Below are 72,089 nucleotides of genomic sequence, written 5' to 3'. Positions count from 1 at the left end.
TCTTAAATGAGTTTATTTGAGTTAATCAGAGATTTCAGAGTTCTCGAGCCGGTTTGATTTTGATCAGGGTCCTTTTTGCAAATTTTGGAAATTTCAGGGACTAAAACGCAAATATTGATTTTTATATATTATCTACACATTTGTTTGACTTGGAAATCATTTCATCCTCTTCCCCAAATCGAGCTCCTCCATTGAAGACGCCTTCAAGCTTTTCCAAGCTTCCAGATTTCCTCCCGAGCTCGATCCGACCGTTAGAAATTATTTCTGAAGGCAGATTAGTGATCACTGCAGTGAGAGCTCCGTTTTACCGTAAGTATTTCTCCGATCAGATATGTTTTGTTTTTCGAAGGTTAGAATCGATCTAGATTCTAGTATGTTGTTCTTGGCGGAGTTCTGATCGTTTATTTTTTGGGTTTGTCTTGTTGTTGTTGTATTAGCATTGAATTGAGTTGATATCGCTATTGAACTGCTGTCTGCGTTGTCGGTTTGTTTAGTTTATATCCGTTATGCCGTCGGTTTGAGTTTTGGGGATTTCAAACCGTGATTGAGTTGTTGAACTTGGCTTGTAAGTCGATCATGGTAATTGATCTTTGATTTGTATCTGAACAGATTCGTTTGGAGTGTGTCAAGCCCGTGTTAGCAGCATTGTTCGTCAAGAGTTGGACGAAGATCGGTAAAGATATTTCCTTGAACCGTTGTTTGTTGTTTAGGTTGTATAGTTGTTGATACAATCTTTTGTTGTAGCTTGTCCGGAGTTGGATCTACGACATTGAAAGGTAAAAGCAGTCATCGATAGCGGGATAGCATACTTGGGACAGTTGGTTCTCGAGTTTCCCTTAAAAGCACATACTTGCATCTACACTCGTTCTAGCATGAGGAACTTGTGTTCTATTGTTTTGATTGAGCTTTTGTTATATGGCTATGTTTTATGTTTCTGTTATGCATTCATCTTGAGCCAATCTCGTTTTCAGCGGGCAGAACCGCCTTTTTTGTTTAGACGTTTGGGAACTATGATTGAGTGGCTTAGGTCGTAGTCGTTTCGCCTAGTGCTAGCATACTCATTATAGTTGCTCAAAGTCTAGAGGAGTGGGATACGTGGCACCACCTCGATTGGGTGAGTCGGTGAGTCGTTACGTAATCTCACCCTCGGGATCCCAAAAGCACAGCAGCAATCCCTCGTTTATCAGATTTGATATCCCGATTTAAAGACATGCATTTCATTACGTTGTTATTGATTTCGTTGTTGTTTTGAAAGCATGTTTGTTGTTGTATTACTTGTATGTTGCTTTTACCGGGATTATCATTCTCACCGGTTATCCGGCTGTTGCTTTGTTTTTGTATGTGTACTTGGCAACAGGTGGGGCAGGATCAAGTCAGAAGAGGCATGGTTAGCTTTGAGGGAATGATGTAGAAGTGAGACTCGGTTTAGAAATCTTGTTAGCATGACAATCTAGCTTATGTTTTGAATCATGTTAAGAACTTGAACTTGGATTGGAAGTGGTCTTGCTTGCGGTTAGAACTCTTGTATTCTGTATTCGGCTTGTAATAGCTAGCATCGATGCGTGTTCTTCACTTTTATGTATTTAAATGCTACGTTGTTGGATATATATTTGTTGGATCATGTTAGAGTTCTTTTGGTTATGTTATTGCACTTTTGGAGGCTTGTTTTGAGCCAATTCAGCAGGCCATGCGCGCCCGCGCGTCCCACACTTCGTTTCGGAAGTTTTGGGCAGAGCTTCAGGCGCGCCCGTGCCTCGGGTGGCGCGCCCGCACGAGGGCTTGGGCAGGACGCCATGCGCGCCCGCGCGTCCCCTTTTTAAAAAAAAATGCTCTTGGCTTTTAATTGCTTACTTATTGAATTACTCCTTTAATTGTCGTTTAGAACCGAGGTCTCACATTTTTCAACAATAGAAAGGGGACAATGATAGTTGGGTCTTTGGCCACGTGTTCCGATATTCCCAATCATTGGAGGGATATGCTCATAGTTTCTTGTATTTATTATGCTCGGAAATTTGCTGTATTTTTAGTTCGAGAGGTGATAAACCAAAGACGTCAGCAGACTGATCAACCACAAGTGCAACGGATTAATCATCGGGCATATTTGGAGTCACTTTCCAACGATACCCAGCATTCGCAATGCAAGGGTTCTACAAATTATGAACCTAGCATATGTCCATAGGCAGATAGACCTTCCAACGCTTGTGGCATTTCGTACTCGACTCAATAGGTTGTTTGCAACTACCAATATTGTTCGGGATCATCTAAACACGCAAGAATGATGATGAAGTATGTCAATATTATTCAGGATCATCTAAACGTACTCAATTCATTAGGTGAAGTTTTTAGTCCCTAAATCTGAGGATTAGGAATGAAATTGAAATTTGAAACGAATCTAAAGTTCAATATTATATTTATTTTAATTCTCTTTTCTTTTTATTTGACGGAAATAAAAAACGAAAAAAGAAAATTTTGACGGCTCCCTAAACTTCGAGGCGATCACAACATTTGGCGCTATTTCCAAGCACACAACAGTGGAATCGCATTCCATTCAATCTCCCATTTTCATTTTCATTTTCAACCATGGTGTTTAAACGCATATGGAGGTCTATCGTTGAGCGGGCAAGGTAAGTTCGAAACTTTTCTATCCTGTTTTTCTTTATCTGTTCTTGGGGCTATTTATTAGTTGGTAATTAAAAATGTTTAATTTGTTGAATGTAGGAAATTAAATAGATGGCATATGGTTGCGGCAGGTCTATCTTTAGTTCTTTTGGGGTTGCTTTCGTTTACTGGATGAAATTGCATGCTTCCCGATAGCTCATGGTAAATGTTGTGAAAATTCCTCGCAAGCGTACGAGTGTCAAGTTTTAATATAGTGATTAAATCAGATATCGATCCCACAGGGAGTAACTTGAAAATATTCAGTGCTTGTAATTAAAATAGTCCAAACTTTATCTAGAAAATCAAACTTTGAGAATTTTGCAGTAAAATAAAATAATTAAGAGATTTAAAAGCACGCACACAACTTTCAGATTAAAATCAATCAGAGAAAAATGGTCTAGAGGTATAGATTTCACCTGGTTTCAACAACAATCAATCCTAATTAATTAATCTTCATGAATTTCAATCAATTAATAGCCAAGAACACTTAAGTGTATTATTCCCTCTCCCGAGTGCCGAATAAAATATATCAACTACAGTTTAATTCCAATATCCCTATTAAGAATCTACTTGCAGTGATCAATTCAAAACTATGTTCTCTTTAAAAGCTCTGTTAAAATTATACACTCTCCCGAGTAATATAAATAACTAACAGTGTATTTTCTATTGGTCCTGTTCAAAATCTTCTCTCCCGAGTGCCAGATTTCAAATAAATATTACAAATCAATTATTGATCAGATAATTGAAAAGACAATCAATTCTAGAAAAACAATTAATCTAGAAGAAACTCAATTCAATAAAATCAAGAATTCATGAAAGTGTCTACACCAGGTTCCATCCGACCTCTAGACTATAAAAATTTAGTTCATAATAAAATTCTGAATAAAATAAAACATGTTCAAAAATCCAAACATATTCAGAATAAAATAAAAGATAAGAAACAAATCCGTCGTCGACTCCGTGTTCGGACTATCAAACTCCGTCTTCGTTCTTCAAATAAGCTCCAGAAATCTCCCAGAAAAATCTCACGATCAAAACCACAAAATATTTCTCTGATGTATCGTAAAGTGTTTTAGTGTGTGGCGGCTTCTTCTTTCATGTCTGATAAAAATACCTTTTATATCGTTCACAAAAGCCCACAAAATCAAGCCCAAGAAAATAGAGACTTTCCTTCCCGATAAAAATTTCCAAGTTCAGAATTGGCGACGAGCGGCCGCTCCAGCAATCCACGCGAGCGCGCATACTTCTCTGGAATACACTTTCTCACACCTTTCACTTGTCTTGCGCGTTAGCGCTTTCCTTCCTCTCCTTTAGCGCTCAAACATGCACTGACTTTAGGCCCAATAAGAAAGCCCATCACTATTCCTCTTCTTGTCTGTACGTTCTTTTCTTCTTTTCTCTTCTTTCTTCTTTTCTTTTCCTTTATTTTCTTCTTCATTTTCTTCTTTTCCACATAAGATCAATAATTTCCTACAATCACAAAAACAACAACACCCACACATAAATCTGCTCGAAACCAAAAATTAATAATTAAAATCATATATAAATTAAGTGTATAAAATATACTTATTAAATACTCCCAAACTTAGAATTTTGATAGTCCCGAGCAAAACTAATAAATTCCAAAAACTCATTCTATCAAACCAACAAGAATAGCCAAGAAATAATATGGATCAATGGCCTCGGCAATGATTTCAAAAAAATTTCAAATCCAATCTCATCCAACCTACTAACACTTGAAAGTTTTAATCATAAGCAAAATAACCGCATAAACTCACAATCTCCGCAACTCACGTTCAAAACACCCTTATCCAAATTCAATTCACACGTTCATAGATCATGAGGACTTTTCAGGGTAGCATATGATCAAAATATAGGATATAAAATCAAAAACACTCACAAATAGGTTAATTCAAAGAATAATAGTGTGTGCGTGTTTCGATCAAAATTCATAATCATTAAAAGCATCAATCAACAGTCCATAGGCTAAATTCTCGCAACTCTTTTCCACTAGTATATTGGACAACTGAGACTCGGTCAATGGGACTTAATTGGCTCATAATGTAAGGCCTGGCTCACGGCTACAAATGAAGGATAAGAATTCAAAAATAAGGAGTAATTCATACTTATGCTCAAATCTAATTTCGACTCCTTTTCATTCACAATTTTATACTTTTTCTTCACTTCATTGATTTTTCAACTTTTTCACAACTTCTTCAACTTTTTTCACAAATTTTCTTTTCTTTTCAAAACCTTTTCAACTCTTTTTCTACTACCTCTTTTCATCTTTTCAATTCATCCACCACACCATTCCATTTTTCACAAATATTAACTAGGAGCATATAACATTTTAGCATTCAAATTACTCCCTTAAAGGTAGGAAATAGTGTTTAGGCTATTCAGGTAGTCAATGTAGGACCTTGAAATAATGACGAATGGAGGTTTATCACACATCTACACGCATGCCATTCGATTTTCAATAAAGCTCAAACAAGGTACTAGGGATAAAATACATTAATTAGGTAGCTTGAAAGGCTCAAACGAATTCAAAAAAATTGCTTAAATCATCCCTAATCACAGTTTTGCCCGTATTGCGCCTCGAAGAGTGTTCGAACTAGTTCTAGACAAGTCTCAATCCACAATTAAATCATACAAATTCAATCAGTGCAGAAAAGATAATCATCAGCAGTTAACGATGATTTTCAACAAATTTCAGAATTTTCTCGTACCTCACTGTAATAATATACGTGTAGGCTCAACTGGCAACTAAGGATAAATTATTCAATGAAAATTAGGCCCAAAAAAATCCAAACAATGCCTCAATCATATCTATGTCTGTATGTCTCAAAAATCAGATTCAAGTATTAATCATAGAGTATATAGGAAATTGTTCATCCAATTGGTTCCATTTTTTCAAAAATATTTGTCAGGTAGGTGGACAATCATGGATTTCAGTTTTATTGCACAAAACAAAAAAGTTTCATCATTGGCCATACATCCACATCAGTCTCAACTTCTTTTCAAACTCAACTCAACTCACACTACTAAACTCAAACAAAAATTTATCTATGAAGCACACAATAAAACTCAACCTATCAACCAAACCAAAAACTAATGATTCATCCCCCCAAACTTAATATAATCATTGTCCCTAATGATTAAAAACTAGAAAAAGAACAAGGAACACGTACCTTTGACACCGAGCATCAGGACTCGATGTTACCAAAATCGACTCCATGTAAAGTAATTTCACAGCCGCAATGCCATGGTTAAAATGGTTGAGAAGCACCACATGAACATCCGAATGAACCTGAAAATAATACATGCACGCCATAAGAGAAGATGCAAATGAAACCCGAAGTAATCAGTCAAGTCAATATTGCTAGAAGAAACACAAATCCATGACATGGCATGCTTCGGATAGGCGATTGCTCAAGGTGTAATCTTGATTTGATTTCATGCTAGGATTGTGGGCTGTAAAGTGTTAGGATAGATGCGCTATAGGATGCTTGTTTTCTCTTGGAGGAGATCAGGAGGCTGCACGGTTTCGCATGGTAAAGTGCAGATGAGGAATAGAGAGTGCGATTGTGCTATGTTTCTGTGCTAATGAGGAAATGGAGAGGCTATAGAACTATGGCAAGTGCTGTTGAGGTTGTAAGCACATGGAGGTGTAGCAGTTGGTAGGAGCGCATGAGGTAGCAGATAGGGAAATGGTTTGCATAAGAACTGCAGCAGCTGGTAGGAGCATTTGGCATAGTGAAGCGCAGATGAGCAATGGGGAGGCTGGGAGGCGCGTTAGCACTAAGTGAAGCGCTAATGGGAAGGGCAATAGCTCTATCTCTAGCGCTGATGGGGAGATGGAGGAGAGATAGCGCAGGTGGGAGAGCAGTTGGTGGATGGGGTTGCGCGTTAGCGCATCATGGTGCGCTAATGGAGAAGGATTTGTAGCGCGATAGCGCATAGAATGTGCTGAGGAGTTGGTTAGCGCGATAGCGCATAGATATTGTGCGATAGCGCAAGGTGAGGTGCTGCTGAGTTGCGCGATAGCTCATGGTTATGCACTTAAGGATGCGTAGAGGTGAGGCGGGCGCACATGAACCTCTGTTATCAACTTCCAAATCTTGAGCGGACGCCTCTAAGAATGCGCGAGCGCGCATGGAACTCTGACAAGAGTTCTCAATTCCTGGAAAAAAAATTTAAAATTTATAAAATCAAGCCTCCAAAATTAAAAAAAACAAAAGATTAACCGAAGAACAAAAATAAAAATAAAAGCATAAAATAAATAAAAAAAAAAGTAAAAAAAATAAAAAAAAAAAAACAAAAATTCTGGGTTGCCTCCCAAAAAGCGCTTGGTTTATAGTCGCCAGCCCGACTTTCACCGGTGTTAAGTCTTTTCCTTCTCTTTCACACGCCAAATAAATTCCACGAGCCGACTTTTAAATTTCGCTCTCTTTTTCGTGGACTTATTCTTTGGTAATTTTGGCGCTCTCTCCTTCGATGAATCAACTGCAAAATCAGCTCTTTGACAGCTCTCAAACTTCACAACCGGTTCAATTAAGCATAATTCTTCGATGGGTGGATTAGGTGCTTTCGTAAATAAGTTGAAGATTACTCGTTCGCACTCCACAGCCATTGACAACTCCCCTTTCATCACTTCAATTTTTGCATCCGCCGTGGCCAAGAATGGTCTCCCAAAAATTAGCGGAGCACCATGATCTGCTTCTATATCCAATACCACAAAATCTGCTGGAAAGATGAATTTATCGACCTTGACTAGAACATCTTCAACAATTCCTAGTGGATATTTAATGCTCCGATCCGCCAATTGCAATGAAATCTTAGTCGATTTCATGTCTCCCAACTCCAAGGCCCTGTAAATAGATAATGACATTAAATTAATACTGGCTCCTAAATCACAAAGTGCATTTATTAAAATAAGAACCATAAATCGAACAAGGAATAGTAAAACTCTCTGGATCTTTTAGTTTCTGTGGCATCTTCTTTTGTAACACCGCACTGCATTCTTCAGTCAAATTTACAATTTCATTCTCTAGCAGCTTCCTCTTCTTGGACATCATCTTTTTGATGAACTTCGCATAATTTGGCATTTGCTCCAAAGCTTCAGCAAAGGGGATTTTGATGTGAATTTTCTTGAAAATCTCCAAGAATTTGGAGAATTGCTCGTCCAACGCCTTCTTCTTGAACCTCTGCGGGTATGGAAGTGGAGGCTTTTACATCGGTTTCGGCTCCAGTTCAGGCTCCTTTTTCTCGACTTCCTTCTCTTCAACTACAGCTTTTTCAGGTGTCTTGCTCTCAGGTTGGCACTCTTCTCTATCTATTTGCTTCTCACTCCTCAACGTGATAGCATTGCACTGTTCCTTGGGATTCACTTCAGTATTGCTAGGAAACTGGCCTCTGTTATTATCCTTCAGTGCGTTCGCCAACTGCCCTATGCTGGTTTCCATGGATTGCAACACCGCGCCCATGTTGGCCATGTGCGTTTCCAAGCTGTCAAGGCGAGACTCAGTTCTCGCCATTCTCTCACCTGATTCCTGCACAAAGGTACTAAAAAAATCCTCCAAAGACAACTTACTATCACCCTTATTAGTATTGTTAGCATAAGAAAAATTTTCATTATTCCGCAAATTAGGGTGATAAGTATTTGGGACAGGGTTACCTCGATAGCCTCCATAACCTCGGTATCCATTAGGATTGATATAACTAACCTCCTCTGGTGTATGTGATCCTTCAACTCGAGTTGAATCTGCAACATTAATTTTATTCAAAGAAGCTACCTGTGTAGTCAGTGCAGATAATTGAGCGGTGATGGACGTGAGAGGATCCACAGCATACACTCCAGCCGGCTTATTTACTCCCATATGCTCAGATGGCCATTGGAAACTATTGGCCGTCATCTCCTCCAACATATCATAAGCCTGCACATGTTCCTTAGCAAAAATGGTGCCTCCAGCAGCAGAATCGACATTCATCCTTGTAGGTGCATTCAGTCCGTTGTAAAACCACTCGATCTATTCCCAATCTGCAAAATTGTGGTTAGGACAACGTCTTAATAATTCTTTATACTTTTCCCACGCCTCGTAGAGCTGTTCAGAATCCATCTGCCTGAAGGTGCTGATCTCGATTTTCAGTTGGGTGGTTTTGGCAGGTGGAAAATATTTTGCAAGAAATTTTTCTGCCATCCCCTCCCAAGTAGTAATGCTTCCAAGCGGAAGTGACTGCAACCAACTTCTGGCTTGATCCCTGAGAAAAAACGGAAACAAGCGTAATCGAATAATATCTTCAGAAACACCGTTAAATTTTACCGTATCAGTAATTTCTAAGAATGTCCTGAGATGCAGGTGAGGATCAGCTGTGGCACTCCCATTAAATTGGTTCGATTGAACCATATTGATTAACGATGGCTTTAGCTCAAAATTGTTTGCATTGATAGTTCCACGAGCAATTCCAGAATAGTGAGCCTGGATCGCCGGCCGAAAGTGATCTCTAATTGGCACCAATGGAGCTTGATTCACATTCTCTTCAGCCATGTTATTAATTTCTTCTCTTCTTTCTCTTCTCAAAGCACGTGCAGTGCGCTCGATCTCCGGATCAAAAGGTAACGAATTCGCACTTTGAGATCGTCGCATAAACTGCAATTAAAAATAAGAAGAATTTAAGTAGTAACTTAAAATAAAATAAAAAAAATTCTAAATTAAAATCTAGACTAATTGGTAACAAGACTAAAAAAAATAATCAAATTTACTCCCTGGCAACGGCGCCAAAAACTTGTTGTGAAAATTCCTCGCAAGCGTACGAGTGTCAAGTTTTAATATAGTGATTAAATCAGATATCGATCCCACAGGGAGTAACTTGAAAATATTCAGTGCTTGTAATTAAAATAGTCCAAACTTTATCTAGAAAATCAAACTTTGAGAATTTTGCAGTAAAATAAAATAATTAAGAGATTTAAAAGCACGCACACAACTTTCAGATTAAAATCAATCAGAGAAAAATGGTATAGAGGTATAGATTTCACCTGGTTTTAACAACAATCAATCCTAATTAATTAATCTTCATGAATTTCAATCAATTAATAGCCAAGAACACTTAAGTATATTATTCCCTCTCCCGAGTGCCGAATAAAATATATCAACTACAGTTCAATTCCAATATCCCTATTAAGAATCTACTTGCAGTGATCAATTCAAAACTATGTTCTCTTTAAAAGCTATGTTAAAATTATACACTCTCCCGAGTAATATAAATAAGTAACAGTGTATTTTCTATTGGTCCTATTCAAAATCTCCTCTCCCGAGTGCCAGATTTCAAATAAATATTACAAATCAATTATTGATCAGATAATTGAAAAGACAATCAATTCTAGAAAAATAATTAATCTAGAAGAAACTCAATTCAATAAAATCAAGAATTCATGAAAGTTTCTACACCAGGTTCCATCCGACCTCTAGACTATAAAAATTTAGTTCATAATAAAATTCTGAATAAAATAAAACATGTTCAAAAATCCAAACATATTCAGAATAAAATAAAAGATAAGAAACAAATCCGTCGTCGACGCCGTGTCCGGACTATCAAACTCAGTCTTCGTTCTTCAAATAAGCTCCAGAAATCTCCCAGAAAAATCTCACGATCAAAACCACAAAATATTTCTCTGATGTATCGTAAAGTGTTTTAGTGTGTGGCGGCTTCTTCTTTCATGTCTGATAAAAATCCCTTTTATATCGTTCACAAAAGCCCACAAAATCAAGCCCAAGAAAATAGAGACTTCCTTCCCGATAAAAATTTCCAAGTTCAGAATTGGCGACGAGCAGCCGCTCCAGCAATCCACGCGAGCGCGCATACTTATCTGGAATCCAGTTTCTCACGCCTTTCACTTGTCTTGCGCGTTAGCGCTTTCCTTCTTCTCCTTTAGCGCTCAAACATGCGCTGACTTTAGGCCCAATAAGAAAGCCCATCACTATTCCTCTTCTTGTCTGTACGTTCTTTTCTTCTTTTCTCTTCTTTCTTCTTTTCTTTTCCTTTATTTTCTTCTTCATTTTCTTCTTTTCCACATAAGATCAATAATTTCCTACAATCACAAAAACAACAACACCCACACATAAATCTGCTCGAAACCAACAATTAACAATTAAAATCATATATAAATTAAGTATATAAAATACACTTATCAGTAAACAAAGAAAACCAAGAGTTGAATGTTGTATTGGTGGTTTATTATTTGCTCGGAGGATTATGGATAGATATGGTGTGGGTGGATTGTAATTGTTATGGTGTTACTTGCATTCAAAAATTATCTGGATCGACAAACCCATATTTGGGCTAGGTTGGTACTGCTGTTGATAGCAGCGCCTGGAGTAACAATATTTCATGTTTTATCCTCATATCTGAGTATCTTTTTCAACAATAGATAGGGGACAATGATAGTTTGGTCTTTGGCGGTCTCGATCTTCTTCTTGGAGCTAATGTCCGTGGAAGACAAGAAGTTTGGAAAGATCGACATGCTAGAAGCTGTCCATCTTTCCACGTGGTCCGATATTCCCAATCATTGGAGGGCTATGTGATGCGATCATGGATAGCTCGCATGTGGATCAGGTGGCAAGGGGAGTTCGACATCCATTGGAGTTGCCACGTGGGCCAATGACAAGGAGCCGAGCTAACAAATTCAGGAAGGCACTTCAAGTGTTGATGTTAAACTATCAAGATGGAATTGGAGCACTTGAAGATCAATTTGGGAGTTGTCTATGTGTTCTTGAAGTGTTAGAAGTCAAAAGGAATGAAGAAAATAAATTTCAGACAGAGACCCTCTCGCACGAGCGCACTTTGTTGTCGCTCGAGTGAGCTGCATAAATAATTTTGGGGCAGAGGCCTTCTCGCTCGAGCCTATTTCTTGCCCGCTCGAGCGAGCGCAGGAAATAGCGAGACCAGAGAGCTTCTCTCTCGAGCGCGGGTTGCGTCCGCTAGAGCGAGCGAGATTTTTTCTGAAATTTACACACACTTCGGCATGTTGTATGTGTGTGCGGGATTTTGATATTTTGATGTTATTTTCCTATTTTTGAGAGTTCTAATTATATTAGGAAATTTTCTAGATGATATCTTTGATATATTTAGACTATATTTTGCGTTATCTTTTATTTTTGTTTGTAAACTATAAATAATTTTGTTATTTTCATTAATAATAATTCATATTCAGTTTATACCCAAATTATTGAAATTCTCTCTAGAATTTTATTCAAATTTTTTTTTTGGCTTTTCAAATCAAACTTTCTCAGTTAATTACTTGAAAACGTTTGTCAATTGATTTCTTACAGAAGATTTTCAGATACAAGTTATCTGAAGGTTTTCTTTGGTTTCGATTGTCGTGATTTCAGTTGTTATCGTTCCGTTGATTAAAGGTGGAAATCCAAAATTCTATCAATTTTACTTGTTTTAAATATTGGGAAAAACACTTTGGATCTTTTATTTATTGATTAGAGGGTGCGATTTAATTTATAATCGTGTTTGCTAATCTTACTCATTAAGATTCATATCATTTGGTATCAAAGCAAGGTTTTGAGACAAGTAAGTGATTGTTTCAATAACTTTGAATCTCTTCTGTTCGTTCCTTGTTCATCATTCCGTGTTCTTCGTTCTTCGTCTACCTCATATCAAATTTCTATGTCTTTTCTTTCAAACTTGTTATCCAAGTCTCGTGTCTTGTGCTACAATTTATAAATTCAAAAAAAAAGAGAAAAAAATCGGTCAAAAATAATTGAGAGGGCCGAAAATTTGAAAATGAAAAAGTAAAGAAAAGTAACTTGTGGCCAATTTCTTTGTCGTTGTTCATCCTTGGGTGCAAGTCAAAGTTAATTTGTCCATAAAATTCCTTACTTGTGTTTGTGCAATCTTTGTGAGTCAATTTTCAAACATCTAAAAGTTTTAAACTTGAAGTTTTAATCCTTTACTGTGAGACCTCGTTTCTAATCAACTAATATCAGACGACAAGCGATAGGTAAACAAGAACCCAAAGTATTTTTTTTTTTTTTAAAAGGAGGCTCGCGCGCCCGCGCCTACGCCCCGCAAAACCCAGCGTGCCCGCGCTTATACTGCGCAAAAACTAGCGCGCCCGCGCTCTAAGTAAGAGCGCCCGCGCCCACACCTCGCAAAGAGGCCGCGCGCCCGCGCCGTCCCCTTGCCCAGAGAAGTTAAGGCACTGAAATAAACTCAATCAAAACCTAAACACTAGCATTAAGAGTATTTGATATTCCAATAATAATACAAGAAAGGTTTAGGGGAGAGCAACATTCAATTCGATAGCACCTACATCATTTCTTGCTTACAAAACATATACGAGAAGTTCGAATGACTAAACATGATCGCAAAACATAACTAGGTTGACATGCTGATTCTACTTCTAAACGAGTCTCACTTCTATCTCTTGCTCTAGACGCTAACCAGGTCTATGCTGACTTGATCCTGCCCTTCCTGTTGCCAAGTACACATACAAAACAAAGCAACAGCCGGATAACCGGTGAGAATGATAATCCCAGTAAAAGCAACATATCAAGTAATGAATATACAACATGCTATCAAACCACATATTCAAGTCGAAGTTAATGATATGCATGTCTTTAAAACCAGGATATCAATTCTGATAAACAAGGTAGTATTGCTCTGCTTTTGGGATCCCGAGGATGAGATCACGTAACGACTCACCGACTCTCCCAATCGAGGTGGTGCCACGTATCCCACTCCTCTAGACTTTGAGCAACCATAATGAGTGTGCTAGCACTAGGCGAAATACTACAACCTAGGCCACTCAATCATAGTTCCCAAACGTCTAACAAAAAGGGCGGTTCTACCCGCTGAAATCAAAGTAGGCTCAAGATGAATGCATAACAGAAACATAAACATAAGCCACATAACAAAAACTCAATCAATCAACAAATACAAGTTCCACATGCTAGAACAAGTATCAATGCAATATGTGATTTAAAAAGGGAAACTCGAGAACCAACAGTCCCGAGTATGCTATCCCGCTACGATGACTGCTTTTACCTTTCAATGCAGTAGTTCCAACTCTGGATAAGCTACAACAAAAGGTTTAATCAACAACTAAACAATCCAACAACAAAGGCAACGGTTCAAGGTAATCTCTTTACCGTTCTTCGTCCAATTCTCGACGACCAAATGCTGCTAACACAGGGCTTGACAACTCCAAACGAATCTGTTCAGATACAATCAAAGATCAATTACCATGATCGACTTACAAGCCAAGTTCAACAACTTCAAAAACGGTTCAAATCTCCAAAACTCAAACCGACGGCATAACGGCTATAACTGAACAAACCGACAACGCAGACAGCAGTTCAATAGCGATATAACCTCATAAAAATTCTAAGACAACCAAAACAAAGCAAACCCATCAATCTCAAAATCCACATTTTCAAAAATGGCTTCCAAAAATCATAACAAATCCGAACGTCGCTCTAATTCAAAACCGACAGATAATAAACGATCAGAACTCTGTAGAGAACAACATACTCGAATCTCAAATGATTCTAACAACATCCAAAAACTAGAATGTATCGGATCGAAGAAGAACTTACGATATAACAGAGCTCTCACTGCAGTGATCACTAATCCGCCTTCAGAAATAAATTCCAACGGACGGATCGAGCTCGGGAGGAAATCTGAAAGCTCAAAACTCCAAAGGGGCGGCTCTAATGGAGGCTCACGGTTGGAGAGGAAGATGGAGGCTTCTCCAAATTAAAATCCATGTGTAGATAATATATAAAAATTAAAATTTGCGTTTTAGTCCCTGAAAAATCCAATTTTTGCAAAAAGGACCCTGATCAAAATCAAACCGGCTCGGGAACTCTGTAATCTCTGATTAACTCAAATAAATTCAATTAAGATAAAAACAGGGCTTTACAATTCTCCCCCACTAAGAAGAGATTTCGTCCTCGAAATCAACGAGAACCACAAATCATAAGCTAGAATAAAGAACTAAAGACAGTAAGAAGAACTCACGTCAACTGAATAACTCTGGAAAACGCTGTCTCATGTCAGATTCTGTCTCCCAAGTCGCTTCCTCGACGTTGTGACGGCTCCACTGCACTTTCACTAATGGGATCGACTTGGTTCTGAGTTGTTTCTCCTTCCGATCAAGGATCTGAATCGGTCGCTCAAAGTAGCTCAGAGTCTCGTCTAACTCGGCTTTGTCAGGCTGAAGGATATGAGAAATATCTGATTGATACTTTCGCAGCATAGAGACGTGAAAAACGTCGTGAATACTAGATAAAGACGGAGGAAGTGCAAGTCTGTAGGCAAGATCGCCTATCTTCTCGAGAATCTCGTACGGACCGATGAATCTCGGAGATAAATTTCCTCTCTTCCCAAATCTAACAGTGCCTCTGAAAGGTGAAATCTTCAGAAAGACTCGGTCTCCCTGATCAAAACTCAGAGGTCTACGCCTAACATTCGCATACTTCGCCTGTCTATCTTGAGCTGACTTCATTCTGGTCTGAATGATCTTAACCTGCTCTGCCATATCTCTAAGCATCTCCGGTCCCAAATCTGGTGACTCGGACAATTCATCCCAAAACAACGGAGATCGGCACTTCTTACCATACAAAGCCTCAAAAGGTGCCATACCGATACTCGCTTGGAAGCTGTTGTTGTAAGAAAACTCGACAAGAGGCAAAGAATCCTGCCAACTAGTGCCAAAGTCTAGCACTACCGCTCGCAGCATATCCTCTAACGTCTGGATAGTCCGCTCTGACTGTCCATCGGTCTGAGGATGATAAGCTGTACTAAGATGCAATCGAGTACCAAGTGCCCCCTGAAGACTGTGCCAGAAGTGAGAAGTGAATCTAGGATCTCTGTCTGAAACGATCGACTTCGGCACACCATGCAATCTCACAACATTGCTAACATACAACTCAGCCATCTGATCATGACGATACGTCATCCTGTACGGAATAAAACATGCAGACTTCGTCAATCGGTCGATCACTACCCAAATGGCATCGCATCCTCGAACGGATCGTGGTAGCTTCGTGACGAAATCCATGGAAATGTGATCCCACTTCCATTCAGGAACAGATAGACTGTGCAACAGACCTCCTGGTCGCTTTCGTTCTGCTTTCACCTGCTGACAATTCAAACACCGAGATACAAACCTCGCTACGTCGCTCTTCATTCCCTTCCACCAAAACTGAATCTTCAGATCTTTGTACATCTTACGACCTCCGGGATGAATACTAAACCGACTGCAATGAGCCTCTCGAAGAATACGCTGCCTCAACTCCGAAATATCAGGCACAACAATACGGTTATTCACATACAATACATCATCTCTAACCTGGAATTCAGACTGATGCCCAGATCTGACTTTCTCTACTGAAACCTGAATGCTCGGCTCAGACTTCTGTGCTTCTCTGATTGCAACAAACAACTCCGGTTCGGCTTGAATAGCAAACACTCTGATAGTCTCCCTATCTGTTTCAAACTCTAAACCAGAAGTGCAACAATCATCGATCAACTGAGAAACACCAATAGTAGTAAGAGATAAAGAACATAGCTTTCGGCTCAAGGCATCTGCAACTGCATTCGACTTCCCCGGATAATACTTGATTTCACAGTCGAAATCCTTCAACAGGTCTAACCATCTTCTCTGTCTCATATTCAGCTCTGCCTATGAAAACAAGTACTTAAGGCTCTTATGGTCAGAAAAGATCTCGAAAGACTCACCATAAAGATAGTGACGCCAGATCTTCAGAGCAAAGACGATCGCAGCTAGTTCAAGATCATGAACCGGATAACGAGTCTCGTGCGGTTTCAGCTGTCTCGATGCATATGCTACCACATGCTTATGCTGCATAAGAACACAACCCAAGCCTCGGTTAGAAGCATCACAATAGACTGTGAAACCTCCAGTACCCTTCGGAATAGAAAGAATTGGAGCACTGGTCAGTCTCCTCTTCAGATCAACAAAGCTAGCCTCACAATCTGCAGTCCAGACAAAAGGCGCATTCTTCTGAGTCAGCTGGGTAATAGGCTTGGCAATAGACGAGAAACCCTCGATGAAACGACGGTAATAACCAGCTAAACCCATGAAGCTTCGGATCTCCGGCACTGAAGTAGGTCTAGGCCAATTCATAACCGCTTCAATCTTGCTGGGATCGACAGAAATCCCATCTTCCGAAATAATATGACCGAGAAGACACTGATCTAACCAGAATTCACACTTAGACAGTTTGGCAAACAAATGCTCAGCTCGTAAAATCTGGAGTACGGTCCTCAAGTTCTCTGCATGGTCAGTACGGTCCTTCGAGTAGATAAGAATATCATCGATAAAGATAATGACGAACTCATCTAAAAAACGCTGAAAGATACGGTTCATCAAACCCATAAAAACCGCTGGAGCGTTAGTCAAACCGAACGGCATGACTATAAACTCAAAATGACCATACCTCGTTCTGAATGCGGTCTTAGGAATGTCTTCCTCTCGCACTCTCAATTGGTGATAACCTGACCTCAGATCAATCTTAGAGTAGACAGAAGAACCCTGCAGTTGATCAAAAAGGTCATCTATTCGGGGTAAAGGATACCTGTTCTTAACTGTAGCCTGATTCAATTGGCGGTAGTCGATACAGAGCCGCATAGAACCATCCTTCTTCCGAACAAAAAGCACAGGAGCACCCCAAGGCGACACACTAGGTCTGATGTATCCCTTGGCAATTAAATCCTCAAGCTGCTCCTTCAACTCTCTCAATTCAACAAGTGCCATATGATACGGAGCTTTTGAAATAGGTTGAGTACCTGGCACTAAGTCAATGCTGAATTCAACCTCTCGAATGGGTGGCAATCCAGGAACATCTTCCGGAAACACATCAGCAAAATCTCTAACCACTGGTAAGTCAACCAAAGCTGGGCTAGATTTCAGTACATCAACCGCATAAACCAAAAATCCTTCTGCACCTCTCTGTAACAAACGAGTCATAGATAACATTGAAATCAAAGGAATTCTAGATCGAGAACCCTTACCAAAGAATTTCCACTCGTCTGCCATTTCAGGTCTGAACCTGACAACCTTCAGAAAACAATCAACTGTTGCCCTGTACTTGGTCAAAGCATCTATACCGACAATACAATCAAAATCTGACAACCCAAGCACAATACAGTCGAATTCTAACAAATTTCCCTCAAAACAAAGTTCACAGTTCCTGACTAGTCTGACAGAAACAATTCCTCCACCCAAAGGTGAAGTAACAGCTACTACTGTAGGCAACAATTCAGTTGGCAAAGCATGCAATAACACAAATTTCTCAGAGATAAAGGAATGGGAAGCACCTGTATCTATCAAGACATGAGCAGAATGACCGAAAATCGAACAGTTACCTTCTATGACATCGTCAGGTGCTGCCTGAGCCTGATCCTCTGTCAATGCAAAGACTCGTGCTTGCTGTCTCGGAGGCTGATTTGCACTAGAGCTACCTCCCTGTCTGTTCTGCTGTTGCTGAGGTTGGAAAGAGTGCACTGCAGACGACTGCCTCTCCGGCTGAGCTGCAGGTCTAGACGAACTCCCACTCTGAGCTCTATCTCTATTATGTTGAGGGCACACCTTAGAGAAGTGTCCCGGTTGCTGACATGTGTTACAATTGTCGAAGACTCCCACACACTGATCCGGTGAGTGTCTTCCCCCACACTTGCTGCAGTACAAGGCTGAAGATCCAGAACTCTGTCCGGAACCGAATTGCTTCGAACCACTGGAACTGGACGAGCTGTTTCCTTGCCTCTTGAACTGTTTACCTCTTGCTTTGTACTGATCCTTTCTGTTTCCCCCACTGCTACCACCTTCATACCTCTGCTGCTGGTTCTGATGTTGAGGTGGCTGATTCTGGTACTGAGATGGTGGGTTCTGATACTGCCTCTGTTGCTGAGGTGCTACCTGGTACCTCTTTGCCTCCACAAGCCTGCTTCCGCTCCCTTTGCATAATTCATAGCATCCGCAAAGTTGTTAGGCCTGTTGGTGTTTACCAACGTGAAGACGTCGGGGTTCAAACCATTGATGAACTGATCTGCCTTAGCTTCTTCATCTCCGGCAATTAGCGGTGCAAAACGCAACAGACTATCGAACTTAGCCACGTACTCTTCATGTTGGAAAACTGGCGAGTTCCCAGACCAATTACGATTGATACCCGGTGCAGCGGAAGTTTAAAATTTTTTTCATGGAACGTTTCCATGGTATGGGTATCAACCGTTCATCGATTGAATTACGTGTGTGTAAAATTTAAATAACAATTAAATAAATTTTACCTCAAATCTCGCAACGAGATTAATGGACACCAACAGAACAATTCTGCTCTTGTTGTCTCTCCCTGGAACCGATGAACGCCTTCAATCAGGTCCACGAACAGAGGTTTAATCCCTCTGATAGATTGCACTAGAAAATCTATCAGAAGTTTTCTGCGAAGAGAATACACGAATTTGATTCGTTATTCCTTACTGCGATTCAAAATCACAGACCGGAATTTTCTCGGGCAGAGGGAGGGAGAGGCGGCCGAAAACGTTTTTGAGAGGGGCTAGGGTTTCGAAAATCCTGTCTCAAAAATTATGACCTATTGTGTGTAATTTCTGTACTGAAATAACTTATTTATAATGCAGGCCACTAACACCTTAGGGCCCATTAGTCATAAGCTGGGGCCCGACAAGCAAAGCCCACTCGTTCAGAAATTAATATAAAATTCATCGTGACTCCGATTGATGAAACGATTTCACCAATGTGCACAGAAACCATTTCTGCACGTTTTAAAGTCAAAATAAATTTTCCTGAATCCGAATTCAGTGGTTTCCAAAAATGTCCATCCCTATGTCATTTTAGGAAATCCTACTCCCTTACTCTTATTTAAGAAGTCCAACTCCTTAGTTCATTAAATTTAACTCTTTAAATTTAACTATCTCAACGGGGATTAAAACTCCATTACACTGTGTGACCCTCAATGGTTCAGGGATACAGCTAGCCGTGGGCTCACAAATCCTTGTGACTCGGAACAACACTTTCCGACTTGCCCAACGAATCATGGTAAAGCGCCTAGCAACATCGCCCCATGATTCCCTAGGTATCACTGATAGTGCCTACAAGAACCAGTAGATTTTGGTTAGCGTACAGTACGGTCCCTTCATCCATATATCCCGATCGAATCAACAACCATTGGTATATCGAGAGTCGCTCAAGATTCGATAACTATGCAATGCATCTTGAAGATCAAATTAGTGACATCGCATGTGCTACTAAGAAACCATTTCTTAAATCACATCAAGTACTCTGGCCAGAGATTTGTCACACTAATATCTCCTCAGATCGCATAGGATATCCACACTCGCAAGTATGTGGTGAATCCTTGACAACAATGCATTGACTCCTATATGTGTCGTAACTGTACCCAATCTCGACACCTGATGACCCCCTCAGAGTCGGTAAACGAGTCAAAGCACAGTACTAGCATATAGAGTCTCCATGATGTTTCAAGTCGTAAGGACTAATGGTGTACAACCAAAACCGCGGACTTTATCCACTCGATAAGTGATAACCACTTGGAAAGTCCGGATAGGGTAGTTCGACTATTCATCCTATGAATATCCATTTGCATGCTTCGAACATCTCCATGTTCCCTACCAATGAAACGTGGTACTCCGCATCGCAAATGCTAGTCTCAAACTCGAGCGATCCTTATCCTTATTATCGGACGGCTCAATCGACTAGGAACGGTTTTAGAATATACAGTGACTATAAGATGTATTTCATGATAGACATCTCCATGTTCTACCACATCTTACATACACTATAGTATATTCAAGGTCTTTATCAAAACAACAATAGTATATCACAATATAACAATATGAAGTAATATAAAGTCATTGCCATAAAAGTGTAAATAATATTAAACAAAAGATTGTTTATACAAAGAGTCAACAAAGCCCATAGCCACACAGTTGGCTCACTGGGCACCCACTCTTACACTTCAATGTTCAGATTCCCTTGCCTCAGATTGGCAAACTCTGCTCCCTTATCTTTGCGATACGAGATAGGGAAAAACCACTTATAAAACTCAGATTTAAAAAGAGTCCAAGTAACTTCCGTACCACTACTCTCCATTGCTTTCTTTGTCATGATCCACCAGCTCTTAGCAACCCCACGTAGCTGATGAATGACTAACCTGATTCTGCGGTCATCTGTGTAATCAATGGAATCGAACAGCTGATCAATATCATCCAACCAACTCTCGCAGTCAACTGGATTTTCTGAACCCATCAATAACGGCGGATTGAACGACTGAAACCTCTTCAGCAAGGTTTCCATAGGCGTTGCTGAAGCATCCAACTGATCAACTTCAGTGCTAGCTTGCTCAGTCGCAGGGATAACTGGCGGTGTGTTTCTGTTTATTACTCGACGAGGACCCATCTGATAATCAAAGGTTAGGACATGAGATATCTCAATCGCTACAATCAGTGCCCTTACAACCGCTTGGAATACCGGATACCAGTTGATAACAGAAACAGTTATATCTCAAGTAGATCATGCTTTATAAATTAAATCACATAATCATGTAATTCAATAATTCTCAATAATAAAGCATGCTCGCATGGAGTTAAGTACATAGTTAAAATAATTCAAACACATGCGAAGAGCCAATACACGCAGACTCGATCTACCCGCTCACTCTAGTTCGACCAAGAATCTTAACTCTCTGATACCACTTAATGTGAGACCTCGTTTCTAATCAACTAATATCAGACGACAAGCGATAGGTAAACAAGAACCCAAAGTATTTTTTTTTTTTAAAAGGAGGCTCGCGCGCCCACGCTGACATCAGCGCGCCCGAGCCAACGCCCCGCAAAACCCAGTGCGCCCGCACCTAAGGAAGCGCGCCCGCGCTTATACTGCGCAAAAACTAGCGCGCCCGCGCTCTAAGTAAGAGCGCCTGCACCCACACCTCGCAAAGAGGCCGCGCGCTCGCGCCGTCCCCTCGCCCAGAGAAGTTAAGGCACTGAAATAAACTCAATCAAAACCTAAACACTAGCATTAAGAGTATTTGATATTCCAATAACAATACAAGAAAGGTTTAGGGGAGAGCAACATTCAATTCGATAGCACCTACATCGTTTCTTGCTTACAAAACATATACGAGAAGTTCGAATGACTAAACATGATCGCAAAACATAACTAGGTTGACATGCTGATTCGACTTCTAAACGAGTCTCACTTCTATCTCTTGCTCTAGACGCTAATCAGGTCTATGCTGACTTGATCCTGCCCTTCCTGTTGCCAAGTACACATACAAAACAAAGAAACAGCCGGATAACCGGTGAGAATGATAATCCCAGTAAAAGAAACATATCAAGTAATGAATATACAACATGCTATCAAACCACATATTCAAGTCGAAGTTAATGATATGCATGTCTTTAAAACCAGGATATCAATTCTGATAAACAAGGGAGTATTGCTCTGCTTTTGGGATCCCGAGGATGAGATCACGTAACGACTCACCGACTCTCCCAATCGAGGTGGTGCCACATATCCCACTCCTCTAGACTTTGAGCAACCATAATGAGTGTGCTAGCACTAGGCGAAATACTACAACCTAGGCCACTCAATCATAGTTCCCAAACGTCTAACAAAAAGGGCGGTTCTGCTCGCTGAAATCAAAGTAGGCTCAAGATGAATGCATAACAGAAACATAAACATAAGCCACATAACAAAAACTCAATCAATCAACAAATACAAGTTCCACATGCTAGAACAAGTATCAATGCAATATGTGATTTAAAAAGGGAAACTCGAGAACCAACAGTCCCGAGTATGCTATCCCGCTACGATGACTGCTTTTACCTTTCAATGCAGTAGTTCCAACTCTGGATAAGCTACAACAAAAGGTTTAATCAACAACTAAACAATCCAACAACAAAGGCAACGGTTCAAGGTAATCTCTTTACCGTTCTTCGTCCAATTCTCGACGACCAAATGCTGCTAACACAGGGCTTGACAACTCCAAACGAATCTGTTCAGATACAATCAAAGATCAATTACCATGATCGACTTACAAGCCAAGTTCAACAACTTCAAAAACGGTTCAAATCTCCAAAACTCAAACCGACGGCATAACGGCTATAACTGAACAAACCGACAACGCAGACAGCAGTTCAATAGCGATATAACCTCATAAAAATTCTAAGACAACCAAAACAAAGCAAACCCATCAATCTCAAAATCCACATTTTCGAAAATGGCTTCCAAAAATCATAACAAATCCGAACGTCGCTCTAATTCAAAACCGACAGATAATAAACGATCAGAACTCTGTAGAGAACAACATACTCGAATCTCAAACGATTCTAACAACATCCAAAAACTAGAATGTATCGGATCGAAGAAGAACGTATGATATAACAGAGCTCTCACTGCAGTGATCACTAATCCGCCTTCAGAAATAAATTCCAACGGACGGATCGAGCTCGGGAGGAAATCTGAAAGCTCAAAACTCCAAAGGGGCGGCTCTAATGGAGGCTCACAGTTGGAGAGGAAGATGGAGGCTTCTCCAAATTAAAATCCATGTGTAGATAATATATAAAAATCAAAATTTGCGTTTTAGTCCCTGAAAAATCCAATTTTTGCAAAAAGGACCCTGATCAAAATCAAACCGGCTCGGAAACTCTGTAATCTCTGATTAACTCAAATAAATTCAATTAAGATAAAAACGGGGCTTTACATTTACTCTACAAATCAAGGCCTTATCACAAATTTGAGTTAAAAAAAAGAGTGATTGAGTGATTCGTTTGGAGTGAACTGTGAGAATTTGTGTGAGAAAATTTATTACTAACGATTTTCTTGAAGGTACCATGAATCCTAATAAAGACGTTAGTGGGGTGTGAACCAAGGAATTTTCAAGGTTAAAATGGAGGCGTTGATGGGGGCAATTTACTAAAGTGATGAGGTCGGAGTTGGAACCTCTTAATGAACGGATGAGTAGATTGGAGGAGAGTAGTGGTAGTGGAAAAAAAATAAAAGTAGGAAGGGGAATGATTTTGAAGATGATGAGGAGAGTTTTGATGAGAATTGAGATGTGGAGAGAAGAGTACATGGGTAGACATAGGCGAGAAGTGGTGCATGAAAAATATATGGAGGGCAGTAAGGAGGATGGGAATATTAGTAGCATTAAGATGAAAATTCCAGCGTTTCATGGGAAATCGGATCCGGAGGCGTATCTGGAATGGGAGAAGCGTGTGGAGTTTGTGTTTGATTTCCATCACTATTCTGATCTTAAAAAAATGAGGTTGGCAGTGGTTGAGTTTGTAGATTATGCATTAATCTGGTGGTATCAATTAGTGACCACTAGAAGAAGGTGTGGAGAGCCGCCCATCGAAACGTGGGAAGAGATGAAGCATGTCATGAAGAAGAGTTTTGTACATAACCATTATTATCGTGAAATGTACAAGCGTCTACAGACTTCGAGGCAGGGTCCAAGGAGCGTGGAGGATTACTACAAGGAGTTGGAGACCATGATGATCCGGACCAACATTGAGGAAGATAATGAAGCTACAATGGCTCGATTCTTGTGTGGTTTGAATAGAGAAATACAAGATCAAGTGGATCTTCGTCACTGTATTGATTTGGATGAGATGGTGCAGACGACCATGAAGATGGAACAGCAGCTCAAGCGAAAAGGAGCTGGTCGATTACCTTCCGATGGGGGATCGTCAACGTTTTGGCATCCAAACGTTGCAAAATAGGAGGATAGCAAGCCGGTGTACAAATCAAAATCTGACACCAAATTAGAGGAACCAAATCAAGTGGTAAAAGGTACATATGAAACTTTTAGTACTTGATCTAGAGATATTAAATGTTTTAGATGTCAAGGTATTGGCCATATTTCTAGCCAATGTTCTAATAAGAAGTTGATGATTATTAATGCTTGTGGTGATGTGGAGTCTGAAAGTTATGGGGAAAATTATGATGATATGCCTGCGTTAGTAGATCCTGATGATGAGGATGGGTTTGGGGCTGTTGTTGGTGAATTATTGGTGACTAGGAGAATTTTAAATACACAACATAAGGACGAGGAAGAGAGCCAGAGGAAAAATCTTTTTCATACTCGTTGTTTTGTGAATGGGAAGGTGTGAAGTCTTATTATTGATGGGGGTAGTTGTACCAATGTTGCGAGTTGCGAACTTGTGGAAAAATTGGGGTTGGCTCTTGTAAAGCATCCTCATCCATATAGGTTACAATGGTTTAATGATTGCGCGGAGGTGAGAGTTAATAGGAGAGTTGTGGTGCCATTTTCTATTGGCAAGTATGTTGATGAAGTTTTGTGTGATGTGGTCCTTATGCAAGCGTGTCATATTTTATTGGGGATACCATGGCAGTTTGATAGGCGAGTGATGCACGATGGGTTTAAAAATAGATATTCTTTTGTAATGAAAAAAGAACATATTGTATTGTTGTCTATGACTCCAAAGCAAATGTTGGAGGATCACATGAAAAAGAAAAGGAGAGATGAGGCCAAAAAAGAGTGAACAAAAAAGTGAGATGGCTTAGAAAAAAAGAATGATAAAAAGATAGATGAAAAAATAATTGAGAGAAAAGAGGCTGAAAAAAAAATATATGGCTCAAAAGAGTGAGTTGAGAGATGTTTTGAATTCTCATGTTCCACTTGTGTTGATGTTTTATAAGGAGTTACTCCTTAACACAAGTGATATAGCCGGAGATCTTTCGAGCATTGTTGTTTCTCTCTTGTAGGAGTTCGATGATTTATTTCCGGAGGAGCTACGTCAAAGATTACCACCTTTGGGATTGAGCACCAAATTGACTTGGTACCCGAAAGTAGGGATGTCAATGGGGTGGGTATGTGTTAGAACCTAATGGGGGGGATTTAGTTTCTATTGGCAACTTTAGCAATTTAAAGCAATTATGCTAGTACGCAAGCGAAAGACTTAAAGCAATCAAATATAAGTGCGGTAAATAAATGCGTAATGTAAATAAAGCAGTAAAAGGGATAAGAGATGTTTATGGAAGTTCGACGATAAATCGTCTACGTCTCCCCTTCTTGGTTAAGATCGATTAACCAAGGATCCACTAGCACTTCAATGTCTTGTCCTTGATGGCTCCAAGGATAGCCGTACAACTTAACACGATCACTGCGCTGATACAACTCGAACACTTGGCCTTAAGGACTCCAAGGATAGCCTCAACACAACACACTTGGCTTCACACTCAAGTGTTTACAACGATAACACAACACACTTGGCTTCACACTCAAGTATTTACAACAATAGCACAACCAACTCACAAACTATTTTTTACAAACACTCTCAAATACTTGAATATATCACACACACACTTTGATAGAGAGAAGATTGCTTGCAAAGTAGAGAAGGATGAGTTGAGATATCTCCAAATGACCTTGGAAAGCCTTTATTTATAGTTGGTAAGGATTTGAATCTGATTTGAGTGCATAGAGCGTGTGTTGGAAAGTCAAGGAGAGACAAAAAGTGTTCGGCGCCGCTGTCCCCTTCAAAAACAGCACTGTGCGGATTTTGTGGAAAAATAATATCTCACAATCTAAAAGTTGGATTGATCGAAAATTTTGACTAAAGCTTTAAAACATCTTGATCTTCATTCTAAACCGTGAAGATTTGATTTGAATGAGTCAAACATTTTCAGTAATTTTCGGAAGTCGCTACATCATGTTTTCGCATCTTGTTCTACGCAACACATTTGAAAAATACATATCTCCCAATCCATATGTTGGATTGATCTGAAATTTTGATAGAAGTTGTAAAACATCCTAAACCTAAATCTGATAGGTGGAGATTTCATTTGAATGTCTCAATCATTCCCAGTTATTTTTTGAAGTTGAATCATCATGGTTTCGTTTCTTGCCGGAGTAGGTATTGTGCAGCATAGTTGAAAAAATCATAACTCTCAATATAGCCATTGGATTTCTCTCAAATTTGGACAGAAGATTTAAAACTTCCTGATCTGGATTATGACTGGTGGAGATTGGATTTCTATGCATATAAAATGCCCAGTAATTTTCGGAAGTTGCTGCTCCATACTTTGGCTTCTTCTTGTCCCTTTCTTCATATCATCATAACAATGTTTCATGGCATCCACATAACATTGTGTCCATTATATGAGCAATATGAGACTTCATAAATACATTGATAGCTTCAAAATAACTTCCAATAATTTATTTGTCAATAAATCTAATCTGCAAAATCTCGTTTTAAATGGTTAGTAACAATTAACCGAGTTTTGTAATCATCAAAACATAATATTATGAGACTTGTTAATGCATTAAAAACATTAATCTCATCACACGAGATTTGTATGCGTTTAAGGCGTAACAATCTCCCCCTTTTTGATGATCACAAAACTTGGTTAAATAGGAGAAATAAATGTACAATATTAAATAAACAATTTAAATTTGCACAATATAATTGCATGAATAAAACTTCCCCTAAATTAAACAATTAGCTAAGAAGAGAATTAAAAATTTGTTTATCAAATAACCAATTTTATTCTCCATACATTTAACCGAACTAACTCTCCCCCTTAGTTAAAGTATTTAACCAAACTAATTCTCTCCCTTTTTATGATAATCAAAAAGACTATAAAAGTAAATGCAAAACAAGAAAATTGAAATATGATTTCTAAAAAGCAACACATAAATTTCACATAAAAATGTGAGCTTTATAACTTTGAATAAATACAATTAATTTGTATTATCCAACATTAAATTGCTCGAATTTAATATTAAGCTCCCCCTTAATACGACATTAAATTTAAACTTATGTCTACAAGCGATTACAACTCAATTATGTCAAGTTCACCATGCAAACGAATAAAAGTATTTTCATCTAGTGGTTTTGTAAAAATATCAGCAATTTTATTAGTTGTGTCAACATATTGAAGTTCAACTTCATTTCGTTCAATGTGGTCACAAATAAAATGATGACGAATGCCAATATGTTTGGTACGCGAATGTTGAATCGGATGCTTTGTAAGACATATGGTGCTAGTGTTGTCACAAAAAATAGGGATTTTTGAAAAAGATACACCATAGTCAAGCAATTGATGCTTCATCCAAAGAATTTGCGCACAACAACTACCGGCAGCCATATATTCGGCTTCGGTCATTGACAACGCAACACAATTTTATTTCTTTGAAAACCAAGAAACTAAACAATTTCCTAGAAAGAAGCAAGTTCCACTAGTGCTTTTCCTGTCCACCTTATATCCACCAAAGTCGGCATCACAATACACATTTAAATCAAAGAAAGAATTTTTCGAATACCACAAGCCGAGATTTGGACTATTTGAAAGATATTTGAAAATGCGTTTTAAGGCGAACAAATGTGATTCTTTTGGACATGATTGAAATCATGCACACAAGCAAACACTAAACATAATGTCCGGTCTACTAGCAGTAGCATAAAGTAAGGAGCCAATCATACTACGAAAGGAAGATTGATCTACATATTTACCATTTTCATCCTTGTCGAGTCTGATTGTTGTGCTCATCGGTGTAGATGATAATTTTGTGTTCTCCATCCCAAACTTCTTTAGAATCTCCTTGATGTATTTGCTTTGGTTCACAAAAAACCCATCCTTGCATTGCTTGATTTGCAATCCAAGAAAATAGTTAAGTTCCCCCATCATGCTCATCTCAAATTGATCCTGCATCAACTTAGAAAATTCTTGACAAAGAGTTTCATTAGTAGAACCAAAAATTATGTCATCAACATAAATTTGCACAATCAATAAATCATCTTTGATATTTTTTAAAAATAAAGTAATGTCAATCTTTCCTCTCGAAAAACCATTTGAAAGAAGGAAAGTTGATAGTTTTTCATACCAAGCTCTAGGAGCTTGTTTCAAACCATACAAAGCTTTGTTTAATCTATACACATGATCAGGCAATAAAGAATCAACAAAGCCACCAGGTTGTTCAATGTAAACTTCCTCGTTTAATTCATCATTCAATAATTCACTCTTAACATCCATTTGAAATAACTTGAAATTTCTAGAGCAGGCAAAAGCAAGTAGCATGCGAATAGATTCTAGTCTAGCAACAGGCGCATAAGTCTCATCATAATCAATGCCTTCTTCTTGACTATATCCTTTTGCTACAAGTCTAGCTTTATTTCTAGTGATAGTACCATGCTCATCAAGTTTATTCCTAAATACCCATTTAGTACCAATAATAGATTTATCATGCGGCCTAGGAACAAGACACCAAACATCATTGCGCTTGAATTCATTTAATTCATCTTGCATAGCAATAATTCATGATTCATCTAATAAAGCATCATCAATGCACTTAGGTTCAACATGCAAAACAAAAGCAAGATGATTGCAGATATTATTAAGTGAAGATCGAGTGATTACTCCCTTCGAAGGACTTCCAATGATAAGATCCATAGGATGATCTTTGTGATGCGTCCAATCCTTCGGAAGTGGTGTTTCCTCAACAGAAACATCTATATCATTTAAGCTTGATGAAGCCATCTCTTCTTCGAGTATTTCTACATCATCATTGTTAGTGAGAGAAACTATAGATTCATCAAATACAACATGCATTGATTCTTCGACAATTAAAGTGCGTTTATTAAATGCATTGATTCCAACGATACAAAGCAATTCATCACCGTGGTTCGCAAGCAAGGGTTCTACAAATTATGAACCTAGGATATATCCATAGGCAGATAGACCTTCCAACGCTTGTGGCGTTTTGTACTTGACTCAATAGGTTTTCTGCAACTGCCAATACTATTTGGGATCATCTAAACACGCAAGAATGATGATTAAGTATGCCAATACTATTCGGGATCATCTAAACGTTATTAGGTGAAGTTTTTAGTCCCTAAATCTGAGGATCAGGAATAACATTGAAATTTGAAACGAATCTAAAGTTCAATATTATATTTATTTTAATTCTCTTTTCTTTTTATTTGACGGAAATAAAAAAACGGGAAAAAAAATTTTGACGGCTCCCTAAAGTGAGCGAGCACAACATTTGGCATTTTTTCCATGCCCACAGAAGTGGAATCGCATTCCATTCAATCTATCATTTTTATTTTCATTGTGAACCATGGTGTTTAAACGCATATGGAGGTCTATCGTTGAGCGGGCAAGGTAAGTTCGAAACTTTTCTGTTCTGTTTTTCTTTATCTGTTCTTGGGGCTATTTATTTGTTGGGAATTAAAAATGTTTAATTTGTTGAATGTAGGAATGTAAATCGATGGCATATGGCTGCGGCAAGTCTATCTTTAGTTTTTTTTGGGGGGTTGCTTTCGTTTACTGGATGAAAATGTATGCTTCCCGACAGCTCATGGTAAACAAAGAAAACCAAGAGTTGAATGATGTGTTGGTGGTTTATTATTTGCTTGGAGGATTAGGGATATATATGGTGTGGGTGGATTGTAATTGTTATGGTGTTGCTTGCATTCCAAAATTATCTGGATCGACAAACCCATGTTTGGGCTAGGTTGGCACTGCTGTTGATAGCAGCACGTGGACTAACCGTCTTTCCTGTTCTATCCGCGTATCTAAGTACCTATTTCAACAATAGAAAGGGGACAGTGATAGTTGGGTCTTTGGCGGTCTCGAGCTTCTTCTTGGAGCTAATGTTCGTGGAAGACGAGAAGTGTGGAAAGATCGACATGCTAGAAGCTGTCCATCTTTCCACGTGGTCCGATATTCCCCAATCACTGTAGGGCTAGGCTCATAGTTTCTTGCATTTATTATGCTTGGAAATTTGCTTTATTTTTAGTTCGAGAGGTGAAAAATCGAAGACGTCAGCGGACTGATGTAGTAGCCCAGAACCATTTTAAGATAATAATATGTTAAACATAATTAAGGGTTAGTAATTGACCAATCCTTAATTATAATTGGACTTCAGAAGCAAAATTTGGGCTTTTAAATTTTGGGCCGGATCGGAAGCTCCGAACCCAGATCGGAAGCTCCGATCCCAGACACTTCTATAGCCGATCGGAAGCACTGAGATCGGAAGCTTCGATCCAGGAACGGAAGTTCCGATCTCCAGCTACGAGCAATGTTCGATGACTCAGCCACGAGTTTTGACAAGTGTTGAACGAAGAGCAGATCGGAAGCTTTGATCGTCGGATCGGAAGTTCTGATCGCCATGTGTCACGCATGCACGGATCGGAAGCTCCGATCCAATATCGGTAGTTCCGATCGTGTTCGGGAATTTTGCCTATAAATAGGGGTATCCGGAGTTCATTTTGAATACGAATTCCGAGTTTCCTTCTTCGATCAGTTATATAGTGTGAGTTATACACTTGAGGGCCCTATCGGTAATAGTGAGAGATTCTGGAATAACAAAAAAGTTGTTATAGTCATCCAGAGTCAGCGACATCAAAGGACTTACTACGGACGAAGGTATGGTCCGGGAATCTATTTAAGTTTTGGGAGTATTTATTAGCTTAGTTAAGGCTTATAAAACTTGTGTAGTGATACGATGAACTTTTGAATATAGGCTTGGAACCTAGGATCCTACTTTACTTGAACTAGCCTAGAGGTACGTACACATTGACTGAGATTGCCAGCGAGTATACATGTTTATATGTTGCATTCATTTGGCATTATTATATGGCATGATATATGATTTACCGCTTTTTATATTCATATGTCATGTGCATATACAGGTTGAGCCTATACCTTGTTATACCTGATTATAGAGCCGCTCTGCTCTATACTCGATAGTCTGTCACTGAGAGTACCGCGACTGCGGAGACATGTATGTCTGACTACTCTGGTGTACTAGACGAGTGTGGTTGCACCCAGAGGATGATTCGTGCGGTGGCAGTACTCATGTGGCGCCGGTACTGAGCATGACTTTTCAGATGACCCTTTACCAGTCATCATGTTGCATGCATTATATACATATGTTTACTCATGTCTATGTACTGGGCGTTAGCACTCACGTCCTAGTTTTTATCTTGGACACCTTATTCCACGGGGCAGGTCGCAGGATAGACGGAGCCGGTAGTTCGAGGCAGGACTAGGGAGCCGAAACTTTTCAGGGGATTTTATACAGCAGGATTTGTTTAGCTGTATACATGTTTTAGACAGTTTACTTTAAGATTTTCGATATGGTTGTATCACTACAGTATCAAGCCTGAACTTGTTTTACTAAGCTGATATGTAAATTATGGGTTTTGTTTCCACACGTTTTACTCTATTAAGCATTTTTCTTTATTAAGTTTAATGCATGCTATTAGTTGTCATTTAGTAGGTGATTCCATGCAGGGTCACTACATTTTTGGTATCAGAGCATGCTTAGATTTTGGGAATAGATATGCTGACTTTGTATCATGCTACTGTGGATTTTTATCAGCGGCTAGTACAGTTTCATCCTATTGAGGGTGATAGCTGGTACTTTTATGGTGAGGGTGTGCGACCTTCGATGCCACTTGTTTCGGCTCTGAAGGCATGTCATGTCTTGGAGTCAGGTGGGGAGGGCTACCTCATCTATGAAGTTGATATGTCCATGAGTAGTACGGGTATTAATCAGTTACCGATAGTCAGTGAGTTTCCTGATGTATTCCCTGATGTGATTCCTGGTTTTCCTCCGGTTTGAGAGGTTGAATTTGGTATTGATCTAGTACCAGGAACTACGCCTATATCCCGAGCACCTTATCGTCTGGCGCCATCAGAGATGAGGGAATTGAAACAGCAGTTGCATGATCTGCTTGATAAGGGATATATTCGTCCGAGTGTTTCTCCGTGGGGAGCACCTATTTTGTTTGTCAAGAAGAAGGATGGATCGATGCGATTATGTATTGATTACAGGCAGCTGAATCGTGTCACCATCAAGAATAAGTATCCTTTGCCGCGGATTGATGATCTGTTCGATCAATTACAGGGTACTTCTGTTTACTCTAAGATAGATCTGAGATCGGGATACCACCAGATGCGGGTACGAGACTCGGATATTTCTACGAATGCTTTTAGAACCAGATACGGACATTATGAATTTCTGGTGATGCCATTCGGTTTGACGATGCACCGGCAGTCTTTATGAATATGATGAATCAGGTATTTCGAGAATATCTGGATAGATTTGTCATCGTTTTCATTGATGATATTCTTGTTTATTCTCATGACAAGAATGAGCATGCACAGCATTTGAGGATTTTTTTGCAGACGTTGCGAGATAAGCAGCTGTATGCGAAATTGAGCAAGTGTGAATTTTGGCTTGATCGGGTAGTGTTTCTCGGTCATGTGATTTCTAGTGAAGGAATATCTGTTGATCCAAGTAAGATAGAGGCAGTGCTGAACTGGTCTCGTCCGACGACGATTGCTGAGATTCGTAGTTTCTTGGGTCTAGCTGGATATTACCGTCGGTTCATCGAGAATTTTGCACAGTTGGCCAGGCCTTTGACTCAGCTTACTCGGAAAGATGTTGCCTTCATATGGTCCTCGGATTGTCAGGAGTCATTTCACGAGCTGCGTAGACGTATTACTACTGCACCTGTGCTAGCTTTACCTTCTGGATCGGGAGGTTATTTTGTCTATACTGATGCCTCTGGTCAGGGGTTAGGATGTGTTCTGACACAGCATGGACATGTGATTGCCTATGCTTCTCGACAGTTGAAGACGCATGAGAATAATTATCCAGTACATGATCTCGAGTTAGCCGCCATTGTATTTGCGCTTAAGATCTGGAGGCATTATCTTTATGGCGAGAAATTTAAGATAATCACGGATCACAAGAGTCTGAAATATTTATTCACTCAGGCGGAGTTGAATATGCGACAGAGACGCTGGATGGATCTTCTGAAGGATTATGATTGTGAAATCAAATATCATCCAGGTTCTGCTAATCTTACTGCTGATGCCTTGAGTCGGCAGGTGAGACTTTCTGCACTTCAGATTAGTGAAATATCTCATATGGTTCAAGAGTGTTGCTCATTGAGTTTTACGCTCAAGCACAAGAAAGGGAGGAATGGGATTCGATTGTATACTATTCTATCTGAGCCAGCATTATACTCTCGGATCAGAGACGCTCAGATATCTGATGTTAAGACTCAGCGTTTGGCACGTCTAGCCAATGGAGTTAACACATCTGGATTCTATTTTCAGGCAAATGGTTTATTGTGTTTTATCGAATCGAGTGGTTGTACCTGATGTTGCGGAACTCAGGAATGATATTCTTTCTCAAGCTCACAGAAGTCGATTGTCAGTTCATCCTGGAAGTATGAAAATGTATAAGGACTTGCGAACTAGATTCTGGTGGAAAGGGATGAAGCGGAGTGTATATCAATTTGTTTCAAGATGTTTGGTTTGTCAACAGGTCAAGGCTGAACACCGACGACCAGGTGGATTACTGCAGAATCTTGAGATTCCCGAATGGAAGTGGGAGCACGTGACTATGGATTTTGTCACCCACTTGCCTATGACTTCACGTTAGTGTGATGCTATCTGGGTCGTTGTTGACCGTTAGACGAAATCAGCACATTTCATTCCTTACAACCGGGAATATTCTTATGATCGCATGGCACGACTATACATTCAGGAGATAGTGCGATTACATGGGATTCCAGTGAGCATAGTTAGTGATAGAGACCCGCGATTTACCTCACGTTTCTGGGGTAGTTTTCAACAAGCATTGGGTACCACTCTGAGTTTGAGCACTACATATCATCCGGAGACTGACGGACAGTCAGAGCGGACGATTCGTACATTGGAGGATATGTTACGTTCTTCTGTCATGGACTTTGGCTTATCTTGGCAGGATCAGTTACCTTTGATCGAATTTGCCTACAATAACAGTTATCCTCGTAGTATTGATATGGCACCTTTCGAGGCATTGTATGGTCGACGATGTCGTACTCCGTTATTCTGGGATGAAGTCGGGGAACGGCAAGTCGAAGGTCTTGAGTTGATGCAGCAGATTGTAGACAAGGTAGATTTGATCAAACGGAGGATCAAAGCTGCTCAAGATCGACAAGCCAGTTATGCGAATATTCACCGTAGGCCATTGCAGTTCGAGCCTGGTGAATATGTTTTTCTGTGAGTATCACCTTTCAGGAAGATGATGAGATTCGGTGTGAAAGGAAAGTTGTCACCTCGTTTTATTGGACCTTTCCAGATACTGGAGAAGATTGGAGATGTTGCTTATCGTTTGGCGTTACCGCCATCTCTTTCCAGTATACATAATATTTTTCATGTGTCGTTACTTCGACAGTACATAGCTGATGAATCACATGTGATTCAGTCTACTGATGTTCAGCTACAGCCAGATCTGTCGTATGTTGAACGACCACTCCGTATTCTAAACAGGAAGGAGAAAGTTCTTCGGAACAAGACTATACCACTTGTGATGGTACAGTGGCAACGTCGAGGCGTTGAAGAAGCAACTTAGGAAACTAAGAGTCGTATGCGAGCGGAATATCCTGAGTTGTTTGCTTTGTACTTTTGATTACCATGTAAGATGTAATTACAGTTGTTGTAATAAAACTTGGTTTGATGTTTCATATTGTTATCTTGATTTATCTTTAGATTTTATTTCGCAGACGAAATGTCTAAAGGTGGGGAGAATGTAGTAACCCAGAATCATTTTAAGATAATAATATGTTAAACAGGATTAAGGTTTAGTAATTGACCAATCCCTGAGTATAATTGGACTTCAGAAGCAAAATTTGGGCTTTTGAATTTTGGGTCGGATCGAAAGCTCCGAACCCAGATCGGAAGCTCCGATCCTAGCCACTTCTGAAGCCTATCGGAAGCACAGAGATCGGAAGCTCCGATCCAGGAACGGAAGTTCCGATCTCTAGCTGCGAGCAATGTTCGATGACTCAACCACGAGTTTTGACAAGTGTTGAACGAAGAGCAGATCGGAAGCTCTGATCGTCGGATCGGAAGTTCCGATCGCCATGTGTCATGCATGCACGGATCGGAAGCTCCGATCCAATATCGGTAGTTCCGATCGTGTCCGGGAATTTTGCCTATAAATAGGGGTCTCCGGAGTTCATTTTGAATACGAATTTCGAGTTTTCTTCTTCGATCAGTTATATAGTGTGAGTTATACACTTGAGGGCCCTATCGGTAATAGTGAGAGATTCTGGAATAACAAAGAAGTTGTTATAGTCATCCAGAGTCAGCGACATCAAAGGGTTTACTATGGACGAAGGTATGGTCCGGGAATCTATTTAAGTTTTGGGAGTATTTATTAGCTTAGTTAAGGCTTATAAAACTTGTGTAGTGATACGATGAACTTTTGAATATAGGCTTGGAACCTAGGATCCTACTTTACTTGAACTAGCCTAGAGGTACGTACACATTGACTGAGATTGTCAGCGAGTATACATGTTATATGTTGCATTTATTTGGCATTATTATATGGCATGATATATGATTTACCGCTTTCTATATTCATATGTCATGTGCATATACACGTTGAGCCTATACCTTGTTATACCTGATTATAGAGACGCTCAGCTCTATACTCGATAGTCTGTCACTGAGAGTACCGCAACGGCGGGGACATGTATGTCTGACTACTCTGGTGTACTAGACGAGTGTGGTTGCACCCAGAGGATGATCCGTGCGGTGGCAGCACTCATATGGCGCCGGTACTGAGCATGACTTTTCAGATGACCCTTTACCAGTCATCATGTTGCATGCATTATATACATATGTTTACTCATGTCTATGTACTGGGCGTTAGCGCTCACGTCCTAGTTGTTATCTTGGACACCCTATTCCACGGAGCAGATCGCAGGATGGACGGAGCCGGTAGTTCTATGCAGGACTAGGGAGCCGGAGCTTTTCAGGGGATTTAATACAGCAGGATTTGTTTAGTTGTATACATGTTTTAGACAGTTTATTTTAAGATTTTCGATATGGTTGTATCACTACAGTATCAAGCCTGAACTTGTTTTACTAAGCTGATATGTAAATTATGGGTTTTGTTTCCGCACGTTTTACTATGTTAAGCATTTTGCTTTATTAAGTTTAATGCATGCTATTAGTTGCCAGTTAGTAGGTGATTCCATGCAGGATCACTACAACTGATCAGCCACAAGTGCAGTAGATTAATCATCGGGCACAATTGGAGTCTCTTTCCAACGATACCCAGCAGTTCATCACCAAGGTTCGCAATGCAAGAGTTCTACAAATTATGAAATTAGCATATGTCCATAGGCAGATAGACATTCCAACGCTTGTGGCGTTTCGTACTTGACTCAATAGGTTGGTTGTCTACAACTGCTAATACTGTTCGAGATCATCTAAACGCCAATCCTCTTCGGGATCATTTAAACATGCAAGAATGATGATTAAGTATGCCAATAATGTTCGGGATCATCTAAACGTACTCAATTCATTAGGTGAAGTTTTTAGTCCCTAATTCTGAGGATCAAGAATGACATTGAAATTTGAAACCAATCTAAAATTCTATATATTATATAGTATATGCATGTAGTTAGTTATTTGGATTTACGAATTGATTTGTTGCAAGTATTGGTATGATTGTGTCCATTTGCATATTGGAAGACCAAAATATTGATTTTTTTTCTCTTTATCGATGCTTCTTGCTCATGATTTTATTTTAGTTATGAATTTTTACCAATAAGTCTTGCTCTTCTCATATATATTCTTATAAAACTTTACGTTTGGCTTGATCATCGAATATCTTTTAATGATTTTAATTGTTGGTCTAAAAACTTGGTAATATAGATACGGTATGATAAAAGCATTTCGTACATGTTTTCGCCTTCTTTGCTGCATCGGACATTTAATTTGTGGCTAAATAAGTTTTTTTTTTTATCAAATTAAAAACTCTTGTTTCATAATATTTTTTTTATCAAATTTAAAAAATCAAACAATTGAAATAAGAACATCAAATCGAGAAATAAAAATTTCGCTTGTGCAAATAGAGTCTCAAAAATGTAAATCTAGAAAGAAAGAAAAAAAGACAATGGGGAATATAAAAATAAAAAGAAAAAAAAATATCTAATTAGATAAAAAAAAATTGTAATTTAAATGCAAAGTGTAAGCGAAGGTGTATACCGAAGTATACACCTAGCATTACTCATAAAACTAAACCTTTCATATTACAATATTTCTTGAAATATAACCCCAAAAAAAGAACAGGACATCTTGCATTGAATTTCAACTGTCAATCATGAATCACCGGTTTCATATCCCCAATATATCAGTGATACTCGTGAAGAACTCAAATCATGACTCATCGATGAGAATTCACCAGTTCAAATTTTCAAAAAGTACAATGAATAGAGATCTCACTCGCAGAAGCACAATGGGCCAAGAAGTTATTTTAAAAGCTAACGAGCCATCTACCAATTATGGGCTTTATCTTGTTCACATAACAATACACATCTACAAATGATGATCCGGTTCGACCCTGCTATCCTTCGTTAGCAACACATTCCTTGGAAAACAACATAGATTTCATTTCAAAAACGAGACAGAACGTAAAAATACTGTACAAATTACTACCAACAAGCAATGAGCTTTCGGTGCTAGTCATAGCCTCAATTGGTACGAGTAGAGCTGCGAGACCGTCCACCAAAAAATTGCCCCTCATCCCTAGAGTATATCTAAAATCACATTCCACCTTCAGAAATTTTCTAAATTTCAATTTTCTGCACATTCTATCTCCACTTAGCTTTGTTTCTCCTATCTATGTACTGTACAAGTTAGATTAACTTTCACAAGTATTCCTACTAATACCGTTGCCTAGTTCTTATACCACCTTTTTTGCCACTCCTATTTATCCTGTTCATTCCCGTCCAATTTTCATCGTCATTGTCATCTTCATCTTCGGCATCTGCCATTCGGCTAGCCTTCCCACCTCTTCTTATATGGGGTCGTTTCCTTTTGATATTGGCGGTGTAGGTTGAATAATCAACAGTATCTTCTTTCAATGCATTCTTGAAATCCTGAGAAGCATAATATACAAAGGGAACAAAACATCTAGTTAACTTGGGTCTAAAATGCATGCAGAAAAATACATTTGGGGCAATGGTTTAAAATCAGTATTTGTATTACCTGATACCTCCTCAAGAAATCTTCACTAGTGTTTGGTGGGTCTATGTTTATGTCGCTAATATTAAATGAAATGTTCTGCCGCAACAAACTCTCCCCAGGTTTAGTGGGTTCATTTGGCGAATATGCCTAATGAAAGAAAAAAAAAAGCCAGACTTGGAACAAATATATTTAAAATCAAATGACAATCTTTCTGATTATATTATAGCAGGACGGGTCATGTAAAGAACATTACCTGGCAGCGGGCATCATCGAGGTCGAAAACAATCTTGAGATGCCGTTTCAGCTTCAAAAGAAGTTGGATTGCACCGATTGCCAGACAATCAGCCTGTGACAGGTCAGAAAATGAAGAAGCCTAAGCTATTTGAAAATGCAAAAATTCAAAGGAACAAAATCAATTAACAGATAGCATACTGTGAATTGAATTTTACAAGTGCAAACAGAAAAGATAACTTCCATTGTAAAACACTAAAACATAACGTACATTAACTTCCACTGTTTCAAAAATAAATCCATTACCACTGGGCACACTCAGCAATGCATTTTTCAAGTCATGTATCTATTCTGTACAAACACGTAGGCTTCGTGGCTTGAAAGATGTGTGTAAAGGAGGACTGTCATAGTCGAGAAGGTTAAAGTCTGACCCAAGAGTAGTCAAAGGCGGTATTTGTATTCATCACAATAGTAATGATGTACCTGGATTTTCTGCAAATCAATTTTGGGCATGCTATCGGAATCTTCCATGATATCTGAATTCTTGGATTGAGGATCTCCAGATAACTGACGACCTGGGAACTCTTCAGATATTTTGTGGTTCCCATCGACGGACATGGATCTTTCGCTGGCCGATTGAATAGTTTGATCAGGCTGCACTATCCCATTTCCACTACATTTTGGATAAATTCCTTCTAACGAATGCAAGAAATCTTTCATGTTTGATTCTAATATCCCAGCTCGAACTTGTACCAATCGGTTTATAGTATATATCAGATAAAGAGGCTCATCAGGGGCGGTAAAAGGTAACAAAGCAAGAATTTCAGTACAGTACCTGTGGAAGCAAATATAATCTGAACGGTATTTTCTATGTATGAGCAAGTATAAAAATGACAATAGTTCAAGTAACATAACTCACATGAGGAAAGGTATAACGTAATTATTGAACCTAGGCATTTCGAACTTGCGAACAACTGAAAACATGAACCTATTTCTCGAAACACGATTTGTGCGAATGAGCTTGTAAATCCGAGAAACCCCTAGACGGGCATAAGCTGAAGTACCAGCATCAGACCTTCCCTTCACACTATTGGATACAATGGAATGAAGTTTATGGTTTGGGATTTCTGCTATAGAATCATTCATGCTATGTATGAACATAAATGACAACTGAAGCCCATCTCCCAGACGGCTTTCAAAAAAAGCTGGATACCTGAAGAAAGCAATCAATAACAACAGTTCAAGATGCAGAGAGTAATGAATGAATATTACATAAATGAACATACTTTTCATTCATATTCATCAGCAGATGATGAGCAAGCTTTGAGTTAACCTCCTGAGGATCTGTTTCAAGAGCTATGAGATATGGAACACAAGTAATTGGATGTACAAGACCTTGACGCAACACAACTTCCACAATCTGTGTACAAAAGAAAAACAAACAAAACTGAATCAATAATGATTATTGTGGGAAATTCTGATATATCATCAAGGTTAAAGCATGAGTTCCCAAAGTTGGTTGTGGACCAAAATGTTGCAACTGTTTTTCAGGTGTTGAACTATCAATCCAATCACCATCATGGCAACATTAAGGAAAAACAACTTTTAGGTTATTTTATTTTATTCATTTGGATTTGGTGCGAGTGCGTGTGCTGCGTTGGAGTGGCGTGTCAAGAGTATCTCATGACTACAAGGTGGAACCAAAGAAATAATAAGACCTTTAGAGCAGCTTGGCGCACTTGTTCATTCACATCCAAACACCTCCCTAGGATGTTATCCCAATACAGCTGAACTATACCACCACATATGTTAGTATCACCAGCACCAGCAGCAACAGGCACACTTTGGGCACCATCAGTCGAATGACTAACTTCATTTTTACTAACTTTATCAGGTTCCAGTTGACTTTCCGCATGGAGAAGGTATTCATATATGTTCTGTAACGATTGCAACTGGCAAACCAAAAAAATCATTAACAAAATATAGAAAAAAGGGATGGTGCCATGGCGGGATGGACAAAAACAAGAATACCTTCAGACGAGCATCGGTATTAGAGGAAAGTGTAGCTTCCAAGATTTTACAAACATCCTTTTGAAACATAAATTCAGGCCGAGCAATTAAAACATAGCCTAAGGCCTGAAGAAAATACAAAATTACAAAATGAACTTTATAATATTTAAAATATGTTACAAAACTTCAGCAGAACAGTGGATACCTGTAATGAGCGGACCTTAATGATAAAATCATCCGCCTGAAGATACTTTTTAAACAAGTCCACACTGCTTGTGACATCAATCATCCTCGTGTTGGAAGAAGATGCGCCCAACAGAGAACTACTATAGCGAATTAACAACCCCAGGCAAAAAAGTGACCGACCTACTTGCTGAAAAGATAAACATTAGTGACCATATGCTCACGAAACTTGAGATATTCAAGCAAGTGAAAAACTGAAAAGAGTAACAACTGTGTGAAGGAATGAATGGCAAGACAATTTAAGATAATTTGGCTGAGAACATGACTAAAACTAGCAGCAATTGCAGTTGGGTTGATGTACCTAGGTTAGCATAAATGCACAAGCAGCAAAACATCTATCATTCCAAGACAAGACTAAGCTTAATGTGTTTCAATAAATGTTACATATATTTAACAAATTTAAAGTTGAAAACAACTGTGTCCTAGAGGAACAATCTGCTATGTCATAAATAATTGGTTATATTAGAAAAGTATGTTACTCTGGAACAACGAGAAATGATAACATGTGATGATTGCTATCTGAAAAATATCAGGAATCACTCTTCCTAGGAAAAATAATCAAGAAATACAAATCACAAATATCACTGTAAAGGAGAAGTTGATGCACGTGTGTGCAATGGCATTGCAAAAACTAATGTACGATATGGCAAAGGAACGGATAATAGAAAAAGAAATAGAGCATCTAAGGGGCAACCCCAAAGCAGGTAAATTAACCAAAAATATTTTTTAAAATGTTTTCTTAAGCATTAGAAATGAGTATAATTAGTTAAGATAGAACAAAAGGCAGGCAATTGAAACCCTAAAATTTGAATGGCAAACAGGAACCTGCTTATTATCAAATCCCAATGCATCAAGGCGTTTATAGAACAACTGAATAAGATATTCAACCACAAGTGCTCCTTTTCCTGCTATCTTGCCCACGGAGCACAAACACCTGATAATCGAGACCTCAGAAAACAGATGCAAGAAAATGTAGCATTACCGAGAACTGAAACTGATCCGTATCTTATAAAATCTATTTAAGAATTAGAGAGAGTCATATCCTTCAGCTACCATACAACTCACAAATTTAAGAACAAAGTATAGTATTCAAGAGCCACAGAGAAAAAAATATGTAGTGTAAGGAAAGTCTCCCCACCAGGTCAACAGAACAAATTACCTTTCAAAATAATGTTGCCGCCATTCAGGTTAATAGTGAACTAATCTTAAATTCCCTAACAACAATCCCCAGGTAACATGTCTAACAGATCACCTATTTAACAGAATATTTTTTTGTTTGATAAGAAACGAGATCATATTTTATATATATATATATATATATATATATATATATATATAAGATCATGTGATACAAAAAGAGGATAAGATATCCGCAAACGGAACCCTTATTACCCACTAGAGCATAGCACTCTCTTTATGATTCTTAATCCATGTAGAGGCCCTCAGTTTTATAAGAAAAAGCTATGTTATTCGGTTAAGCTCCATGCAAACAAGATTTTCAGTCATTTTTCAGAACGGGAAGGACTAGAAGAGAGATTAAAAGAATTTTCACTGGATGAAGCAACTGTCTACACTGTTTCACATGTCTATCCATTCAAGGAAATTTTTGCCTTAACTGTTATACAACCCAGAACATTAATAATTTAACCATAACAAATGCAAGATGATGCCAAGAATCTATAAATTATTGTTCTTAAAAAAGTTGTGCTGTGGAAGACGGAAAAAACATTGAAACTAATGCCTTCAAAAAATACATAAAACTCTAGTTAAAAGCTTTTGAGAAATTCAAATCACGAACAGTGCAGAGATCAAAGAATCATATTTTCACTTGCTGAAAATCCAACCTTCCAAAAAAACCAAAATAGTTACTTTTTCTCTAAAAAAATACAGTGAATCCCAACATTAGAAAGCCGACTTCAATACCTTCCTTCACCCAAAAAATTGGTAATAGATTATTATACTTAAAAGTTTCCAAAATATCTACACTGTTTCACATGTCTATCTATTCAAGGAAATTTTTGCCTTAATTGTAATACAACCCAGAACATTAATAATTTAACCATAACAAATGCTAGATGATGCCAAGAATCTATAAATTGTTGTTCTTAAAAATGTTGTGCTGTGGAAGATGGAAAAAACATTGAAACTAATGCCTTCAAAAAATACATAAAACTCTAGTTACAAAAGCTTTTGAGAAATTCAAAGCACGAACAGTGCAGAGATCAAAGAATCATATTTTCACATACTGAAAATCAAACCTTCCAAAAAAACCAAAATAGTTACTTTTTCTCAAAAAAAAAATACAGCGAATCCCAATATTAGAAAGCTGCCTTGAATACCTTCCTTCACCCAAAAAATTGGTAATAGATTATTATACTTAAAAGTCTCCAAAAATTTTTTATCATTCTCAACTAAACAGCCTTCAATCATCAGAAAGGAACATACAGGATGTAGTAAAAGTTCTGATTATTGAAGAGGTTGAGGCACAAAATCCTTGGAGTAAATGCATTTTCTATTGATAGAAACCAAAAGACAAATCAAAGAGAAAAGTAGAATACTTGATGCAAGCATGGACAACTGTCAGGAAAGAATGTCGAACAATCATTTGTTTTAGATCTTGTTCAAGTTCTTCACAAATAGTTTGAGGAAGCTTGCGCAACAAAGGCAAGACAGAGTCGATTATAAATATTATGCTCTCCAATAGCTGTGCGGTCATCCGATTGTCAGACTGCAAAAGGAAAAAAACCGTGTTAACTCATTCTCAATTTGATTAAAACTTTCGAGAATGTTTTGCTAATATGATTTTCAGCAAGATCGGGAAATAAATACCAGCGGCCTCACACAAATATTTGCATCTCCCATTCACGAGTCTATGCTAATGACTATTTTCAATAATTATAAACATGACTCTCTTAAGACACCCGATTTCTGATTACATCTCAACCTTAGGATAGCAAGTCCAGTTTCAATTAAAATAAAATGGAGTTTTGGTTGTGCTTTTGGCTGCTCGAGATAAAATTTTGAGAAAGGTTGGGAAATATACCATCAGAAAGCTTGTGGTCTATTCACTACAGAAAACCTGCAAGGTGGATTTTGAATATTTAATACATGTTAGAGCGTCCTCTACTTTTTTCTCTCTACAGGAAAGGGGATGGCTTGGTCTTCGCCTCTACCTGTACTTTCCCCTCGACCCTAGCCTAACCTCGCCGGCCGTCTGTATCACCTTTCCGACCATCCCTTAGCCTCGCCGGTCCCCGCCGAGCCCCCTCAGCTTAGTTGTTCCTTCAATTTTGCCCTACATCGTTTTTTTCCCAGTTTTCCCGTAGCCCTAGCTCGCTTTCTCTTCCTTTCCTCATTTCTAGCCTCGTTGGCCCTTTCTTAGCCTTCCGGTCCTTCCTTGGCCATGCCCTTCCCTTATGTATCTATTTTAGGTTTCTTAGCTTCCCTGGTCGTCTAGCCTCAGTGGTGTCTCGCAGAGGCCTGTTGCTTCTGTTCTGTGTTGCAGATAGCTTGTGAATACTCCTAGCTGTGGTTCCATTGCTGTGATTCTGAGCTCTCGACTGATTACATCCTGTACTCCATCAGTTTCTGTTTCTCATTCAGAGATGTTACGGATGGGTCCTAAAAAGGTTCCTGTGAAGAGCTATCCGAGTAAGGATCAGTTCGTTGGGTGATTCATGATCCTCACTATGTTTAAATGGGAGGAACAATTTAACATGGAGCAGAAGCTGTTTCTAATCAGATTGGGTGTTGGAGGATCCTCAATTTGCTTGACAGAGAGAACTAGGAATGCAAGTTACATTATGGGAATGGACTTCGGCAGTGCCCAGTGGATGTGTACCATTTTTTTGGATTATGTCAACAATCCCAAATCTTGTCAGGTTTTCAACAAGTACAAGCTCAGGGGCAGCAATACAATTTTTATGGTTCAAAGATTTGTATATGTCAGAGGAAGCTTTTTGGAAGTGACTAGATTTTTCCAACAAGGAAACAAGCAATGCATCATAATTCCGAGAGGAAGTGCGCTATAGGGATGGAGATGCTTGGCAATTCACTTGCCCAAACCGTTAAAGAGGGAATAAAGGAATTTCAGCACATCCATATATTGGTCGATGTCGCTATGGTCAACAGCCCAAGGTTGTGTGTCATGGAGAGAGCAAACCAGCCCCTTCAAATCACTCGGTTAAAGAAATCAGCATAGTTGCAAGGATAAGACTTGGAGCAAAGCAATGATCATCACTAAAGAGAGAGATATCATGTCATGGGACTTGGTTAGGGATGCTCTTGGAAAGGCAGTAAAGCAGCATATTGAATTATTCCCGTTTCCAGCCAACATGGTGGTGTGGTGGCCGAACAATGAAGAGGATACTGCTTTCTATTTGAGGTTGGGGAGATGTTTTCTTCCAAAGAGAGTCACATTGTCTTTCGAAAAATGGAGGCAGGAGATTAACACAAAGTAAACAATATTTGAGTGTTGCAGCAGTTGGGTCAGGATTTTTGGCATTCCTTGGAATCTGCGGTCGACAGAGATGTTTAAGTCTATTGGAAATCAGTGTGGGGGTCTTCTGGAAATAAGTCAGGACTCTGTTGCGCTTAAGGATCTCTCTGCTATTAAAATCAAAGTTGTAGGATTGGAAGGTGACTTTATTAATAGCTCGATGAAGGTCCAAACGCAATTTGGCATCTTTTATATTCATATAGTGGTTGACTCTGTTAATGTTGCAGCATATGAGAGCTATGAAAGCCACTCATACGCTCCAGGGGTAAGAAATGGAGTAAAGTGACAGTAGGGTGGAGAAATATGGGAGGTGTATCTGAGGGACCTAATGGAGAGATCATACAAGAGCTCGAACAAGTACATTGCAGATTTTGGGAGTGACAATGAGGCTGGAGATGTGGATGACGTTATGGAAATGCAGGTGATGAGAGGGTAATGAAGACAGACGATGAGGTTAGATCAAAGACTCCAGAGGAGGCTGGCCCATTTGGTTTTGGCCGCACGCATAATCTCCAAAGGTTGGATGTGTTTGTTAATGATATTCAAGACAGGGAAAGATTTAAAGAAAAGGAGGCTAGCTCGGGCAGTAAGAGCCCGTTTGGATTTTGTAGAGATTTTTTAAAATAAGTGCTTTTAAAAGCTGCAATTTTTAGTTTTTGAAAAAGCTCTAATTTTGACTTAAAAAAGTGCTTATTTAAGCACTTTTTTGGTCAACCAAACACCTTGTTAACTGAAAAGCACTTAAAAAAGTGCTTTTTTGGCCTGGCTTTTGAAACTTAACGGGGCCTAAATCTTTTGGCTAAGGCCTCAGTGAATGAAGCATGGAGAAAGTTTAGGTCTAATAATTCCAAGGAATTAAAACAGTTGAATTTCGGAATCAATTATGAGTGACTCACAGGAAATCCAAAGCGGTTAAATGAAGATTTTTGTCTTGGAACATAAAGAGAGGGGGTTCTAGAAGGAGGAGTTTAATTAAAGCAATTCTACGCAAGGAGAGACCGGATATAGTTGCTATTAAGGAAGTTAAAACTTAAAAGACAGGTGGTAGATAGAAGATTTATTGCAAGCATCTGGAGGTCTAGATTTGTTGAGTGTACCAGCTGCTGGCAGATCAGGGGGAATTTTGGTGGTATGGGACTCGAGATCGGTCTTGGTTAGGGCTAATCTGATGGGAGATTTTTCAGTCTCAATAGAAATTGAAAGGGATAATGAGTGTTTTGGGATGAATTGGCAGGGCAAAGAGTAATTTGCGGTGAGCATTGGTGTGTAGGGGGTGCTTTCAGTGTTGTCAGGACTCTAAGTGAAAATTTGAATAGTAGCTCTTTGACTAATAGCATGAGATGCTTTGATTCTTTGGTTAGAGAGTTGGAACTGTGAAATCCACCTTTGTAGAATGTAACTTTTACTTGGTCGAACTTCAGGGTTATCCCCATTTGCTGCAGGTTGGATAAATTTTTGTTCTTGGGGGGTTGGTCGGACCTTTTTCCATCCTATAGACAAACAGTATTGCCCAGGGTAACTTCAGATCATTTACCGGAATTTTAGATACGGCAAAGGCGGAATGGGATCCAACTCCTTTCAGATTTGAGAATGTTAGAAATGAGACTTAAACCTAACTCACCTCAAAAGCTAGCTCTGGAGGTGAGGGTTGCCCTTGTCTATATTAAGGGCTCCCAGGAACTTTATCCCACCGATGTGGGACAATATTTCAACACACCCCAGGAATGAACATCTGAAGCGTGGGAGATATTAACGGGTGGCCTAATTATAGGCAGCCCAATTATGGGCGGTCCAACACACACGGAGGGTTTGGGCTTTGATACCATATTAGAAATGAAACTTGGACCTAACTCACCTCAAAAGCTAGCTCTGGAGGTGAGGGTTGCCCTTGTCTATATTAAGTGCTCCCAGGAACTCTATCCTACCGATGTGCGACAATATTTCAACACACCCCCAGGAATGAACATCTGAAGCGTGGAGATATTAACGGGTGGCCTAACTATAGGCAGCCCAATCATGGGCGGTCCAACAGAGAACTTGTGGCTAGAGCATAAGAATTTTACTTCGACGGTTGCATCATGGTTGAACAACATAGGCTGATAAGAGCATAAACTGGAACGGGATGACGGGTTGATGACATCAGATGGTGAGCAGATTGAGGCTATAATACTGGATTTCTTCAGGAATCTATATAATAAACCTTATGGAGAAAGGCAGGGCATTGAAGGCGTGGATTACGGCAGTATTGATGGTGAGACTGGATTAGAACTAGAAAAACTTTTCGCCGAGGAAGAGATTAAAAGAACGGTGTTTGAGAGTGACAGATCAAGGCCCTGAGCCCAGATGGACTTTCGATGGCTTTTTACTAGGCATGTTGGGAGATAAACGAAGGGGACTTGATGAACGTGTTTGATGAATTCTTTGAAAGGGGCTATTACTGGTGGTATTGCTAATGAGATATACATATGTTTGATCCCCAAGAAACAAGAGTCGGTTAAGGTAAGAGATTTTCATTTTCGGCCTATTAGCTTGACAACGAGTATGTACAAGATTATGCAAAGGCCATAGTTCTCAGATTAAAGAAAGTTCCATCCTCCATAATAGCTGAAAATCAAATTGCTTTTATCGAAGGTCGGCAAATAATAGAGTATTGTCTAATAGCTAACGAGGTGGTAGAGGAGATGAGAGCAAAGAAGTAGGGGTGGGACTTTAAGGTCGACTTTGAGAAGGCTTACGATAATGTGGATTGAAGATTCTTAGATTTTGTCTTGTTTAAGAAGGGGTTTGGTGAGAGATGGAAGAAATGGATCAAGGGATGTGGATCGAATTTGTCATTCTTAATTTTTATTAGTGGTAGGCCTCAGGGAAAATTTAAAGGTGAAAAATTCTTCAATAAGATGATCCACTGTCACCATTTTTGTTTATTTCGGTAGCAGATGTGTTGAGACAGGTTGATTAAAATGGTTAAGTCAATGTACCTCATCAGGGGTTTGCAAGTAGGAAGAGAGAGAGTAGAGATTTCTCATATTCAATTTGCGGATGACACTCTAGTCTTTGTAAAGAATGTTGACCATTTTAGGTTTTTGGTCGATTTATTGAAGCCAATTCGGTCAAATGTCAGGTTAAAGATCAACCTGGACAAAAGTACTTTGGTGGGCCTTAACCGTGAAGAAGTAGATGTGGAAGGTTTGGTTACGGAGATTGAATGTGGGAGAGAATCTTGGCCAATCAAATATCTAGGGTTCCACTGGGTGGAAATCTGCTAAAGAGCTCGTTTTGAGAACCTGTTCTTTCTAATATGTCGAAAAAATTGGCAAGTTGGAAGAAAGCGTTTTTTGTCTAAAGGAGGTGGGTAGACACTGATTTCAGAGTGCATAATGCTATGCCGATGTATTTGATGTCATTAGAATACCAAAAGGTATAGCGGACGTTATGGAGAAGATTATGTGAGATTTTTCTGGGATAGAGCTGATGGGGTCTCCCATTGTCATTTGGTTGCATGGGAGAATATCTGTAAACCGAAGGAAAAAGGGGGTTTGGGTGTTGGGAGCGGAGCATCTATGTACGGAATAGGGATCTTTCGGAGAAGTGGTGGTGGAGGCTATCTTATGAAGGAGACTCATTATGAAAAATAGTTTTAGTGAGTAAATATGAGCTACAGGAAAATGGATGGGATGCAGGCCTAGCAAGAAACGTCACTTTTAGAAACCCTTGGAAATTTATCTCTAGTATTTACCCGGTTTTTCTGCAAGCAGTGAGGGCAGTGGTAAAAAGGGGTAACTTGATCAGGTTTTGGGAGGACAGTTGGTGGTGGGGTGGGGGGGGGTGGGGGGGGTTTATTCCTCTTTTAATAATCTTTATCCATCATTATTCCAGTCATCATCGGTCCACAACAAACCTACCTCCCACTTTGCTCAATCAAAAAATTCCTCCATCTCTTCAGTTATCTCTCGGGATTTGCATTTCAGGCGGGATTCGAGAGACGATGAAGTGAACAAGCTGAGCTTTTTGTTAGGGTCTCTAGAAAGGATCAGGTTAGTCGAAGGGGTGACAGATACTAGAGCATCAGTTGGGGATCTTTCAGGGATTTTCTCGGTAAAATCATTCTATGAATCTTTCTTTCCAGATATTGGTTTTCCTTCATTTCCTTTCTTTCATGTCATCTAGAAAATGCATCGAAAGTACAAATTTTCTGTTGGTTAGCGGTGCAAGGAAAGCTGTCAACTTGTGAAACGATTGCAAAAGTGGTGGCCTGCTTGTCTCTTTGCCCAAGTTGGTGCATGTTGTGTCGATGAGGTGGAGAGACAGGACCATTATCTTTATTCATTGTCCTTTCACGAGATGTCTGTGGTCCAGAGCATTGGAAGAGCTGGGTCTGGTTTGGTTGTTCAAAGGACAACGAGGGACTTATATGTTACTGATCATAGGTGAGATCTTGGTTGGAGGGAGATAATTTTTTGGACAATGGTGGTACATTGTATTTGCTGGTCGGTTTGGCTGGAGAGAAATAGCAAGATTTTTTATGATATAGCAAGTCAGGCAAGAGTGTTGGGAAAAGATCAAGATTCGGACGTCTACATGTATAAGGAAGCAAAAGGAGTTTATTAGATTTTTGGTTTCAGATTTAGCTAGGGATTGAGCCTTTGTATATTGTTAATTGTTAATATAACTTGAGCTTTAAGGGCTTGGTGCACGGATATCTTGTCCGCATTTTGTAATTAATAGCTGATTCTTATATGATATAATTTCGTTTCCTGAATAATAAATAAATAAAATGTATATTCAGTCCTTTGTGCCTATCCTCAAGTTTAAACTAATAATTTAAAAGCTGATGCATTTAACATGAATATAGAAGTAAAATCGAGTGAGAATTCAATAGTCCAAACTATCTAACCCCTGTAGCTAGTAATTAACAAACAAAGAAATTATACATCACTAAGCAGCGTGTTGTTTACGACAAAAAAGAATCCAGACATATGATATGCATGAGCAAAACATACAATTGAATATCATCTAGACAAGGGCACGAGGCACTCTATACAATCTACTAAGCTTTACATCAAATAAATAGTATTATTTGCTTGGGATCTGATCTCATAGAAAGTACAAAGTTAAAGAGAAGGGAAAAGAAAAACATCAGACACCTTGCAATAGTTATTCAGTCCTAAAAGATTTTAAAATCACCAACAGCTGAAAACATCAGTGACGCCATGTTTAAAATAAATCCAATTACTCACTCGTTGAGCAGGTAAGAAAATAAGAAAATCATTAAGTCCAACTGGTAACTGCAAGACATTTCTTACAACATAGGTTGATTCCTACTTACTAGTTGATGACATTACCGCCACCCAACTTTAAAAAGTGATAAGAAACATCCAATAAACAAAAATGCGAAATTCCAACAATAAACATGGATTAGCGAGCAGTCGACAAGAATCTCAAAATTGATAGGTTAAAACCATCATATTTATTCATGAAAGATTTTTGCTACGCATTCATTGCCTGATCCATGCCACAACATAAAGGTATTATAAACTATCTTCATTTGTACAAGTTGTGGTACGGGGAAAAATTTTTGATTGACCTGACTTTTCAGATATGGTTGCAGGGTGACCACAAATTGAGAAGGATCAGAAGCTGGCGCGCATAGAGTAGGATCCACCAGACAAAAGGCATGCAATAGTAAAGCATATGGTAGCATGAGCTCTTCTCCTTCCTCACTACCTACCTCGGTAACCTGGAAGAACATGGCCAATTAGCCAATTAGCCTTGCCAGATAAAGATTACTTAAAGAAAAAAAAATGAGTGAGACTGCTCGATATCATAAGGATATTTATGTCCTTGATAATTTCCTGTTGCATTATTTCATCAAAGAAGCAAAGGACGTATTAATTTCCAAAATCATGAACTTGGTAATTCCCGGGTAGAGAAGATATTCAAGTGAATTTTACATAAATTGGAACAAAACAATATAAGCATACACAAGGAACCAGATAGCATACAAGATACGAACCCACTTTCTCCAAAAAACACTACCTGCAGTACTTTTTCCAACAAACACTTGCACATCAACTCACAGCGTCTGCGTACTGAAGCAAGTAATACAGGATTTATTCCAGCAGCTTTGGCTGATTGTGGAAAGAAATCAAGGGCTAAGTTTCTTTTAATAACAGTAACAAGTGGTTTATGACTAGACATCCTTCTCTGCATCTCAACAATTTGTTCCGTTTTCTTAGCCACTTCCAATGGGACACAACTGCCTTCTTTAAATGAATGGGTCTGCAATCCCAAATGCTCCTCAAACCAAAATTCATAAAAAGTCTTGCAGACAAGGTCCTGAAAGGAGAATGACATCAAGAACACACCTGAATGAAACAACAGTGGACCTAAAAACAGCTTAAAGATCAACATACAAACTAATGTTCAAGCAATCAGAGAATCACACCAATTTACAAGTGTTTAAATCATTGTGCTCCAATCACTACCAGTGTTTTAAAAGGCGTAGCATTGGCCTGTAGCATTTTTGTCCTGTGATAGCGTAGCGTAAATAGAGCAGCGCATAGCGTAAGCTATTTGTGCACGTCAATTATTTAAGTAGAGAAAATAGAAATATACTTATATAAGAAAATAAGTGAGATAATTAGTCATGAAACCATATAATTTAGAAAGTATTACCATTTACCACTAAAACGACATAATCTGAAAATAATCAGTATCATCCAACTTTACATAGCTATCATTATCAAGATTATCTAGAGTTGAAATTTGTGAATCTGAAAAATGGAAGTTGCAATTTGAATTGTGAACCGGCTCTATGTTTATTCGCTTGAGGAGTTGTGAATCTGTAGGGCTTGGGATTTGTGAATCGGTTTGTGCGTTAAATTGTAGGTCAAATAAATCAATTCTGGGCTTTTATTTATGGGACCAAATAGCGATGGTTATTTGGAAAAAAAAGCATGATAGCGCACGCTATTTGCGCTAAGGCGCGCCTCGCCCGCAAATAGCTTGCGCAATCACGTTTTTTTCCAAATAACCAACGCTATTTGCGTGCGCAATCTGTGTAAATCGCTAAAGGCAGAGCGCTAGTGCTTTTTAAAACACTGATCAGAGAAATAAGAATAAAGATGCAATCAGGAAATTAATCAAAATATTATCTTAAGTAGAGGATTATATTGCATTGCCTGATTCACAGAGCAATGGCGCCTATCCCCAGAAGAAGATGAGTTTGGTGACATAATTTAACAAAGAAACATACATACAACTACAAGAGTTCAACATCTAAGAAAAAGTAGCTTCGAGAGCATCTAACAAAATAGAATCAAACACCTGTACGCTGGATTCTTCATCATTGATGCGAGATATTATTTCAACGCAAGCAGTGGAAAATAGTGAAAATCCACTATCAGAGGCACACATATCCTTTATGATTTTGATAGCACGTTTTCGCACGCTAATCCCTGTATCCTTGATTCTCTCCGCAACCTTCTCAAAATACTAGAAAAATTAACCAGAAGTTAGAAATCAAAACCCCTTGAATATTAAACCAAGTATCCGCAACTGAAATACCTTTAGACCAACATCAGGATGAGACGCAATATGACGACCAACAAGCTCGAGAGCAGATTCTCTAACAGATATAGCTGAGTCACAAAACCTCCCCTCAACAGCCATGTGGACAAACTTATCACGCAAAACCTCTGGATCAGCTTCTACAATGATACTAACCTGTTGTTCCAAAGAGTATACAATGGACAAAGTCAAGGATTCTCATCTTCCAATCTCAGGTGGTGGTGAAAATAACAAACTAGAAGAAAAGGAAGCCACGAGGTGTGGTATCTAAAAAAGATTTGTAACATACCGCTCGCATCGCTTTAGAACGAATCGTTGGTGAGTTGTCCCTTAGACTTGCCTGATAATAGTAGAATCATAAGAATAAACATCCAAATGCTTACTCATTAAAGAATCAAAGTTCACCTACCAGGAGCACTTGAAGAATCTTGTCAAACCCTCTAGCAAAAGAACTATTTTGTCCCAACGCCAAAGCTAATTTTTTAACCGAATCCCGTGTCAGAGTGTATGAAAATGAAGACGACTCGCGCACAAGTGCTCTAGATTTTAGCCTAGCGAGGTAGTAGTAGATTTTTTGTTCAGAAGCAGGGTGGTCATCCTTATACCATAGGCAAAGATAAAACCTGCAAGTCAATATATCTTCATAGGTTTATGAAATTTGAAAGGATAAATATCCAATAATTTTTCTTTAGTTTCTTACCATCGCGCAAAGAGATGTGTGTCATCTTCGGATGGCACATCCTGCAGATAATTGAAAAGCATTTGTTGAACAATCTCCTGTTTTGTCACTGTGTCATGTCTAGAAGACTTTTTCGACTGATTCCGATTCTTTTTTTGGTCATCCTTGTCCTGGGACACACTGTATGTTTTCAAGACAAGAAGTTGTCTCTCGCACTGACAGATCTGGCAATCTGAGTTGCGAGAATGAACTTCACTCTCCATTCCATCCATACAATCGACATGAAATGTTCTCTGACAACCTTGACACACAAATAAAGACCTTTCACTTATTGCACCCCTACAAACAGAGCATGCATCCTTTTCATAACTTGGATCAACACTTCCACTGTTAATGAACTCCTGCAAAATCCAAAATTTGTCATTCCTGCACAGGACAGCATCGTGCTTCAACCTTGCAGCAATTGTACCCAGTAGGTCAATGGCCATTATCCGAGCTGTTATATCTTTAGATTTTAGCCCAGCATTCTGAAGTAGTAACACACAAAGAACCTGCAAAAATATTACATGTATCAAGCAGATAAAAATGTCCATCCAAGGACTAACTGTAAAAAGGGTACCTCAAGAATAGCAGCTGAGGAAGGATACTCTGGTAAGTTCAGAGTAGTGAGCAAATCCATGACAAGATTTTCCATTATCATTTTTAGCTCAGATGCATCCTGACTTTTTGTGCTGGAGAGTCTCTGAAGAATTCGAGTCCAAAAGAGGCAGCAAGATTCCGTAATAGCCTCATAGCATTTGGCAGGGTATCCAGGGTCAACCGAAACCTCCAGCAATGGATTTTCAGACCTAACAGCTTCAGGAAGATTGGCACTATACTGAACCATTTGGATGCACAGAGCTGTGATTAACTGAATTTGGCTATGCTCTTCATCAGGAAGATGATAGGTTCTTGGCACTCGCTTAGAGAGCGGTGACTTTAGAATGATTTGAACGGTTTCATCCATCACATAAGATCTATGCTGAGTATACGTGTAATATATCTGCATGCCAATTCGACAAAAATGTGACTAAGAACAAGCAGAAAATATAGGAAATTAGAGATAGAACAGAACAGGTACTAGGTAAGCTGATTTCATTACCCCACCAATTAAACTGATTGCTTTCAGCTGCAAAAGTGGGATGTTATCAACCAAAAGTGTCTGCAAACTAGTTCTCACGAGTTGGAGAATGCAACTATCAGAAAGGCGCTCTATTGACAGAAACTGCTTTAGAAAACTAAGAATAGTGCACAACTTCTGAGTTACAGTATTCACGACAGAAAGCCCCCTGAGGAAGAAAAGTAAAATTATTCTGGGAAGAAAAACCTCTGTAAACAGCTAAAACATCAACATCAGGGAAAAAAAAAGATATAAGTCATCATTGTACTTGTTTGCTGTGGATTTCTTTTCTTTTACACTCTTGGAGGTTCGTCTTTTTTTACTTGCTGAACCAAAATCAGCCGCTTCATCTTCTTCGTCTAATATTCAAAAGGCAAATGAAGAACACCAGGAAAAAAAATAAAATAAGGGAGTTTGATCTTTAGGATAAATTCAAATCCAAGAGAGTTAAGGAGCAATTTTGGAGGAGATAAATCACTGGCTGAAGCAGTCATTTTACATTATTGTTGTATAACAAGGTAAATAACTCAAGTAACAGAAAGAACAGACAGGCTAGCAGCATAGCATACCATCAATGGCTCCATTATCAGTTGGCTTATGCATAGCACGGTATGCTGGATCACAAGCAAACATAACATCCAAAATCTGATGCCTTGAGAAATCCAGGATTCTTTCAATATTCTGATATGGAGAGAGCAAATTATTGGAAAAGATCGATAATTTGGTAGCTTTAAACAGAATTTTATGCAGCAAGAATGTGAAAGCAAGATTACATCCCCAGATTATCTATCACACTATCACACCAAATGAACTTTAATGCATACCTCTTCTTTGTAAAGCTGTTTAGGCATATCATCATGAGCCATAATAGCTAAAGCTCCATGAATAGACTCGAGAGAGCAATAAATGGATGATACAATGTCAGCATCCAGCTGGAAAACAGGGAAAATAATTAATGAACATCAAGCATGAACATAGGTAAATGAAAGCTAACCACGTAAACTTGACAAGTGGAGAAGGGAGCTTAGACAAAGGTAGGGGAAAAGAACAACTCGGGAATCGTTTATAGGGAGTCCATAATCTCCACCCCACTATTAGTTCTTAGAAAGGGTTATTGAAACTCAATCAATAACTAAATCCCTAAGCAAACAAGGCCAGAACCGTAAACTATCCAGCAAAGGTACATAAAAATAAGAAACAATCTGATTTTATGAAAAGCGCAAAACATTCCATAGTAGATTCAGTAAAGCTCAATTAGAATATGCACTATTACTACATAAAAGATCCTCATCACGTGAGTTTCTCACAATATGGTTGGAAAATGTGGATAGAAATCTGACCCAACATAGAATACTTGACGTCAACCTTCATCCATGGCAGAGTCTCAAAAGCAACAACCGATGTGGAGCTGAGCAAACAGTCATTGGTGGATGACTTGGTTACTTCGGATAAAATCAGGCATCAGTTTTGACATGCCTAGATTTTACTGAGCAGCCATGAAACCATGTATATGGGATAGGAGTATCAACGCATGGTGGTTTAGTTTCCTCGAAGAGAAACCAGTGCTAAGATCTTCAAAAAAGAGAATCTAACAGCCGTGCAATCTAGCATTTACGTTGCCCATGCTCTATAATTGTATATGCGAGATAGGGTTTATTGGAGTTGGTTACTAAGACAAGAAGGATTTCTGTTATGAAATCGAAACGTGTATGAAAGTGAAAGCCTTTAGAGCTGTGCCAAGGCAAGCCCATTCGGAGTAGTATCTCAAGCTGTATCAAATAAGGTCGTATCCGCCCCGGGGTCAGAACGACCATTAATGATGAAAAGATCACCAAGGTAGACATTTATGGGGGATTTTTTCTGATACTTTTTATATGCTAATAAACCACAAACTGCAGACTACAGAATAGATCAGCTAGGCATGTTATATGTAACAGGCAAATTCAAATGCATGAAATGCAAAATTGACTGGCATAGATTGAATATCATTCTTTTGAAAATTTAAATTACTGAATCTAATCTAAGAATATTAAAGACTTGATACACCATTGAAAAGTGTTTAATGAAATAACTCAAATAAACAAATTCTCCATACCATCATGATTGGTGATTTTGTAGAATTACTTAGCATGAAGATTACAAAATTGGTGTAATGCTTTTGAGTTTATCAATCTTTAAACATCAACAAACTGATGCATAGAAACAAAACTCTCTTTCTACTTTCAATTGGTATCATCACTTCATCATCATCATCTCATCATCATCATCATTATTATTATTATTATTATTGAAATAGAAAAAATAGGGGAATTCATGCCAAAATCAAGACCACGGGAAAATGGATAGAGAACACAAACAAGGAGACATATTATCTAGTAAAGAAGGAACCGCTTTAATGCATGCAGACCTCATTCAACTACAAGATATATTTTTTGGGTGGTGCAGAACAACAAAAAAAATACCAATAGCAAAACCCAGTGATCACTATGGAGAATAAGTTGGGCATAAATCAATTTGTCCACCACACAAACCAAGTAATTATGTTTCTACATTTATTTAAGTTACTTCTTAATTAGTCCAACATAACCGTGCTGCAGGTTCTTGAGATCTGTCATAACAGCTAGCTCGAGCATGACACAAATTTCAGTTTGGATATCTTCTCTGAACTCCGGGAGGCCATATGGTTAACATAGCCATAACTGCGAGGAGTTCCTAAGGGCCCTAACACATTTCAACAGCATAACATAATGCATCAATTGATTAATACTCATTTCACCACAAACTTTGACAGTGTAAAAGGACAGCGAGAGTTCACAACAACAAATTATTTTTCCTGCGAACATCTAATTATGTGTGCACATAGTTTAAATTATGAATTTCAACACTTACACAGGCATGCCAAGAGTTTTTGCATGTTAAATCACAGATAGATCCAAACAAAAATATCAGGTCAGTGGGACAGTCCTTGAGTCCCATAAAAATATGTCAGTCAACCAGCAAAAGTGGTGAAGCGAAGCAAATGCAGAACACTACTTATCTTAGTTAATGAAACTGCACAAGGCATGCCTAGGCTTGTCAAGGCTCTGCCATTGCACCTCAACCCAAGGTAAGGCATAGCCATTAATATAGCCCAGGCCTTGCCCATAAGCCAAGTTCGTGGTGTGGCTAAGAGGCTGAAGACCACTTTTAAGCGCACCTTCAATATGTAGATGGTAATCAAAGACAAAATGCAAGATAATGGACATTTTTTCAATTAATATGTTCTTTAATAATTTGTAGAGTACATGATGTCTGATATGTACTGAAATTTTCTCCAGATGTACATATTCTAGCATATCGTCATTTAGGGAGCTTCACTTCACTAAAGAACAAACTCCCTTCGCACCTTGCACTTGGCTTTACGGTACCAAAAAAAGGCAGCTCAAAAGCATAAGCATCAAAGAGTTAAAATTAAATATCTAAAGAAAAATCTGCGGAGAGCCACCGTGAATCTTAACTGACCTTTTACAAAGTTCAAATCAAAATGATTCAAGGAAATGAGTAATAGGAACTCACAAATATTTCACAAAAAGAAATGAAATTACTTGAGCCAGCAAATAAGGGATTCCAAGACCACACCAGTGCCCAGGAAATAGGTAATTATTAGACTTTATAATGAGAACTTGGGCCAAAAAATATGACTCCCAGACCACACCATTGTACAGGGATTAGGCCAAATAGTTGAAAAGAATTACATGTCAGCTAGACAGCGGTACATCAAACCAACAAGAAACCCCTCCCACTGCACACCAGAATGATCACCCTTGGCAACTTCTTCGAAAAAAATCAAGAACCTCAGCATGGAAATAAAATTGCAAACTTACGTGGTCATTATAATTTATTGATAGTCCTTCTGCTCGGTGAATCTGGTAGTCTAAAACCTTCAATGTCCTTGAAAGAAGATCTATATGAACCATATGGAGAATTTTTTTGGCTCGCATGGACATAATTTCATTGGTAAGTGCTTTAAGATCAGCAAAAGACAATGGTATCAATTCTGCTTCATCTCGATCCTCGCCAAAAACTTCTGCTCTGCCACATAATTCCTCCAACATTTCACAAAAGCCTGCAATAGCTGCGTCTGTGGAAAGCGATCATGGTCTGCTCCTTAAAGCATATACATAAAGACATGATTAACACAATGATGTAGAAACTAAAAGTTAATACCTTGAAAGTCACGGGAATCAGGACAAGTCGCTGATAAAAAACCATCTTTTCCTTTCTGTTTCACTTTTGTCTTTCTGGAAGAACTTATAGTTTTCTGTATATAAACCCGCAAAAAAAAGCATTTAGCTAACAAAAAGACATTACATCACAGTTGAAGTAGGTATCATAACTTACTTTGTCAACATAATGGTCTTGCTGGTTTTTGCTAGTTCCGATGGAGTCTGTCTGAACTTGGTTGGCATCTCTCCTCATTTCATCCGAGTCTCTCTGCAACTGACTCTGCACAGGCATGTGCTGCTCCAAGGGCGTTGATTCAGTTAAATCACTTCTATACATCGGCTCCTCAAAAGAACCTGAGAAACTTGAAAAGTAAAATAAGCATGAGCCAGGCAGCCATTGCCGATTTTAGCACACGTGACACCTTTCAGAAAAGTGAACAGTTTGCAATTACATAATATTCCGGGAATCCTTTATAAAAGATGGAGAGAAAACAGGAAAAGCTGTAACTAAGGTTCTCTCAATGAAGGCCAAGTTGGTAATAGCAGAATTTCATTTAAATATTCTACAGCAAACTGGTTGAATGAAATAAAATTATAAATAAGCAACTCCCAGGGTAAAAGTAGGGTAAGCTGTCCAATGTCAACATGCAATGGATCAATAATCATATAGCAAAATTTTCAAGAATTATCAAATAAAACTTGAAATTGGTAAACTGGGTTAAATGAGAGCAAAATTTAGAATTCAACAAATCTTGGCAGTGGTGAGACTGGTAGGGTAGAGAATCATTGAACTCCTTCCAGCCTAAATGCTTAAACTTAACTATATCTAATCATTTGCGGCCATTTAATTCATGAAAAATAGAAATTTGATGATATAAGAAATGGGGCTATTGGTCTGTTTATAAGCTGGATTCATGAAAAAGCACATAGAAAACAACATGCTGCTCTGAAACAACAACGCTCACTAATTATTTACTGTATACTAAATAGTGCTGTATACTCAATAGTATCAAGTCCATAAAACAAAATTATCAATCCAGAGTTATGAAACTAAAGAAAAATATTCAAAAAGGCAAGAGCGTGCCATGCCCTACAAGAAAGTTGCTGTTTGCTGCAACATACAAAATACTTGAAACCATTCATGAACAATTTTACCTGGAGCAACACACTCAAATGCATCAGGATCATGCCTCAAAACTTCATTGAAAAGGTCAGAATTCCCAATAGCAGCACCTGGTTGAATGCTTGATTGGTCTTTGAGATTCCTATGAACAAATTTTCAAACATGCAATTCAAGTGGAATCTGCCAGGATAAATCTAAAATTATTTACTCCTAAACTTTGTAGCAACAACTATCCTGCTTTGGAATAAAAAACATCACACCAGTTCTCATAGATAAAACACAGTTTTAGAATGTTGAGTGAACATGTCACAATCCACAAAGTAAATTCCATATACGATAACAAAATCAAAAAAATTGGCAATTTAAACAAAATTCACTCTCACCAACTGATTTCATACTTGTCCATTTTCCTGGCAGGTGAAATATGAAAAGCCCAGGACATGGGAAAAGCAACATATAAGCAAAGAAGTTCCTTTACAAAGTTTCCACAAAAAAATTTCTATGTAAAGAGCAAGGTTTTTCATGGACCAATTTCGAATTTTAAATGACCAAACATACTAATTGTGTTGAGGAAAATAAAGGCATCAGATCGATCATATAAAACTTGCATTTGAATTATTTACTAAAGGCAAAGGAAAAATTCTCAGCAGATGGTTGAAAAAAATTAGCATTTTATGCTTGATGAATACAAATAGAATTGAATTTTTTTCTTTTTTAAAAAAAAAAAAAAGACTCGCTTAAATTCCATCAGCTTGTCAGAACCCTCACTCAGACGTACATACCATCAGGCCGTCAGCTTTTCTTACTCCTAAAGCACATCTAAATACAAAACCATGTGGTTGTGTTCATAGTTCATATGTGCCAGGAACATTAAAACGGTAAAATTCTTCTCACAATCAACATCACTACTCCCAGGAGTAAATTAGATAGGCTGTCCCCCTAATCCAGTAACTGTAGATCATGAATTTAAACCAATCTAGCTCCAAATCCAATATAACAATTATCATACTCTCACTAAGCTAAAATCCATAAAACCAAACATTTACAAGTCCATAACCAAAACGAGAAAGAAACATTAAAGCAAACTTACAGGTAACTAACATCAGTGTTTCGGAGGAGATCAGCAATCTTTCCAGGAACATCACCTTGATTAGATGACCACCTGGACCTTCCATCATCAAAGAGGCGGAGTTCCTGATCCAGTGCACCACAGAACACAGGAAGCGACGGCAGCGGCAAGCACGGCGCCACCTCAGAGTGGACTGTATTGGAGAGGTTTATTCCACAGGGAACATCACCACTATCGGAATTTGACATTCGCGGAAGTCAATTGAGAGTGAAACAACGGTTGATTTTGGGGAGAAATGTGGTGACCTAGAGAGAAGGAAAGAGTTGGGGGAGAACGATTAAAGGCGGGAGGAAAAATTATGTAAGAAAATTTTGGTGATTTTTCAGCGGGCAAGCATTTAGCAGTACTTAGGGGTTACATAATTTTTTTTAATAAAATTAAATAAACAAATCTATTCTATCTATTTTATCAATTCTATTCTATTCTATATTATAATAAATGAGGGTGCTAGAATAAGAGTTTTTGGTCATTTTAATGGTTGTATCAAATTACCCCACAAACATATAACTACCTCACTTTCTCAAAGAATTCTCCATGTTATTTTCTTAACCACCTATTTTTTAATGATGAGAAATAAATCACGATAATATATATATATATATATGTAAATACATAGGATTATATATTATATTCCGTGTGTGCATGGATACTAGTAAATTATAACTAGGAAAACGGTTAATTGTTAAAAAATCCCCTCATCACATGATTTATTATGATTCAGTCTCTGTCAGGTTTTTTCTTTTTCTGCACTCTCTGATCCATTAAAAGTTTGTTTCTACTCTCTGGGCCCACAAATCAATCCATGTGTCATGATTTTGTACTCAATTTGAAATAATTAATGCCAAAAATATATAAATCAATACGTAAATTAAATATTTTTGTACTCAAATATCTTAAATTAATACCAAAAAAATTGTTATTTTTTGTGATTTTCAAAATACTAATATATGTAAAAAAAATGATGAACAAATATTTTAATATAAATATTTTGTACATAAACATGTATGTATAATAAGTTTTGGTAGTAATAAAGTAATTCAAATATTATATTCAAAATCTTGATTTTTGTACTAGATCTGAAACTATGAGTATTCAAATATTGTATATTAGTATTGTATATTAGTACCGTATATTTAATTTTTTGTACCGTTTTTTATCCATGAAAAAAAGTGAGATCGAGGAGTTCAAACAAAAATTCCTGACACATGGACTGATTCTTAATTTATACTTGATATTAGGGACTGATTCCCAAATAGCCCCTAGGGAAAACTCAAAAGGGTAATGTTACATGTACATAGAGGGTTACACGTTAGGTTACACAATGTACTTGAAATTATATGATTATCCTACATGCATTTTTGAAAGATTTGTTCCAAATAAAGTGCAGAGATAATCATGTAATTTAAAGTGCATTGTGTAACCCAACGTGTAACCCTCCATGTACATGTAGCATTACTCAACTCAAAATAGGGATTTTTGCACCCACCTCCCCTATACTTAATGAATTTGGCACAAACATCCCTTATATTTTATAATTTGACATTTACACCTCTTGTGTCAAATAAAAAGTTAAGTTTTCCATCCAAATTTACACAATTCACTTAAATACCCCTTATAATATTAAGGCACCGTTTGGTTTGATGTATGATATATGTAATATATAGATAAGTAGTATAATATAATAAAAAATAAATAAAAAATTATAGTTAAAATAGTATTATATTTGATTGATAGATTGTGGTTTATTTGATTTGATTGATTAAATTTTATATAAAAATGTTAAATGACTATTTTGTCCTTTTAACAATAAATAAAATAAAATTTATATTATTTATAAGGGCTAATATAGTAATTTAAATTCAATGATTTGATTGATGTGAGATAAATAATTAATGATTTGATTGATGAAAAATAAATAGTTAATATATAGATAAATAATGTGATTAGAAGAACGTGAGATGAGATGAAATGTGTTATACATATATTAGTAATATGGTGAATAGAACGGTTCCTAAGTATATAATATAATATATATATATATATATATATATATATATATATATATATATATATATATATATAGAGTTTTGTTATGCTGTCTACCTCCCTGCACACCTTCATGCCCACCTATGAGGTGACACTCATCCATTGGATGAACCATTTGTATATGATTCATCTCATGCATTGGATGATTGTCACCTCATAGGTGGCCATGGAGGTGGACACGGAAAGTGGGCAGCATAGCAAAACTCTCTATATATATATATTTATATATATATATTTCACCATTTGTGTATATACACGCATTGAAATCATGTTCAGATTATAAATTATTTCATAAAAATTGTTTTTATATCTTTTTAATAATGATTGACACAAAAAATAAAATCTAGAATTTTAATTTTCCTTTACAAACGGTTAACGTATAAAAAATTATTTTATTTGCATATTAATCATATTCAATAAATAAGACATTAATTACATAAATTAAATACAAATATATCACCATTCGCCACTCAATTGATATTGTTACTGTACAAAGAATTAATTCAAATCACGACAACTAATATATAAGGCTCGACATATATGATTGTTAAGAAATATCCATTAACAACTTCATGTCACTCAAAAATCAAAACAATGGATTTTCAATGAATAAATATTCATCAAAAAAATATTTGAGAAAAATTAAAACAAAATCCTGAAGTGGAGCTTCATTAAATAGCAGACAAAATTTAAATAATCCAGAAGTACAACTAAAATTGTTATCATGCATGAGTTGCATCCAAACTTAACAAAATAAACTTCTCGGGACAAAAACAAAAGGTAAATATTGTGATAAATTCAAATAGACATCTCCTCAAATAATGGCAAATTTGAGTCAACTTCTTTTTCCTGAAATAACAAAAAATATACATTACTTGTTGGTAAAATTATACAAATTATAAAATTTTTATAAGTCAATAAGACAATACCTATGAAGATGCATTCTTTAAAGCCCTTGATCTTTGTTTTTTCTGTTGTGAAAAATGCTCGTAAGCGTACGAGTGTCAAGTTTTAATAAAGTGATGAATCAAGTATCATTTTCACAAGGAGTAAATTGAAAATATTCAGTGCTTGTAATTATAATAGTCTAAACTTTATCTAGAAAATCAAATTTTGAGAAGTTTGCAGAAAATTAAATAATCAATGAATTCTTGGCAGCACGAACACAATTTTCAGAGAAAAATATCAATCAAAGAAAAATGGTCTAGAGGTTTAGATTTCACCTGGTTTCAACAACAATCAATCCTAATTAATTTATCTTCATGAATTTCAGTCAATTAATAGCCAAGAACACTTAAGTTTATTATTTTCCTCTCCCGAGCAAAAAATAATGTTTATCAACTAAAATTCAATTCCAATATCCCTATTAAGAATTACTTGCAGTGATCTATGTAAAACAATGTTCTTTTCAAAAGCTCTGTTAAAATTATACACTCTCCCGAGCTATATAAATAATTAACAGTGTTATTTCTATTGGTTCTATTCAAAATCCCCTCTCTCGAGTGCCAGATTTCAAATAAATATTATAATTCAATTATCGATCAGGTAATTGAAAAGACAATCAATTCTAGAAAAAAATAATTAATCTAGAAGAAACTCAATCCAACAAAATCAAAAATTCATAATTGTATCTACACCAGGTTCCATCTAACCTATAGACTCTAAAAATTTAGTTCATAATAAAATTCTGATAAAATCAAAACATATTTAGAAATCCAGACATGAATTCAGAATTTAATAAATAAAAGAAATAAAACAAATCCGTCGTTGCGATGCCGTGTCCGGACTATCGATCTCTGTCTTTGTTCTTCAAGTAGGCACAGACTTTTTCTCCCAGAAATCTCACTATCAGCTCTCAAAATTCTCTCTGATGTCTGCGACGTGTGTGTGTAGCGGCTCCTCTCTTTTCTGACTTCAGAAATCTTTTTATACGTCACAGTAAAAGCCCATTAAAAAGACCAAAGTTTCCTTGCCCGTAATAATTAAAACTCTAAGATTGCGATCAGGGCGGGCGCTCAGTTGGTAGGCGCGGGCGCGCACATTGTTCGAATTTTAATCTTCAATCTCACAAAATACAGCGCGATTGCTCTCTTCCAAGCGCTAACTTCTAACTCAGCCCAATAACAATTAGCCCACTTCTCATTTCTTCACAGCTTACTTGTTTTTCTTCCTTTTCTCTTCTCATTTATTAATTTTCTTCTTATTTTCTTAATAATTTATCAATTCCTACACCCACAAAAACAACACAACTTGCGCATAAATCTGCTCGAAAGAAATAATTAATAATTAAAATCATATATAAATTAAGTGTATAAAATACACCTATCATTTTCCCTTGATTTTCCAATCTTTGAGGACAACCAGCTTTGTTGTGTCCATGTTCATGACAAAACTTGCAATGGATCACCACAAACTTTTTTTTTTTCTTTCGCAAAGGTTCATCAGCTTCTCTTTTTCTATTCATGGCAGGCCTTCCAGATTTATTTGACCTTTTCTTTGGGGGAAGAATTGTTGGATGTTGAACAATAGTCCATGCTGATGAATCTTCAACCGTGTTAATTCTACCACTATAGGTTCTAAGGTAAGCTGATTTTGTAAAGTAAGGATCCACATAATCAAGTGGGTCAACTTGTTTGTTGTGAATACAAGCTATTGATTCTTTACATGGCAGCCCACTAATTTGCCACATCCCACACTGACACGTCTTTTTATCCAGATTGACCAAACATGTTCTTTCATTATCATAGACTTCATATTTATCCCCATTTGACAAACCTTGAATGTGCCTGCTATTTTTTCTAGCTTGGTTTAACTTTTTTCTCACCATGGGAGGGATTTCAGATTCCCAAGCATTTCCTTTCTCAAACCTCTTATAAATTTTTTTCATTACTTTTCTTCTTATATACTCTAAAAGAGTAAGTATAGGAAACTGCCTACTTTTTTCAATCCAAGCATTGAATGATTCAGTCATGTTATTTGTGACGTGATCAACCTTCACATGATGATCAAAAGCATGAAGAGGCCAGTGCTTCGGCTCATCTTGTAATAACCACTTCCATGCATCTTTATTAACTGACTTGATAGAATCAATTGCATGTTTAAAATCAAATTCATTTGTTGCCCTCACTGCATCCCAATACAAGCCTTTTAACTTAGGATCAGGATACACCTTCCTAAAATTATTATATTTATGTCTAGCACAATACATGCTTGAATCTTCGGGGTGTATATTCTTTAAAGCCTTGAGAAATACATTTTTGCTTATTCGACATAAAGGTAGGATGCCTACCATCTCCAATATGTTGATTGAGAAGTGTTAAAAATAACTCCAACTATCCTCTGACTCTACTTCAACAAACATAATAGCCAATGGAAATATGCCAAAGTTTGCATCTAGTGCAACTGCAACTAGTAGTTGCCCGCCGTAGGGACCCTTCAAAAAACAGCCATCATTACCTATGAAAGGTCTACAACCATTAACAAATCCAATTTTTTGTGCTGGAAAACTGAAAAAACAACCTTTGAAAAATAGCCTGGGAGTTCAAATTTGTCACATCTAACTCATCACATTTCAGTCCAATGGTAATATCAGGATTTCTGTCCCTTAACATTTGAATATAGGTGGGCAATTGTGCATAACTATCCTTATGATCTCCACAAAGTCTTTCAAGAGCCTTTCTTCTTGCCCGATATAACTGCCAAATGCTTGGTTTTACCCCAAACTTCTTTGCTAATTTTACTCTTAATAAATTCAAATTGCAAGAAGAATTTTCTTCAAACTCGTTAATCATTTTATCAGCAATCCAATTTAAAATAGCTTCCTTACAAGAACCAACAAAAGGTTTACATGTGTGAATTGAATTGTATGTTTTAATCTGATATGTAACATGATCGATCCCAATCGGTGATGCATGGATTCTCCATGGGCATTCATTAGATCTACCACATTTTATAGTGACTCTAGCTTTTTCATTCTTAATGTTTTTCAATGGAAAATCTTCTTGTATAGCATATTCCTTCACTATTTTTTCTGAAATGATCAACATTATCAAAAGTTTGACCTTGTCTTAATTCCAAATGACCTAGATCAGTTTCCTTGAAATAATTCACCAAGATATCATCACTCATATCACCATGGCTTTGTTTATCATCATTTGCACTGTCATTATCTTCTAAACAATTCAATTCATTCTCTGAGTCATAATCTGACAATTCATCCCCACATTTCTTTTATTTATCATCATTATTCCAGTCACACTATTCTCTATAATTATCATTCCCATCAGACCCTTCATTATAATCACCTCCCACGATACTATTTGCTTTTAACAAACACAATTTGATACGAATTGTTCTCTCTCCAACTGCACTATACATATCAAAACAAGTTTGTATATCTTCATCATTGTTTATCATAATGGTTTCCTCACTATTTGGAATAAAACCTTCCAAAATAGGAATCTCTCCTACATCCCCATAGCCTTGACCTTTTGCGATAGAACATGAATCATCTATGAGTCAAGAAATATTGTACCCACTTAATTCTACATCAAAAATTTTATAAGATTGTTTCATAAAATCGACAAGTAAATTTACACGCATCCTGCAAGAAAGGATATCAAACTTTATCTAATGGAATTATGCTCCGAAAAATAAAAATTCAAAATAAATAAAATGTGATTAACAATAAATAAATTTAATATAATGAATCACAAGAACTATTATGAATCTGAATTCTGAATCACAAGAATTATTTATAAATCTGAACTAAATTATTTAAACCTAACAAATCAAAACTAATTAATATTTATGAAGTATTTATCAAATTTTTTTTGTTTTTGATTTTCTAAAATTCCAAACTTTATTCATAAACTTATACAAACCACTTTTCATTGCCAAGAAGCTTACCTTTGCAGATATTGATCGAAGACTTTAGTGCCAGATGGAAATCCAGCCAGTTGATGACATACACGAGGAGAATGATCGATGAGGGTTTTTTTTTTCTCATGAATACCGAACAAAGGAACAAATGAAAGTGTGAAAAAGGCGTGGGTTTTGGGATTTTGGAAGGGGAATAGTTTATGTTTTTATTTTAATTTTTTTATTTAAATAAATTGTAAATTACTCTTTTGCCCTTATTTTTAATGGTAAATGTAACGAAAACTTAACAGAAGAGAGGTTAATGCCAAAATTATAAACTACAAGGGAGGTATCTACCAAATGTATAAAATATAGGGGAGGTCACTGCAAAAATCTCATTCAAAATATATACCCATTCACAAATTGATTTTTATCTTCCGTATCTATGGCAGAGAAATTAATTTTCCACTCCTTCACACACCAAGAATTTTGTTTTGCACACCCTAATAATTATAGGAGTTTTCTTATACCAATTATGGGATTTTGATCCGGATAGGAATGTAGTCTAGTAATGATAGACTCCGTCATAAATTCAAAGGTAAATTATACCAGGTGCTGATGACTGTTGGGTTCCGAGATGGTATATTGAGTATGACCTTATGCCAATGTACTCTAGGAGGATTGTTCCGTTCTAGTTTGGCATTTTAGGGAAAGATTACCTCAGTCTCAATGTATGTGTAGTCATAGCAATGGGTATAACTACCAGAAGGATGTTCAGGTTTTCTTTGAGTTTGCAAAAGTTTATTCTTGATTCTGGGTTAGTGCCAAGGGTGTGATGAATTATCATCTGACTTCACCGGAGATACATATTTTAGTTTCGTTGATAAAATAGTTTTGGAAAAGATTCCTTGACAAGTGTATATTCTGAACGGATAGTTTTCGTACGTGGTATTGGAGAGAACCAGGAGATTTGACCCGTATTATCTGATTTTATAAAAAATATAGAAAAATAATTAGGACATGATCATCATAACGAATTGGGAATTCTTACTAAGTGATAGAAATACTTATTTAGGAAGATTTCTTTGAAGGAATTGAAATATGATTTTTGGGATCATCAAGTGATAACAATTTTCAGGACACATTGATGACTGATACTGAGAGACATGAATTGTGATCAGGACTAGACGTGGTGGTGTGTGTTTCATGTGTTGCTCTAGAAGTCTTTTGAACTTCAGAGGATATGGAAAACGTTACCCTAGTATAAAAATCATTGCAAAAGTAACGTTAAATTATAACTAAGTATCAGTTTGATAACCATGTAAAAGATACTTGATTTTATTTTTGGTGGACAAAACGATGTTGGGATAAGTGTCTCCTGACTATGAGCATTATGTACCGTTAGGTTATTGAGAACTACTAGATAGATAGATCTAGCTAGTGGTTTGACGAATGTCATGAGCTTGCTAAGTTACAACATGAAATTCAGCAATATGAGAATTCACTTGGATAGTAAAAGGTGAGCACTTAGGTATTCATGTATGATTGGATTAGCACAATTGTGATTAGTGTTAGGTTTGGACAGTCTGAAATCACAGAAATACCAAAAATAAATTTTTTACTTTAAGAGTTTGTGTTATCTTTCAGTGTTGTCAACACTTCACGAAAACACTATGCAGCAAAATAAATAAATAACAGTAAATAACATGAAGATATTTATGCACAAGTATTAAATACTTGTGCGATGCCTCATGGCGAAATAATCACTAGAAAATCAAATCATTTTACAAAAAACCAACTAGTGCTTGTTTATAAAAAATCTACTTTTCTCAACAGATTGAGAAAATAAAAGACTTCCTAAAAACTAGTAAGAACTAGAATAATAGACCAATAGGAAGTTCTAAACCGAAAAACAAAAACCAAGGATCCACTTTCAGAACAACACTTTACTCGTGTGTTCTTCGGTGTTTCCAACACTATTCGGCAACACAACGTAGCAGTAGTATTTTCTTCAGAAATTCTTCAATGATTGATCTTCAACTCTCCATAATTTCTTCAGTAATTTCTCTGTGAATTTTGCTCTCTATGTTCCTGTGGGGACCTCGGGTGCTAATCTCATCTTAAGGGGCAATTAATAACTAAAATAGTTAATATGAAATACCGGGCATTTTGCGACGCAAAATCATGTTGCAAAAAGATCGACAATTTTTTTTTACTATGGTGGCTTGCTCGAGCGAGCACCACTCGGGTTCAAACACCCTTGGCTCGCTCGAGCGAGCCCAGGATGCGCTCGAGCGAGCTGAGTTCTGCCCGGCTTGCTGAATTATTGTTCTGTTGCTGATCCTTATGGTTTAAATTATGTAAATGCATCTATACATGCCAAATATGATGTACAAAGGAAGAACACATCAAAAACACAAACTAATCATGTATTGCTACTCCAATCTTTCCAAAGTTGGTACCAAACATAAACACATGCTAGATACAAACAAAACCAAGTGTTCTACAAGGTTTAGTATATGTACAAGAAAGGTCCAACTAAGCAATACAAGATTTAACAACAACTCTAATCATAGCCTGAAGTCACCACGTGCTAATCTTGCTATCTCGGGCTATTCACGACCTTTCTGTCCAGCTCCTGCCCCACCTATTGCCATGCACACATATAAAACACAGCAATAGCCGGATAACTCTGGTGAAAAATACAATTCCCAGTATAAAGAACATAACATGCGAGATAATAAACATGAATGCAATGCATGTTCCAAAATAAGCTATCAAGTCTGATAACAATAGAATTTCGGTTCTTGGGATCCCGGGGAATAACATGCTCAACTAATCACCAACTCACCCAATTGAGGCAACGTCAAGTATCTTATTTTCCCTGAATTTGGTGCAACTATAGCGAGTCATCTAACTCTGGAAGTAAATCTACATTCCGTGTCACTCAACTATAGCCCTCCAAACGTCATCTGCACTCTAGGCCTTTCAGTCCTCTGTGCTTTTCAATCTAGAGTTCAAGATGAATGCAACATAATCTGTATGCATTAAAGACTGTAAAACATATTGAACATCTAATCAAATAAGCAAACAAAGCAAGAAAATCATCTAATCACATAAAGCATATAATCAAACAAGTATGTGATTGACAAGGGAATACTCGAGAATCATATATATCTCAAGTGTTCTATCCCATCTAGATATGCTGTCATTTATACCTTTCAATGTAGAGTCTGAAAGTACGTCAAATCTGAAAACATAAGATCAAAATTGCATATCAAAGTCTGTTCGAAGTCATTGCAATTCAATTAATCAAACTACTTCAAACCTCAAGCTTTTCTAATCCAATTTGAACGTTGAATTCCCGAGTTCGAACACTTCAAAAAAAGTCTGAAAATGAAGTATCATAAGCTCAAAGATCAACTAACTATTCAATCTAGAGCATAGCTAATTCAATAGGCTTGAGCGTATAACAATTCTGAAATTGACGGCGTAACGGCTAAGAAACGGCAACCGAAACAATATCCAAAGTAATATACCAAACCAACCACACCATAATCTTCAGCATATAATCAATATACATATACTTTCAGC

General features: G+C 37.7%; 2 protein-coding genes across 6 annotated transcripts; both read right to left on the bottom strand.

The window, feature by feature from the left end:
- Window positions 1-37,925: 37,925 nt before the first annotated feature.
- On the bottom strand, window positions 37,926-61,896 carry LOC140884382 (sister chromatid cohesion protein SCC2). 5 transcript variants are annotated; one of them, XM_073291121.1, is made up of 28 exons: window positions 61,551-61,896; window positions 60,493-60,602; window positions 59,513-59,691; window positions 59,339-59,432; window positions 58,996-59,252; window positions 55,957-56,064; window positions 55,702-55,813; window positions 55,401-55,491; window positions 55,115-55,301; window positions 54,593-55,015; window positions 53,995-54,500; window positions 53,704-53,917; window positions 53,584-53,634; window positions 53,292-53,450; window positions 53,052-53,219; window positions 51,762-52,061; window positions 51,310-51,462; window positions 43,786-43,955; window positions 42,053-42,161; window positions 41,190-41,357; window positions 41,006-41,110; window positions 40,693-40,926; window positions 40,261-40,394; window positions 39,894-40,187; window positions 39,458-39,809; window positions 38,997-39,089; window positions 38,765-38,890; window positions 37,926-38,655 (listed from the first exon to the last, which is right to left on the bottom strand). In XM_073291121.1, exons 1-28 carry the CDS (start codon window positions 61,775-61,777, stop codon window positions 38,440-38,442), a joined length of 5,340 nt encoding a protein of 1,779 aa, XP_073147222.1. In that variant the 5' UTR covers window positions 61,778-61,896; the 3' UTR covers window positions 37,926-38,439. The 5 variants fall into 5 exon arrangements, 4 of the variants coding, with proteins under 4 accessions (XP_073147222.1, XP_073147223.1, XP_073147221.1 ...); XM_073291122.1 differs by having other exon boundaries at window positions 37,927-38,655; window positions 53,995-54,524; window positions 61,562-61,777; XM_073291120.1 differs by having other exon boundaries at window positions 37,929-38,655; window positions 53,995-54,524.
- A 3,947-nt stretch (window positions 61,897-65,843) lies between these two features.
- On the bottom strand, window positions 65,844-66,927 carry LOC140878977 (uncharacterized). Its single transcript, XM_073282604.1, has 2 exons — window positions 65,956-66,927; window positions 65,844-65,861 (listed from the first exon to the last, which is right to left on the bottom strand). Exons 1-2 carry the CDS (start codon window positions 66,925-66,927, stop codon window positions 65,844-65,846), a joined length of 990 nt encoding a protein of 329 aa, XP_073138705.1.
- Window positions 66,928-72,089: the final 5,162 nt, after the last annotated feature.

The sequence above is a fragment of the Henckelia pumila genome, chromosome 2 (assembly GCF_033568475.1).
Source record: "Henckelia pumila isolate YLH828 chromosome 2, ASM3356847v2, whole genome shotgun sequence".
Taxonomy (NCBI): Eukaryota; Viridiplantae; Streptophyta; class Magnoliopsida; order Lamiales; family Gesneriaceae; genus Henckelia; species Henckelia pumila.
The sequence above is the reverse complement of the archived record's forward strand: the minus strand, read 5'-3'. Positions and strand labels throughout refer to the sequence as shown.

Coding starts and splice junctions, on each gene's coding strand:
- LOC140884382 (XM_073291120.1), bottom strand. CDS start 61,777: ATGTCAAATTCCGATAGTGGTGATGTTCCCTGTGGAATAAACCTCTCC. Junction 53,220..53,291: donor ATCCTGATGTTGGTCTAAAG/GTATTTCAGTTG, acceptor TAATTTTTCTAG/TATTTTGAGAAGGTTGCGGA. Junction 40,188..40,260: donor CTGATGAATATGAATGAAAA/GTATGTTCATTT, acceptor TGCTTTCTTCAG/GTATCCAGCTTTTTTTGAAA.
- LOC140878977 (XM_073282604.1), bottom strand. CDS start 66,927: ATGGTAGGCATCCTACCTTTATGTCGAATAAGCAAAAATGTATTTCTC.